The sequence below is a fragment of the Haliotis rubra genome, unplaced genomic scaffold (assembly GCF_003918875.1).
Source record: "Haliotis rubra isolate DU_JTF1 unplaced genomic scaffold, ASM391887v1 Scf602, whole genome shotgun sequence".
In the NCBI taxonomy this organism is placed as follows: Eukaryota; Metazoa; Mollusca; class Gastropoda; order Lepetellida; family Haliotidae; genus Haliotis; species Haliotis rubra.
This window is the reverse complement of record NW_025767305.1, coordinates 576,361-648,449: the sequence shown is the minus strand read 5'-3', so window position 1 is coordinate 648,449 and position 72,089 is coordinate 576,361. Positions and strand designations below refer to the sequence as shown.

The 72,089-nt window shown below is 41.0% G+C and overlaps 3 protein-coding genes across 4 annotated transcripts in view; all 3 read right to left on the bottom strand.

The window, feature by feature from the left end:
- Positions 1-1,328, bottom strand: part of LOC124255537 — a 1,856-nt gene extending 528 nt beyond the window's left edge. Inside the window, exon 1 of the mRNA XM_046689472.1 lies at positions 1-1,328. This exon is cut by the window's left edge and continues 528 nt beyond it. Coding sequence (XP_046545428.1) covers positions 1-1,328 — 1,328 coding nt within the window.
- A 14,448-nt stretch (positions 1,329-15,776) lies between these two features.
- LOC124255554 lies at positions 15,777-35,226 on the bottom strand. 2 transcript variants are annotated; one of them, XM_046689495.1, is made up of 2 exons: positions 34,753-35,226; positions 15,777-18,994 (listed from the first exon to the last, which is right to left on the bottom strand). In XM_046689495.1, exon 2 carries the CDS (start codon positions 18,945-18,947, stop codon positions 17,814-17,816), a length of 1,134 nt encoding a protein of 377 aa, XP_046545451.1. In that variant the 5' UTR covers positions 18,948-18,994; positions 34,753-35,226; the 3' UTR covers positions 15,777-17,813. The 2 variants fall into 2 exon arrangements, with proteins under 2 accessions (XP_046545451.1, XP_046545450.1); XM_046689494.1 differs by lacking the exon at positions 34,753-35,226 and adding an exon at positions 23,196-23,405.
- On the bottom strand, positions 28,949-30,282 carry LOC124255536 (mucin-2-like). The gene is made up of 2 exons (XM_046689471.1): positions 30,265-30,282; positions 28,949-29,881 (listed from the first exon to the last, which is right to left on the bottom strand). Exons 1-2 carry the CDS (start codon positions 30,280-30,282, stop codon positions 28,949-28,951), a joined length of 951 nt encoding a protein of 316 aa, XP_046545427.1.
- Positions 35,227-72,089: the final 36,863 nt, after the last annotated feature.

Sequence of the window (72,089 nt, the reverse complement as noted above, 5' to 3'; positions counted from 1 at the left end):
GGTGGTATGGGTGGGCTTACCGGATCTGACGTCATGTTACTAGGTATCCCAATGCCCATCTCGTTCATTTGCGCAATGACAGACAGTTCCATCTCAACGCGACAGAGGCGGCATTTGCAGCTTGACACGTCGCTTGGGGTGATATTCTGAACACCCGGAATAAGTACCCGTATTCCAGGAGTTCTCAGATAAAACTGCTTCTCATGGAGAACGGAGCGTTGGTTAAGTTTAAAATACAGGCTCCACTCCTCAAACGGATCCATATGACCAACACAGCTTCTTGTACTCGGTGGAGTCTGGGCGACTGGGGTTGACAACAGCGACCTTAAGCGTGCACTGCGGGGACTTGAGGATCTGATGCGCTGGCGAGGACTTCCGGTCCTTGCTGTCTGAACCGGAACTTGAGTCTTCCGGTTTACATCAAACTGTCTTCCTTTCTCACATTCGTTACCAGAGTAGTAGTCCAATATATGCCCCACCCTCTTGTCATAGTCAGTTCTCTCTCTTTGAATAGTGTGTATGTCTGGTTCAGCCTCTTTTGGTTTGGGATGATCCCTGGGGTTCTTCAGATAAGCCTTTCTGAGGTGGGCAATGTAACTCCCATCGTTCTTCTTCGCGGAATATGTGCCTATGCTCTCCATTACCGACTGAGTCATGTTCGGTTTAGTTTTTCTGAAATAAATAATTTTGTCATTGTCAATGAACATGGTAGCATCATTCATTTCGTTCACCACGTACTTCTTGCTTTGGTCCTTGGATTGTCTCGCCAGCGATTTGGAATCGTCAAACGGGAAGATGTTATGTACAGCGACAACCTTGTGTGAGCCAGTGTCAGGTTTTATTTGGTAGAAGTTGTTCCTGGAACTGAGAGAATATTCTCTTGTCTCCACGGTTGCCCTCTGAAGGTTGGATAGTTTGGTGACGGGAAAAGCAGGCAGCGTTTTAGCTCTCATGGAAGGCACATAGGTTACAATGGAAGGGTCACTCGTAATCTTCTGCCGAGCTGAGTTCACACGTTGGAGAGTCTTCATATTGTGCAAGTATCTAGAGTTCCTTAACGGGAATGCTAGCTTTCTGCGATCCAGAAACGCTCTCAAACGGTCATCAGTTGTGTGTGGAGGAATTCCTGCCAAAGTAGTTCCAGGAAAATGGGGATTGGCGGAAGGATATCGGGGCGACTGCCGAGAGGAAGCCGAACGTGGCGTAGGACTACCAACCCTCGATCCCATGACCCCCGTTATTTCTTCTTCGTCTGCCATCTCCTGCGTCGTGAGCTGGTAACGCGGAGGGAGACGTTGCCACAGCGTCCAACAGTTGTCCGTCGCCATATCTGTAACAGAAATTAACATCTGACTATCTGGTCGTAGCTCAATTATTGTTAATGATTGATAGCAGGTGCGTTCGTGTTCTTATTGCCTTTCCCATTGTCCTGGACCAAGATGAATTACTGGCAATATTGGCAATTCTCTTCGTATAACTATGTGTCACATTCTTTCCCAAACATGACCACAGAACAAAGATGTCAAGAGGTAATATGTTCCCGCACCACGCGCATACAAAAATGAAATGTTACGTTAGATAATGGAGCACTACAGTGGGAGATTAAATAAGGCCTGTAGTGATTCTGGCATTGTCATTAAAATGCAATTGGTTACTAGGTTGAGTCGAGTTAATCAAGTCGTGCCACCGATATCCGACTTCATTCATCTTCCGAGCTGTACACAATGGCTGCTGTCGTGCTGCAATCTACTGACTGTGGCAAACAACACCGTCAAGGCTGATACGGTTAGATGGAGTAAGGGATCGGCCACTTATAACATGGGGAGAGGAAACGGTTGGGTATTTTCTGTTTGTGACAATTTCTTTCAAGACATTAGCAGTTTACACACCTTCTCTAAACCATCTTATCCAATAATATCAACCGGACAGTCCTAGTGAAGTCTGACTGGATCGGGTGGTCAGACTCGCTGACTTGGTTGACAACACGTCATCATATCCCAACTGTGTAGGTCGATGTTCATGATGTTGATCATTGGATTGACACACTTATTTATAGACAGCCGCCATATAGCTGGAATATTGCTGAGTAAGGAGTTTAATTACAATCAAACAAACAAAATGATAAATTTGAAGTTTTAGAAGTGCCCACAACCTTTGGTTGCATGGTTTTCCGACATAAATTGATCCAGGTCAAATGTTTGAATACAGTAACTCTGCGTTAGTCCGGCCATGCATCAGGAAAATACATCTGGACTGATTACGTATACGTCTTATGATCTTTTCAAATATCCCGACCTTCCATGCGTCCTGGCAACCTACATATGGCATTTGGCAAATGTCTAAGACAGCACAGAAATTGCTGAAAAATGCATTGTATGTTTCAAATAAATCAATCAAATATACAAAGCATCGGATTATAGAGATGTGAGATTTGTCAACTAGCTATTGAAACAGTGATAAGGGAGATGGCTATTCAAATGTTCATTATACGGCTAGTTTTTGAAAGATAAATTAGGGAATTATATATTGAAATATCGAGTAGCTAACTAACTATTAAAATAACCATTAGCCAGTTGGCTATTGATGTACTGATTAGCCACCTTAGGCATTGGGATATTGATTAGTGAACTAATCACTGAAATATTGATCAACTAGCTGCTGAAATATCGATTAGAACCTACCTATTGAAATGTTGGTTAATGAACGAGCTATTTAAATGTTGATTAGCCACTTAAACTGAAGCACAAAAAGTACACATATATGGAGCTTTGGCGTTATTTTTAAAAAAACCAACAACCCACAACTACGCCGTCTTCAATATTTTGAAAAGTGTTTTGATTGTGACGTACAAGTACAACATCATGTACGTGTTACCAAAAACCACATCGTATCATACCCAGATGCAACGTTGTCAGCGTCTCACGTTCCTACAGCTTGTTCAGCTTGACCTGGGCTACTCTACATATGCATGACCCGGGAGGTCAAATGGCACAAACGACAGGACGAGTTAACGTCATTAAATAGGGGAGCAGAGAATGTTAGTAATGTTGCGTTCGTGCAAAACATGCATACATGGATTCGTTACAGAACCTGTCCCGGAAAACAACTCTTCTGAAAATACAATCATTTCATGTTTTAATTGAATTGTTTATACAGTCATATGCTATCTAGTTTGGTTTACTAACTTTACAAAGTACAGACGTCAGTTACTTTCACAATCAAATTCAATCTTTTCAGTTATCACTATTTCATGTTCAACTGCAATATTTCTGTCCAGTAGTTAGGACATTGCTGACGATTTCTCGACACTGAGTTGTCAAACGGCGACCTGGTCTCGGCTGTTCGGACATGTTGACAATCAACTGACAAAGGTACACCCCTTCACAATAATAGATCCGACCAGTTGTGACACGGTCACGCAATACATAAGTATTCACTTGATCAGGTCAACCCGTGAAGGTCCGAATTAGAAACTTGGCCTTCAGTAACCCAGCTTGTCGTAAGAGGCGACTAACGGGATCGGGTGGTCAGGCTCTCTGACTTGGTTGAACGTCATCGGTTCCCAATTGCGCAGATCGATGCTGATGCTGTTGATCACTGGATTGTCTGGTCCAGACTCGATTATTTCCAGACCGCCGCCATATAGCTGGAATATTGCTGATGCGGCGTCAAACTAAATCACTCAGGTCAAGCTGAAGCTGTACCCCAACGTAGACGATTCAGTCGATGTTCACGGGTTCATAACATGCCCCGAAATGGTCCTGCTGAAGCTGACATTAGGCTGTTGATGCAGATGACGTCACTGTGAGCATCCTTTTGAGCAGATGGAAATGCACAGGTGTTGTCATCTTGCGAGGTGGTCGCTCTCTGTCCTGCAGGTCGTGTCAGATGTCTGACCAGTCTGGTCGATATGTCTCCTTAGTTTGATGATGGTCGGCCTTGTACACCCGATCTGGCAAACATGACTGTTCGAATGCCCTTTAGACTAACAACTAGTCTCTGAAATGAACATATTTTACTGAAAAAAGTTCATAGTGAAAAAAAAGTATAATATAATGAAACGGAGCCCTGAGAAAGCTGAGGAAATCTAGACTTGCCACATTTTCTAGACTTGCGTGGGCTTTCTTGGATATATTTGCCTCAGGGTCTGTATGACAGACTAGAAGGCCCTTCTGCGACATTTAAATGAGTCGTTCTCTCGCCATAGCTGATGATCTTGTCGTTTTGATGCGTGCCTTTAACACGTATACCACTAACAATCTCAGCTGTGTTTCATACTGTTGGAGCATACCACGTACTTGTTATTCAACGAAATCAAGATTTTTCACATATTCCACTCATAGCACTTTAACGGATATATGCTCTGTTTTTGGCAACATGTACACAGTGCCTGTGACTTGTAATCACAATCAAAACACTTCACAAAATATTTGCTTTGTTTTAGGGAAAATAATCACCAAACACAAAGTGCTTATTTTCTTTTGTACATCAGCATAGCTGCATAGCTGTTAAGTATTTAGAAGATAATAGATTATTAGTGAGTGAGTGAGTTTAGTTTTAGCAATATTCCAGCAATATCACGGCGGGGACACCAGAAATGGGCTTCATACATTGTACCCATGTTGTGAATCGAACCCTGGTCTTCGGCGAACGCTTTAACCATTCGATTATTAGTGTTGTGTAGTACAAGATAGGTACGTTCAACTGAAAAAACCGTCGTCACGGAATTGATACAGACTATGTCATTAAAAATGTCCATGTATAAATGGTAATTATACCAAGGATCCCAGTTGCCTCGTTTACCCGGTAAGGGCGAGGGTCCTTATAAGCCATCTTGATCAATTCGATTTGAGAAAATGTGACTATTTTACATCGTGCGAACGGGTGGCAATACGATTGTTCTTTCAACACCATATAAAGAAATAAAACCAGACTTGAATCAATTAATATTAGAGAGTTTATGTAAATATGAACGTATGAAACATCTTTTACCAAAGCTGATATCCCGCGAAGAAGGTAAACCGAAGTGATACCAAACTTTCCATAATGCATAGAAAACAACAGGGTGAGGTACTTTTCTCCAAAAGTTCGAAAAATCTGCTTGTTCAGCTTTATTTTTACCACATATGAAGGATCTTTCATACTGCTTATTGAAGAACCTTCAAACTGACCCATGTAGTCACGTTCCATTTAAAACTGCTCCATACATAAACTTAATCTATATAAAACTGAATAAAATACCCAAGACAATCAAATTAAACTACATATTTAGTCCGTAGACCAGTTTAAGGATTATGGATGCCAAAGGACTCTCGAAATATGCTGGTATCCGGGCAGTACGGTAGGTACCTGTGTTTACACAGTGTGGGTAGCACTTGTACATTCCCTGTCATTGTGGCGTGTGTTGTGTGTTTGATCGTTAATCCGGCAACCAGCACACCTTGGCCTTCTCAACACGCACCAACACTTGGAGATTTATGACGTGCTTCCTCCTTCGCCTCAAGTTGAGGACTGACAAGGCTGTAAGATTAGGCAAGAAAAAGTGTTGGCTTGGAAAATATTGAATGTGATATTGGTGTGTAATATCTGTATTGGAAATTCAATATTTTCCAAGCCAACATTTTTTTCTGGCGAATGAACGTGTTCGAGAAGTTAGGATGAATGTCTGTAAGTTGGATTGTTTTCATCTATGAAAATGGAATTCAATAAGTCAATTACAATGCGAGGGGAAATTCTATTTCAGCGAGTTGTTTCGTTACGAGACAACGTTTTATCTGGGGTATATACTTTGATCAGCTTGAGTGAATATATTCTTTAAGCACTGTGATAAGCGTGGGTGCCTATATAGGCTTTAAGCACTACGATATGCATGAGTGACTATAGGCTTTAAGCACTAAGATCTGCATGAGGGACTATAGGCTTTAAGCACTCGATATGCATGAGGGACTATAGGCTTTAAGCACTACGATATGCATGAGTGACTATAGGTTTTAAGCACTACGATATGCATGAGTGACTATAGGTTTAAGCACTACGATATGCATGATGAGTGACTATAGACTTTTAAACACTACGATATGATGGTGCAGTGACTACAGGTTTAAGCATGCATGGATATGCATGAGTGACTATAGGTTTAAGCACTACGATATGCATGAGTGACTATAGGCTTTAAACAGCATGATCAACACAACTACACGTGTGTTTATGAATTTGCTGATTACAAGAATGTTTTATCCTCATAACTTTTTTAACTTTAAATGGTGTTCAATGATTTTTACTATGACATCATAATATTTGTTCAATTATTATACCTTGAGCATGGGTGCTAGGTATAGATTAAGTGTCCATGCCTTTAGCGCGGTGATTTTGTTTCGGCAGATGACCAAGATTAATTATTCACTGGTGTTGACGTTATAGAATTCGTTATTGCACTGGGATTCTATAACAACCACATTGAACATTCACACTGCACACACAACATACTAAGCATTCAGTGACGTGACTGATAATAAGCTGCTGACGTCATGTTATTTTCAACTCGATACGATATTCCTGTTTTATAATACTTTGATGCTTACTTTCATATGTCAAGGCTTATATATAAATTATATGTATCTATAAGTTATAATTTCATCGCTAACCTTTCCAATAATTAAACAAATCGATGCTCTAGGAGAAAAAGAACTTACCTCAAATTTAGCAAACCGTTATCCTCAGACCAGATAGAACTACATCATACATATTTCCATGGAAACATACTTCTTTCTTGGATTTGTTGATTCCTGAACGCCTATACCTTCATATAATGTCACATCGTTCAAGTACGTGGGACCATGCCTGATACTGGCCCCTGAATGCCAAGAAATCAAGACAGTCTGGGAGAATGGTCAAGAATGGCGCCGACAGCTCCTGATATTGGTTTGTGAGCGTAGCGTTATTGATGACATTTTGAAACGCGAGTGCAGATAAACCCCCATGTTGGTTTCCCCCCTCTTGGGGCCTGACCCAGTCTACCTCGAGTGGGTAGACTTTCCTTATGTACCTAGCAACTCAAGGGGGTGAGTCCTTCTTCGGTAGCTGGTTACATACTCAACAACACGCATTGCTGAAGCTGTGTTGTGTGACGTTATCGCTATGATAAGCCAGACTGAACAATTGCATTTCAATTGACTTCACAACCTAGATAAACAAACAAAGCGAATCGGCTATTTGAGAGTAATGAATGTGCAGGAATATGCATGTATTGATTAGAGAGAGGGCGAATGCTATCGCCTTCAGTGTGTAATGATTGTGCGAGAGCTGTCGGCGATACTAAGATTAAGTGACGTCGTGGTAGGGTTTTGACAATCAACGTTAGGGAGTCTTGTTTGAGAAACACTTCTTGTATTTGTTTGCTCGTTTATATCTGGACTTTAATTTAAATCTCTCGTTTATATTTCGGGATATTTTTTGTAATGGGTCGTGTGATTGGTAAATAGGTAGAAATAGTTTTCTGAATTCTGAGTGAGTTATGAAGTGAGGTTTATATCCTGGCATGTCAGTTTGATATGAAGGCGTGACATTATACGGGTCTCAGACTTCTACCGACTTCTTGAAACCTAGCGCAGGCATGATTGCCTACAGAAATGTGTCCATTATGTAACTCGGCTGTAGAAGATGAAATTCAATGTGCTTTTGTATGCCCACATTATGTTGATTGAAAACCATATATCCCAAATAATTATCTGTTAAAATATCCTTCAACTGCCTTTGTTTCCATTGTATCCTCCCAAAATAAAAATGTAATACGTAATCTAGCTCTTTATGTAAACCATGCTTTTATCCTTAGAAGCAATCCCTTATCTGAACTGTAATTTGTTTTGTGAAATGTCTGTAACATGTGCTGTATATATACTTTTATTATTTGTATATGATTTTGACAAACCTAGATAGGTGACCAGGAATTCGAACCCACGACGATATGTTCCTGGTACGCTTAAGGGACGCTACTCTGCACAGAGAAGCACGGTTGAGTTATTACGATATTTACCAGAGTATTGTCATATCGACTACATGTGCGTATATCCACCGCCTGTGCTTATAACTACTACAGGAGTAGTGGATGTGGTAGTAGTGGTGGTGATGGTAGTAGTAGTAGTAGTAGTAGTTGTAGCTGGCTATACTGCATTATATCGAACTGGACTGATGTTTCCTGAGTGTGTATTGTGAGTTGAAAGTCCGCAGTTATGGAGAATATAAACGTTAACCTTTTCAGCAAGTACGTATGTAGTGGAAGAAGTCTTAGTAGTAACAGAGGCAGTAGCAGTGATAATAGTGGTTGTTATAATAGGAGTAATAGTTGTAGTTGATGTAGTAGTACCAGCCGCACCAGTAGTAGTGGACACGGCATTAGTAGAAACTGAAGCAGCAGCAGTATCTTGTTTGTCAGTTTGTTGTTTAACGCCACACTCAGCAATATTCAAGGTATACGGCGTCGATCTGTAAATAATCAAGGCTGAACCTGATAATCCAATGATCAACATCATGAGCATCGATCTACGCAATCAGGATACCAAAAGATGCGTCAACCAGGTAACAGCAGTAGCAGGAGTAGTAGTAGTAGTAGTAGTAGTAGTTGTAGTTGTAGTTGTAGTTGTAGTTGTAGTTGTAGTTGTAGTTGTAGTTGCAGTAGTAGTAGTAGTAGTAGTAGTAGTAGTAGTAGTAGTAGTAGTAGTAGTAGTAGTAGTAGTAGTAGTAGTAGTAGTGGCGGCAGAAGCAGTACATGGTCTACCTGCACCCAACTCGTAGCAGGCATTTAACTCAGTTTTTAGGTTTGCAAACGGTTTCCGATAGTTCCAAGAAAGACATGGTCATCATTATGGAAAGCTGCTGAAGGCAGCTGGGGTCAGCATCTATCTATTATTACATCGATTGCATTATTACAGGATGACTCCACGCCTTCGTTTTAACTCATGTTTTAACCCACATCGACTTCCACACTGAGTCCGGGCGGTGGGGTAGCCTGATGGTTAAAGCGTCCGCTCGTCACGCCGAAGACCCGGGTTCGATTCCCCACATGGGTACAATGTGTAAAGCTGGTGACCCAAGTGATATTGCTGGAATATTGCTAAATGCGGTGTAAAACCAAACTCACTCACTCCACACTGAGTTCAAGGATTCGGACATACTATTGGCCCAATGGCTCATAATGACCTCTGTCTAAATGCCGTTTACACATGTACATATGCCGGAAAGAGTTGCGCCCCTTGACCTGGTCTGTTCCTCATGTTTACGATCCAAAGGGTTTAGTTTAACTCCACACTCAGCAATATTCCAGCTATATGGCGGCGGTCTGTAAATAATCGAGTCTGGACAATCCAATGATCAACATCATGAGCATCGATCTACGCAATTGGGATACGATGACATGTATGAACCAAGCCAGCGAGCCTGACCACCCGATCCCGTTAGTCGCCTCTTACGACAAGAATGGGTTACTGAAGACCAGTTCTAACCCGGATCAACACGGGTCACGATCCAAAGAAGCGCCGTTTTCAATAAAAAGCTTTCCTTTTTATATTCTTCTGTCTCTGATAACCGAACTTGCTTATTATTTGAAATAACAGTAGGATTGAAAGTTCTCGGATTTACGTAAACTTTAACCGATTTCAGTGTGTCATCTGGGTGTGCGTGAAGACATGCAAGTGCGAAATAATTCATCTAATTTAAGGAACTGCAAGTTTTAAAAATAATTCAACGAAAATTAAAGTTTATGTGTGTTTACTGACTGAGGCTCAAATTTCCAACATATTTTCATAACTCATAATTTAAGAAACATTTTCCAAATTTACTATTACAGCACTCTTTCCTTAGACTAACGCTTAGTCTCTGAATATATATACTTTTGATAGTATATAAAACAAGCCCATTTAAATTGAAAAGAAGCCCCAGGGAGACCAGAGATTGAACCTGAGGAAATCTAGACTTGCTTTATTTAGAGCTCTAGCACTGCAGATAGTGCTAGGCAGTAGGGAAAATAATGTGGTTCAGGGACTGTGAGACAGAATATCTTTCCTCATTTCACTACCAAAACCCATATTTGACTTGATTAATGTATATGACTCCACACATTTTATGCAGGTGTGCTCTGATTTGACCCTTCCTCCCACTGCTGGTCTGTCCTGACTCCAGTGTATTTCAAGTCAGGATAAATGTCACAGGTTTCTTGATAAGTTGTTTTAAGGATGTCGTTTCACCTATCCCTGTTGTGTAGTGCACACTCTGTGTGACGGATGGGGGTGGGGCACACAGATGGCCCAGCACTAAGAATCAATTATCGTGGAGTTTATATCCCACAGATGGGCCACGGCTATATTTCTAGGTATGTCGCTCTGGCATAAGGGACATACAGTTCAAACTCACACACTCACAAAAAACAAACACCCCACCCCCACCCATCCCCACCCCAATTTGTTTGTCCACAGTAAATCTGAAAAAAACCCGAGGGATTCCCCCTCTTCTCTTCTCCTCCTCTTTGTAATGTCTAGTCAAAACAGATCACCACGGCGACTCAAACTATTATGCGCAGGTATCCCATACTTTATGTTTCATATACAAGTTTGCCCTACATGAAAATGTGTGTGATTTTTATGCAACTTGATTTGAACGTAAGACAACACCATGACTTCAATGCTGTGAAAATGTAATGAACGTTGACCGGGCATTGTGAAAAGCATTCGTAAAATGTACAGTGCTTCCCCATCAGAGGTACCCTTACACGGCAGTATGTTGCATTCATCAGACCCGGTGCTATAGGTTTAGCGTGTTGTACAGCACTAGGTGATGCGGTTATATTTAGTACCTGGCATCTCATAACCCACACATGCTGTTCCAGGCAAAGATCTGTTGAAAAGGCCTTTTGAAACACCACAGTATCTGAAGTCAGTGCTTGACAACCACATTCACATTCACTGCACCCAGGATTTGACAACCAGTATTTCACATTGACTGCACCCAGTATTTAACAACCACATCACTCACATTGTACTGCACCCAGTATTTGATACATTCACATTCAGGTGCACCAGTATTTAACACCCAGTTTACAGACACATCTCACTGCACCCAGTATTTGACAACCACGTTCCAGTATTTGACAACCAGTCACATTGACTGCACCCAGTATTTGACAACCAGTCACTGCAGACCAGTATTTAACAACCACTTCATCCAGCATTTGACCGTATTTAACAACCGCATCCAGTATTTGACAACCAGTCACTGAGGGACCGTATTTAACAACACTGAGAGGACCTGTATTTAACAACCTTCACTTCATCCAGCATTTTGACAACCTCTAACTTTATCCAGTATTTGACAAAGTCCACTGTATTAACAACACTTGACTGCACCAGGGTATTTGACAACCCACACTTCATCCAGTGACTGCACTAACCTCCATTTCAAAAGGACGTATTTAACAACCTCTGACTTCACCCAGTATTTGACAACCTCTCACTGCTGCCACTGCCACTTTATCCACTATTTGACAACCACTACCACTGTATTCACATTTTGACTTCATCCAGTATTTAACAACCTCTCACTTCATCCAGTATTTTACCATTTGACAACCAGTCACTGAGGACCTGTATTTGACAACCACTTCATCCAGCATTTGACAACCCAGTATTTGACAATCCCACAATCACTGAAGCCAGTATTTGTACCTGACTGAAGCCAGACAACAGCTACCAAAGCAAGTATTTGGCATGCACGTTCATTTAACCTATTACTACTGCTGCTGCTACTACTGCTACCACTGCACTGCTACTGCTATACTACTACTACTACTACTGCTACTACTGCTACTACTAATTTGCTGCTACTGCTGTTGCTGCTGCTACACTACTACTACTACTACTACTACTACTGCTGCTACTACTACTACTACACTACTACACTACTGCTACTACTACTACTACTGCTACTACTACTGCTGCTACTACGCTACTACTACTGCCTGCTGTTACTACTACTACTACAACTACTGCTACTACTACTACTACAACTACTACTACTACTACTACTACTACTACTACTACTGCTACTACTACTACTACTGTACGACTGCTTGTCGTAAGAGGCGACTAACGGGATCGGATGGTCAGGCTCGCTGGCTTGGTTGACACATGTCATCGGTTCCCAACTGCGCAGATCGATGCTCATGCTGTTGATCACAGGCTTGTCTGATCCAGACTCGATTATTTCCAGACCGCCGCCAGATCGGTAGAATATTGCTGAGTGCGGCGTAACACTTAACTCACTCACTCACTCATTACCACGTATGTCGTATATACCCAATTCGTTAGGACATAGGAAACACCAATAAGAAGCTTCTAAGATATACTGATAGGTCTGTTATATAGCACACAGTTTGTAAGCACGTTGTAACCAAACTACACAATGTAACCATGCCTGTCGCTCACTCTCACACACACACACACACACACACACTCTCACACACTCTCTCTCTCTCTCTCTCACACACACACACACACACACACACACACACACACACACACACACACACACACACACACACACACACACACACACACACACACACACACACAGAGAGGTGCCAGGTCGGTGTGCGGTACTTGATGTGTATACCGGGCACCTGCTAAACCCTGGGCCCACACAGGTAAAACAGACCATGTAGAGAGGAACTGACTTCATCGCACTAATCGGGTTAAACAAGTGAACACTACACGTTTTGGTCAAACTGACATGTACCTGCGATTTGGAGACTACATTTTAAAGACTGATGTTTGCCTCGTTAATCCGGACATATGAATTTAATGCGTAATGGTATGGATTAACGGGTTTCAACTGTAACATAATTACTGATCAAGTCACATTGATGAAATTTATGAGTGAGTGAGTGAATGAATCGGGTTTTGCGCAACTTTTAACAATATTACAGCAATATCACGGCGGGGGACACCATATGATGTGGCTATTGCGTTCCCTCATTCGACTCCTTTTTAATGTTAACAATGTATAAGCTTGCTAGAATATTGCTTAATTCGTCATACTTAACCTATCGGGTACCCATTCGCTGCTGCAACATAGAATTGAAAATTTATCAGGGGGATATGTTTGCTGACCAGTGTATCCCCGTGCATTCCCTTCTACATGCAGGCAGCTGCCATCTATGCTTAATAGTGAGTGAGTGGGTGAATATGGTTTTACACAGCTTTTTAGTATAAATGGTAAATAGTAGATGCAGCAGCAGCAGCAGTAGTAGTAGCCGCAGAGTGGGTGAGTGAGTTTAATTTTACTCCGCCTTTAGCAATATTCCAGCAATATCACGGTGGAACACGCCAGAAATTGGCTTCACATATTGTACCCATGTGGGAAATCGAACCCAGGTCTTCAGCGAGACGAGCGAACGCTTTAACCATTAGGCTACTAGAATAACACTCACACACACACACACACACACCCCACACACACACACACACACACCCCTACATGGTAGGAATGTAAGTTACTCCTTAAAATGGCCATAATATCTAATCTGTTTGATTGTATGTTACAGACGCTTGGTTCAGCCATTTGTCTTACGTCCTGGTTTTGATTGATTAACCAGATTGCATATAAAGTGACTTTTACTTACTGCTGCATAAAACAACATTCACTCACAATAAGCCACCGAGTGAACTGAGGAACACAATCGTATCAAAATATGTTTAATCACATTAATACCACAGACATGACATTGGATTCATTCCACCAAGAAAAAAATGTAATTGGGTGTCATACAAACTGTCATTACAAACTTACGCCAAATAAGCATATTTTTTTATTCACCTGTTTCAGCCTGTGACACGCAGCGTTCACAAATTTACATTAATCTTGATTGATTTATCGACTTTCGATCAGGTCGAGTCTCTGTTCAAAGTGCAATGGACGCTAAACCCGCCTTATCAGGGTTTATATTGTCGATATGAATTTACATGCTTGTATACACGCGAAAGACATAGCTCAGCCTTCTCTATGTTTCGGGTTACACCGCTCCAGATCTAGGTCGCTCCTTGTCCGCAGAGATCTAGGATCTTATATATATATATATATATATAGCTGATGTTTCCTCACCCCAAGACGACATGCGGACGGTGGCCTGGCGGTGTTTGCATTAAATATGGATTTGACTTGAAGGAACTATGCTGAAAGGCAAAAGAAACGCCGTAATATTGGAAATGACATTTTAAGTATCAATGGAGTATTTGAACCTCGAGCACGTTGACCAGCGTTTAGACGTCCAATGGCTTGTTGTCGTTGATGTCTCGTTAACCTAGCCATAGCTGCTGTGTTCAGAAAACAAGTGAACGATTGCCATTCAAGCCGGCAATTTATGCCCGAATGCATGTATGTTCAATGTTGTCTTTGTGCAAACTCTTCCCTTTTCCTTTCCACAAACAAAAACTTTTCCATCCTCAATCTCAAACAATACTTTATTGGGCAAAACAGGCTATACGACCACGATTCATGTTTTCCTCAAACTTGACTTCTGGTATGTATTAAAAAAAATAGGTTCAGATTCTCCATTGATACTTAAAAATGTCATTTCCAATATTACGACGTTTCTTTTGCCATTCAGTATATATATGAAAGAAATATTCGAGTGAAATGGAGATTCTCCTGGTGCAACTAACAAAAACGGTACACAGAAGGCATAGCAATTGTGAACAAGGTGACTTTGTAGATAAGGTGGTCGCTTATCACATCACAAGATCCGGGTTCGATTCCCTACGTCTGAATTCCATAGGTGTGCCTGTCGTGATATGGGATACTGGATGGAATACTGTCTTATGTGTAACAGCTGTACTCACTCACACTGAGTGACCTGATTCGCAAGGAGTTGATAGCTCGTACTATCCACCTCTTGTTTGCGAGGATGGGACTCGAACACGTCCTTGCATCAAATGATCTCTCCTGTATTCGCTGGGATGGGTGGCCCAATAGTTCTATAGCGTCCTCGTGAAGAGTTGCCAGGCTCCGAGGTTCGTATTCCAGATCTATCAAATTGTTTTTACACTACCTACACCATGCTCGTGGGCTTCACGGCGTCACTTACGATATGTTGGGGGGTGGTGGTGGTGGTGGTGGTGTGGCGTGGGTTGACCAGTCGTCAGTATGCTGTTGCTTTCCATTCATTTAGGGTTTAAAAACCATAATTTAAGTCACAAGACACAGCGGCAGAATGTTTGTCAAGTGATGGATCTTTCTTCCGTATACCATCCCATAGATGAATACCCAACATGAATACCCAACATGAATAATACACCCAACACAGACACAGTGTAGTGACTCCGAATTGATCTTCAGTAACCCATGCTTGTCGTTAGAGGCGACTAACGGGATAGGCTGGTCAGGCTTGCTGACTTGGTTGCCACATGTCATCGTATCCCATTTGCGTAGATTTATGCTCATGCTGTTGATCACTGGATTGTCTGGTCCAGACTCGATTATTTACAGATCACCGCGATATAGTTGGAATATTGCTGAGTGAGGCGTAAAACTAAACTCACTCACTCACACAATGATCTCCTTAGTAACGAGCGCCAGGCAGGATAACAAGAAGTACCTTCATTTGCTATAACGCAGTTTGGTATTCGAGCCTCAGACATTCCACTCACCGACTTGACGCTCTACCCATAAGGACACTAATTCGGTCTCAATACCAAAGCATTGTTCTTAACCGAACAATAAACAACGAAAACAGATTTTTACTGTTGTTAATATTTATTGACATTTAGGATGGAAACCAGCCAGTCCAACTGTACAAAACATGAAACATACAAAAATACTTATTTTACATTTCTCCCACAAGAGATAACAATTCAGGAACTTCTGATACATCGACGGTGTGGTTACTACTGGTTGTGAATCCAGTAGTTGCGTAGAAATACACATTTGACGATCTTCCTTTTTTTATAAAACTCAAAAACAATTTCAAATCCAGTCTCGTTCAATATATGGACATCGAAAACTGTTCAATATTTCTTGCTACACATATAATGATGAAAACAAAGAAGGAAACCATATATACTTCAAAGTAAGGAACCATATATACTTCAAAGTAATTCATATTTGCGATTTAAAATGAATTTTTATATCGACCTTGGATCGTGGGTTTGAATCTCAAAAACAAATTCATGCTTAGTCAGCACAATCGCCGTCCTCGAGGGTTTCACTGTAGTGATAAGCATCCAAGATCAGCCTCAATAGTACAGAAATAATGTTCATAACGTCTTTAGATCAAACTCACTCGATGAGTTATTAAACACAAGAAGCCACTGAGTGACGTATTCATGTATATATTTGTTCCGGTTTATACAAAGTTCCATAGCAATACACATCACATGCTTGTTGAACGTTCCCTTATTTCTTTCAGTCAGTATACATGATCAAGATATTTCGTTTATTATGAATTGATCACTTTGTTTCAAAACATATATTGCCCTACTGAAGTCGAAACGAAATTAGACAATATATGTTCGCAGTAACACTATTTAATAGTGCTCATTTTGGAATGTTATAGAAATTAAGGCGAAATTAGGTTGTGTTAACATTCCTCTGTTGATTCACTGCACAAAGTGATACAATTCAAATATAAAATCATTTTAAAATTTAAAAGATTAGACTTTGCATAGGAAAATTCCTGGGTTGGTATAAATTCATTCTAAACACATTCTAACATACGCAGTAGAAAGGTCAAGTTCTTTCAACGTTAAGTATTGTATATCTGTCATTTTGACATTCGTCAGAGGTCCTACAACGCTTCCGAAGAAACTGCGAAGAGTGACTACGACACAGAACTTTGATCTTTTGTACATAAACTTGAGACCACTGTACCTCAGTGAAATAAATATAACCATTGTCATGTTTGTCCGAGGGACAAATGTGTTCGTTGAGGAAATAAAAACATAAGATCAACTGGAACTGATACGTCTCTATTACATAGGAAGGCGATGCTGTGATCAGCTTCTGAATCTAAAATATTGATTGTTTTTATGTCAATATACAAACATGATCTTTGCTACAGTCACTTGGGAATGATCTTGGAAGTTCATTCGTGAAGTCATAAAAACTAAACTGACGAGCAAAAGAAAGTATACACCCGTGTTTTCAAACAAGAAATGAAGATGGCGATGTATTTGATACGGGTTGTGGATGTATTTGGCCCTCAGTTTTCAGGGTTTCGGTGACTGTTTAAATAAAATGTATCATTCTTTGTCAAGTGTATAATTTCTTTTGCCCGTCAGTTTAGCATATGGTCCATGAAGAATAACGATGCTTATTCCCTTTGTGATAGTGCAATGCACAACATACGTAGCACTTACGTCGCTTTACAGACCACATTGCTGACTGTGTTTTCTGATGGTATCTCGTCTGATGAAATGATGATGTAAACTGAAATTATTCATCGAATCAGATCACACATTGCTTTGTAAGTGTCATTACTTGACGTACCTGGTCCTCGAGACAGAGGCAAATGTATTTGCGAATGTTGACCGTTGTATGTGAATGTACCACTTTGCGTCCATGGTTTGATCCTGGGTCGCTGTCACAGTAGGAATGTTACGCCGAGGAACCATAAACGAGTCATGTGCAACTTCCCGTATCACGCGTAGTGGGATTCGAACTCAGACACCTCATCAACAAGGCCAAAGTGAACTCAGAGGCCTACGGATGTCATTCGTGGACTGACACCACCTCGGAAACTCTTCATCTTATGGAGGATTCTAGATCACGGAGTTTCAAGGGTCTCGTAGTCCGTGGGAACTCATTGTCAGAAGAACAGGACATCTTCCTTCTTTAGCCTGAGTGTCATTCACATTTCTAAGCCATCTGACAATCTGACATGTTTTGTCATCATTACAAAAGTTTGTCCTATTCAAATGACTGCCATTGCTGACGTCAGATCTATCACTGGTTATAGAGGGGGCTTGGATGATGATTCGTTGTCTGGAGCTGCTTCCCGCGCTCTTGGTGCTTCTGTTGGAGTGTCTGTCGTCGGGGATGAGCTCTTGTCTGTATATGATAAGATTCTGCGCAGATTTTCGGTGACATTTTTGAGAATATAACATAGGAGAGGTGTATGCCCGACACAGACGTGGGTGTCCTCTTTCTCGAGGAGCATTTCTTTCATATTCTACAACTTTGATGTTTTCAGATCTGGCAGACGAACCTCTGAAGTCTCTTTCATAAAACAACCGGTTTGGGTGTTGCTGTTTACTCTGCAGGGGAAACCCACACGACGTACCGCCTACACGGAGATCCGGTGTTGTGGCAGATTTCAAGAACGGATTTTGAGCTTTATGACTGCACATGCCAGCATCATCATCGACCTGACGATTGCCGTTGATTTCTCTGAGAACTCGGGGTGGGTCGATCTGCGTTGACCTTTCATCAACGTCATCTCCGCTTGCACTTTCACCTGTCGTCTGCGCTGCATATCGTCTGCCTATTTCGTGTAATTTGACCAGCTTGTCATCAAACTTGACCCGTTTGCCAGTTCGCTTCTTAGTATCTGCGCTGTCTCCTCTTTTCGTGAGGATTCCACGAAGCTTCTTAGTTTCATCTGTTGACGAAGTATCCGACTCACTCTCTCGAGACCGACTGTTCTTCAAAATGCTCTTGACAAGACCGAGCTGTTTCGGATCGTCTGATCGCCTGCTGCTAAGGTTCAAAGCTTTAGCGTGCTTGTATGTGAGGGGCGAGTTGATTTTCACCACCCCGTTGTAAGGCGACTTCCAGAAGGTGGTCATGCCGGACATCTTCAGTTCATGGCTCCCGAGGAGGACAGTGGAATTCTGGATGGGGCATATGAAAACCCCCTCCCCTTTCCTCAAGTCCAGGGAGGGCAGGTGGGTATGGTCAGTACAGTGCATGGCTGTGTCTACTACTCCTCACAACCGCGGTCTGTGTTAGCGTCAACCTGAAACACATAAATACATCCTCATTAATACAACATTTAATACAAGTCAGTGAAAATGTACAATGTCTTGCGCAGGCATCTGTAGGCATCTATATTCCTCTGCGGGAGATATGTTCAATCTGTACCTGTAATTGAACACTTAAGTTATTAAGGTGTCCAAGTATTAGTGAGTAATTGTGTTTGGAGCCCGTGATGCTGGTCCCCGACGTTTGCCACTTTGGTGAGACCCAGAGACCCACGAGCACGGTTATGGTGCCGAAAAACTAGGAACATAATCAAAGCGAATCGGGATTTGAATACCGAATACTGTTAGAGAGTAGGGAATTGGTTTCAATATTCACCAAACTGGATTAGTTCGGATCCGTGACTAGTGGTCACGTTGATGACCATAGCGAAATGATGTCAAGTATAGTCATAAACACCGTGTATTTTTAGAAGTACTGCTAACTGCCACTGAGAGATAGATCACAAAATGTTACAGCTCTATGGTTAACATGGGCCCCGTTCCTCAAAGCGATCGTAACCCTAAGACGATCGTAACTCCCATACCTTAACATAGACTTACGACAGTCGTAGCGCTAAGGTGATCGGAACTCCCATACTTTAACATAGACTTACGACAGTCGTAGCGCTAAGGTGATCGTAACTCCCATACCTTAACATAGGCTTACGACAGTCGAAGCGCTAAGGTGATCGTAACTCCCATACTTTAACATAGACTTACGACAGTCGTAGCGCTAAGGTGATCGTAACTCCCATACTTTAACATAGACTTACGACAGTCGTAGCGCTAAGATGATCGTAACTCCCATACTTTAACATAGACTTACGACAGTCGTAGCGCTAAGGTGATCGTAACTCCCATACTTTAACATAGACTTACGACAGTCGTAGCGCTACAATCGCTTTCAGGAACGAGGCTCTAGGCCGTTTCTTGGCTTTCTATCATTGATTTGCATATAACAGTAAAACATGGGCCTGAGGGGTATTTGCATCCTGTCGAAATATAACATCAACTTAACATATGAAGCCTCGGGGAGAGATGAACTCGTGTCTCAGTCACGAAGGAAACAGTATGGCGACGACAAATTCACAGAAACCAGCGTTCACTGGTTGGATATCCCAACTCGGTATTCGCGTGAGTGAGTGAGTGAGTGAGTGAGTGAGTGAGTGATTACGTATAGATCCCACAGAACTCAACTCAACCTCACCGTCCTATGAAATGGATGTTGTACTCAAGTAGAATACCTGCTTAACGTAATACATTGATCGAAGTGTTGTGGACATTGAGAGTAATTTACGACTGGAAATATCCACAGTCATCTTATCACGTACAAAACTTACCCTTTTCTGGTGTAATTGTACTATGTGGATTAACTGACTGGGATCAGCAGTTTACGGTTCTGAGTAATTGTATCGTAATCACTTCGACGATAAAACCTATATATATCAAAGGAAAATGGTTTAGACATGAGACTGGCAAAACTGAGCATTAACACTGTTCAACAAGGTTATACGTTCATGAGAATTCTTTCAGGATAAAGGATAAGCTAACAAATGCATAAAACGAAGTATTGTATGAATATGAAGTTAAAGATTTCATACCAACATATCCAGCAACAAACATACATACCAACATATCCAGCAACAAACATACATACCAACATATCCAGCAACAAACATACATACCAACATATCCAGCAACAAACATACATACCAACATATCCAGCAACAAACATACATACCAACATATCCAGCAACAAACATACATACCAACATATCCAGCAAGCAAACATACATACCAACATATCCAGCAACAAACATAACATATATACCAACATATCCAGCAACAAACATACATACCAACATATCCAGCAACAAACATACATACCAACATATCCAGCAACAAACATACATACCAACATATCCAGCAACAAACATACATACCAACATATCCAGCAACAAACATACATACCAACATATCCAGCAACAAACATACATACCAACATATCCAGCAACAAACATACATACCAACATATCCAGCAACAAACATACATACCAACATATCCAGCAACAAACATACATACCAACATATCCAGCAACAAACATACATACCAACATATCCAGCAACAAACGTACATACCAACATATCCAGCAACAAACATACATACCAAAGCAAATGATTAACCCATGAGATATTGATTATGACCTGAGAATTCTCACTGCTCGAAAAAGGTTTTATGTTCACGAAAATCCTTACAGCATACAACAAGCTAACTATCGCATAAAACAAAATATGACGTTAAAGATCTCCTACCAACATATCCAGTAACCGGCACATCAAACAATCCCGAGGTAATTGTCCTGATATAAAAGGTCTGTTTGCATCCAGTCCATGTCTGAGCCGTATCACAGAAACAAGCAACGAGACACAGGTAAATCAAGACACGTAACTTCTATAGACCTTAATCCCTTATGACATCCAGGTATATTTAAATCTCCCACTTCGACAGCTCGTACAGGTTCCCTCGAGCCATGCCCCAAACAAGCGAGAGAACCGAGCGTGGTGCTCAGCTCACGGCTAATCGGGAGAAGGAAATCCCGACAGGTGAAGCATGCGATAGCTGAGCGTTGCGTGGCTAATACTGATCAGTCAAACAGTCCCATGTATGATCAGTCAAACGGGTCTGTGTGCACTGTCGTGTATTGTTGTGAGAACTCGAACGAGTGCATGGATGTACATTCTGATAAGAACACAATTACTCGTATAAACGTCTTTACCCATTGTGATTTCCAGCCTTTGTACAATCTGTAATGGTAATTTCTTGAAGGCGTAATTCATTAAATAGTCTCCCCGTTTTCTGTTCTTTGACGTATAACACGCTTCTTAAGAAGTATTTTGAAATGTGTGAAATAATACATTCTCTTTTCCCCCGAAATTTTCGGAACCAATGATTAAAATCAAAATAGTTGAGTCACAAATGCAAACCTTGCCTCCTCAAACATGTGACGGAAATATTATAAGTTTATATAATTCGTCATATATAATTATGTTAATTTTAGAAGTATTATTGGGATCGTAATGTTTTCAGCCCGTTGATGATATACAATGGATGTAGTATGCTCGTTGTACATAATTTGATCATTCTAATAACCATATTAGTTTGTAATAGAAAGACAAGGTAATAATATCATTCAAAAATAATATCATCTTGCAATAAATTGTATGTGTGATTTATGTGCATGTATTCTGTAAATAAACATGCATATATCCATACAAACAACCTATAACTACCAGCTGTGAGTGAGTGAGTGAGTGAGTGAGTTATTATTTAACGTCACATCGGCAATATCTCAGCCATATCGTGACGAAAACAATTTATACAATAAAAAGTGAAAATATTTTGAGGATTAAAACCTGTCGACGATGGACAGTAAAAATACTAGATAATCACAGATATAATATAAAACTAGCGAACAAAGCTAAAACATTCCAATTAAAGAAGACAATACAATATAAAACACGGGCTATAGATCGCCAACTACCAGCTGTGAACAGTAATATAGGTAATATAGGTACAGTACAATATAGGTAATGTTCCTTCTGTAGCTGAAGGTTCGTCTCGTCTGCTTTGTGAATCATTTCTCTAATAATATCTGCTGTCATTATGCATTATTTACTACAAGACATGTCACCCTTCTTTAGTACTCACTGAAAGTTGGAGACCATATACCTCATAGAGTTTGTTCAGTTAATGTGTTTATACGAAGCCTAACACTATCCTTGATCCATTAATAGATATGGCCGATATGCGTTATCATTGGATTGAGACTACAAACATGTCGTCTGTGGAGCTTGTGTTCTCATTATTTGTGTCATTATATATAACGCCATCTATGCGCTTTACATGTAAAACACTGATTAAAAAGCGTCCTACTTCCAGTATTTAAACGACCAGCTTGCTCATTTACGAATCAGCAAAGATAATCAATGTTGACTTTATCAGGAAACGAATTAAGAAACGTAAGTGTGAATTTAACTTTACATCACATATCTTCGTAAATACATAATTACGTTTCGTAAAAGTATCCCAGGTGAATAACAAACGATGTATTTGTAACCACCAAGCCAGCTCTTACATAGTGCTATTTGGAATGAATAAATAAATAAGAAAGGACTTATATAACAACCCTGCATTACCTAGAATTTCACATTATGAAAACGGTGATCCTCCAAAGAAATCGGACTCCTTTCATCATGAACCATCAGTGAACATGTCGACGATAGGATCTATTCTGTCTTCAACAGCATTCACAGTTACAATCTAGTAACAACCACAGCCAGACCACAGCACGCCATTTTCCAACCACTGACAAATCAATTTCATGCTGATCCACAGGGCACGTGCGCTCTCCGCTTCAACTACACAGGTATGCCTCACTTTACCACAAGGAAGACATGTAGTCAAGAGTCTAGCAACAACTGAAGAGGAAACGTCTCCTGTGTTTCGTAATCTATTTAACTCAACCGCTCACTGAACTCTGGCATTTAATCTCTTTTACATGCATGAGTCGGTAAGCAAATAAATAACACCAGCTCAGGCAAACATTTCATTATTTCCTTTCAACATAAGGTAAATAGATGTATCGCTGGTATAGCACTTTGAGCTAATTCACTAGGCACACTGTAGAACTATGAATCCGACTTTGTGAAGGGCCTAATGCAGTAATGTTGTAGCCCTATAGCAAAACATCGATGTATTGAGATATGAATATGTTTGTAATCCCCTGCCCACAATAGCCTAGACCGTGATTGTATGGACCAAGTCATGTACAGAGAAGGCAATATGACCATTGTCGTTATAGAACCATTTCAGATACAGATCGCCGGCCTCGACTCTGACGTCATATCTTTACAGCGAAACACCTTTAAGAATCGTTACACTTTTATATTGCACTACATTGACTTTATTACCCCTTTAATAGCTGTTTACACGCTGTATATTTTATAACACATTGGCCCATGCACATGTATGAACACATTTAGCAAACTGAAAACATTCTGTCGAGTTTTAAGCCGGCAATAAAGAAATACTCAAAGGTATACATATTGCAATTATTCCAACGACAGTGACGATACAACAACACTATAAGTAACAGTACTTTATATTCCACTGGTACAAACTCGCTATACAATTATAGACAAGGAAGGCCTTTCCATGGCTTGGAAAGTAAAGGAAAGTGTTAAGGATATGAAAAGTTGCCGTTGGTCGTCAGACCCCTGGGGAGACGCTAGGCTATTATTCACAAATAATCATACACGATATTGAAATATACAAATCAGCTGGAAAAGTATGTCATATTGTGTCACCTGTAGTGTTGAAATCATGCACGGTGCATTTTACTCGGACAAAGGGGAGTAAGGGTTCCACAGTTAAGTCAACGCGGTGGAACACGACAGTTAAAATACACCACTTATCAGTATAGACAGTTACATTTATATTACATTATTATATTTTATAGTGGTATCTTGATCGGGTCATTCAAATGACCCAAAGCTGAATTTATTTGATATTCATGCCATGTCCTATCGAATTTCTATTTATTTGATCATGTAAGCATCTTATTTGAATGACTCCATAGGTCCTTCAGTTCTCTGTAGTTTGGATGTGCTTGTTTATGGTAATAGCCGTCTTGAGATTCTACTGAATAAATATAAGATAATGAATATTGTGGGCATGAGTTTTGGTAAAGATTACAAAATGCTCATCATCTGTTACTATTTCTGTTTAGTATATCAGCAACATATTCACTTTTGTACAGGCAGCTCGGATCCCAGAAATTGTTAATATTTGTTCCAAACTAAAGGTTGTAAATATTTGGTTCACGTGAACCCAAATAACAAACTATTTCGTATATTTATCGGTAATATTCTCTTAAGCATTAAACATGATTTATTCTTCTCCACTAAAGTCCCCCAACAATGGTCAATCAATGAAGTGTCCAGCGACCAAAATGGACATACAGGTATTCCAGGCACGCTCAAGACCGCCGTCAATAAATCGATAGTCAAATATGTGGGCTCCCTGACTTGTAATCCAGTTGAGGAGTCAGCGTGTGATGTGCACCCATACTTGGGATTAACTACCCCTTATCACCACCCCGAGATTATATCGCTGTTAGCACACACCCGGGGACAAGACCCATGAGTTGAGGGTTGTGACATACTGATAAATGATTCTATATAACCACTTGTAGTCATGTGCAATACCTTATGACCGCACAGCTGAACGGTCTGTGTAAATGGCTGTCTCTTACCGTCAGTGCAAACATGTTTTAAAGTAGATTAGGCATACAATACAGCATATCTACTTCACAGTTAGATTAATTAATAATTTTTATTAGTTTTGTTGCATTTTCATATAGTTGCGATCATTGTGAGTCTGAATAACTTCTATAACTAGTAAATATTTACATGATATATATATATATATATATAATCTGAAATCATACAAATTCTTTTCCATATAACCTGTGCATTTAAATTTGTACTTCCGAGTGCTATACGAATAGAGTGAGTCCGTTTAGTTTTACGCCGCTTTTAGCAATATTCCAGCAATATCACGGCGAGGGACACCAGAAATTGGCTTCACAAATTGTATCCATGTGGGGAATCGAACCCGGGTCTTTGGCATGACGAGCGAACGCTTTAACCACTTGGCTACCCCATCGCCCCCAATACGAATAGAAGCTGTCGTTTCACTGTAGTATAGTCGGATGAGATAAAAATGGCATCAATTATTTGTTACACATCTTTTGACATATACCGAATTCGACCACTGGGGTATTTGGTAACATTGCATATAATTCTGTTAAACAGCGTCTGGTTCTGTACCTATCATGAGCTGACCAATTCCCCTTTGTAAACAGTGTAATCAAGCTTTTTTTACTCCTCATAAATAGTAAAGAAGAGTAAAGAACAACATAAATCACTAGCGTACCTTTACTAAGTAAAGTGTATGGACCGTTTCTTCAACCGAACAGTGGAAAGAGTTCTAAAAAGGATATGCAGAAAGCAGTGGACTATGCTTTCAATTAGATACACACGATATCTCAGTCATATTTAACTGTTTACTTGTATTCACTATGTAATACTGTATCGACAACCAGTCGACCATTCAAATTCGTACGTCCAGTCGTTAATGCATATGTATATTACAGCCCAGCATCAACGATCTGTTATATTGACATTTTAGAAGTTCGATCTTACTCCACGTGCAGTCCACTGACGTATACTATCATTGGGTTACCGTGCCAATTAGACAAATTTTGGACGGAGACCCAGTCACTTAATGTTGCACGTTCAATCATCAGTGATCATATGATGTGAACTTTATCAACGAGTTATCTTGCTAATGATTCACGTCATAGTCATTGTGTTTAACAGAGTCGAAAAAGTCCCAGTCATATAATTTTGCATGTTTAATCATAAATGATCATGTGATGTGTACAAATTCCACGAATAATCTGAATTATATTTATACTCATGGTAACGAATAAGGGAACACGTGAAAGTACAATTGTTCCTTTATTTTTTCAGGTTTCTTCACAAGGTATGTATTTCACTGTGGGTGAAATTCTGGAAATGAATAACGGAACACTTGTACTTTCATGTGTTCCTTTATTCGTTTCCATGAGTATATATACCCAATAGTTCAGTGATACTACAATGTAACATTGTCGACAGTGACCCTATCTTTCAATGATTCATGTCAATTCATCAATGCTCTTATACTACATAAAACTGACTTGCCAACGACACATGCCCATTATAACAATTTATAAAGTATTTAACACTACTATCAACAGCTACCCTACCTTTCAACGATGTATGTCCAATACCTCAAGAACGTGAGAGCCGTTTTTCCCCTGTCAACCACCAGTTACTAGACCTGGCACTACACAGCGAGATTGTGTGCTTCGACAAGGGACTACTCTGGGACCATCTGTATTTACACTCAGCTAGGAAGGAGGGAACTTGGTTGGCCCTCTCAAGTCTCGCACACACACCAAAAGCGAAATGAAGCTGGCTTCATCCCGATACACGATTTGTTTGTTTGTTCAGGCTTTGCTGTTGTCCCAAGTTGATTACGGTTTGCGGACCACCAGCGTTCGACCTTGGGAAGACCATAACAGACCAGGGAACGGGATGGGGTTAGCGTTAAGAAAAAGGGGGACTAAGGGCCTTTGGCTGTGACGGGGGCGAGGCGTCAATCCGGGGTATAAATAAGCAGTGACGTAAAATTTGGACTGAACACCCACACGATAAAAAAAAATACACTTTGGATGGTGGGATGTTTTTCTGAAGGGGGATTGGAAAGGTTTAGAGTCTGGGGTAAGAAGTTCAGAGACACGGTATTTTCTAAATATTTATTGACGTCATTCAATGGATGGCATTGCAACTCTGCCAGAAAATATAAAGCTCAGATTTCTTGTTGCTGGCAGAGTTTGAAAGAATTGGTTTGGAAACGTTAAGAGAGTGTACCTTGCAGAATTTCTACGAATTGCCAACACGCATGTGGTATCGGACTCATGACAGATAGACAGATATAACGATAGACAAAAATATAGACAGACAGACAGACAGAAAGACAATGAGTGAGTGTGTTTAGTTTTACGCCGCACTCCAATATTCCAGCTGTATGGCGGAGACAGACAGACAGACAGACATATAGATACAACATAATGCATTTTAGGAACTCGGACTTTCCACTTGTATAAATCAAAACATGGCGAAAAGATATCACACAGGTAAACACTAAAAACCTAAATAAATAATTAACTAACACAAAAATGTGTTTGCTTTCTTGTTTGACGATTAACAGAAGAATGTTTAAAAGGTAAAGATTCTTCCAGGTACAGACACAAAGACTGAGTGACGCAAAGACTGAGTTACGGAGGAATAGGCGGATCAAATATTGATCAACAAACTGTGTCAGCAGCCTCGGTATATAATTCTTAGACAATGGAATGTACGGATTCCAGTCTGTGTCACATCAGTCATTTGTACATTGTCTGTATATTGAGTTGAACGAAGGAGGGGATAGGGCAGGGGGCACTTTTGGGACCATTAATAATGATACATAAAGTCGTGAAAATTGTCACATATTCTCCATAATCCTTTTCTTACACTAACTCGCTTTAAACTATGAGCATAATGAAGTCCCTATTGTACAATTCTAATTATGAAGAGGCTGAATATTCCAGAAAAATAAATATGTCTGGCACAAATTGTTTTATTTTTTTAAACATCTTAGCGGAACATAAACATTCGACATAACCGAGTAAAGTAGTAATGACATGTACCCAATGTCAGTGTGTTCATGACTGGAAACAATCAGCTGTCTCAGACGCGACGTTCGTGTAGGGAAAACAATGTACCCATTACAAGCAAATCTGAGGATCTACTACAGCGTTCAAAGCCATGCCTTGTCCTGATACCACGGCCTGGCAGTGTTTCTCATGATCAGTGGCTACATCTAGACACTACAGATCCCAGCTTCGTGTGATTAATCAGTTCATACACATGTATCAACCATTGAAGTCCTTTCACAGAAACAAACGTGGGCAAAGATTTTTACAGGAGATACCATTTGAATATTTAATATACTTTTGTGATGTTTTAAAGATATGCAGTTTGAAACTTGTGTCCTCTGTGTTTTAGGAAATGTATTCACATAATTGCATATTGTCACATGCTGATTCGAAGGACAGGTATCAGATTTGTTTGAATTCTATGTTGTTTACAGAACTCTGTGGCATTGTGACATTGTAGTCGGGAATACTTTAGACATTACATATAGTGAGATAGATGTGCGAGATAAAGTGGAGGTACATACGAAGCCAAAACAAACGATATATTGTACTATTTCTAATGAAGATTATTTCTCATTACTAATAGTGGTGAAGTTGATGTGATGTGATGTGGTGTGAGATGGCTGTCTGCGGTGGAGATGGTGTGAGGTGGCTGTCTGCGGTGGAGATGGTGCTGTCTGGCGGTGGAGATGGGGTGGTGTGGAGGGTGTGAGATGGCTGTCTGCGGTGGAGATGGTGTGGTGTGAGGTGACTGTCTGTGGTGAGGTGGATGGGGGTGGGACCGGTGGGCGCGGGTGCGTGGAGATGGTGTGGTGTGAGATGGCTGTCTGCGGTGGAGATGGTGTGGTGTGAGGTGGCTGTCTGCGGTGGAGATGGGGTGGTGTGAGGTGGCTGTCTGCGGTGGAGATGGGGTGGTGTGAGGTGGCTGTCTGCGGTGGAGATGGTGTGGTGTGAGGTGGCTGTCTGCGGTGGAGATGGTGTGGTGTGAGATGGCTGTCTGCGGTGGAAATGGTGTGTGGTGTGAGGTGGCTGTCTGTCTGCGGTGGTGGAGATGGTGAGTGGGTGTGAGGTGGCTGTCTGCGGTGGAGATGGTGTGGTGTGAGATGGCTGTCTGCGGTGGAGATGGTGTGGTGTGAGGTGGCTGTCTGCGGTGGAGATGGTGTGAGGTGTGAGATGGCTGTCTGCGGTGGAGATGGTGTGTGAGGTGGCTGTCTGCGGTGGAGATGGTGTAGTGTGAGGTGGCTGTCTGCGGTGCATATGGTGTGGTGTGAGATGGCTGTCTGCGGTGGAGATGGCTGTCTGCGGTGGAGATGGTGTAGTGTGAGGTGGCTGTCTGCGGTGGATGTGATGGTGTGGTGTGAGATGGCTGTCTGCGGTGGAGATGGTGTGGTGTGAGATGGCTGTCTGCGGTGGATATGGTTTGGTGTGAGGTGGCTGTCTGCGGTGGAGATGGTACTGTCTGAGCTTGTGTGATGTTGTCTTGTGGTTTGGTGGCTGTCTGTGGCTAAGATACTGTTGGGTGAGATGTTCAGTGATCTCTCCAGTCACTACCACACATCTTCAGTTTACATTAAACAATATTCATAAAAGTTCTTCTCTCTATTCTTCCTGTTGTACATGACATCATTTCACCTCAGGGCGGCAGTTACAAAAGTGCGTCAAATTCCACATCATGCATTTAAGATGACTGTACATGACACTGTTGACATGCATATTTCCCAACAATGTACAACAATACCTCAATAATCAATGGCTACGCCTATCAAAAGACCCATCCTTCTCAAGGCATCCCGAAACATCTACAAAACCTGAAAGGAAGATGGTTCGGCCGTGCACCTTCAGAGATATATTTACACAGAACCTCAGTAATGCTTTTGAAGGTAAATTTAACTCACCAGTAGAACGCGAGACATTCTTCACTAAAATTCCCCTCACTCTCCTCACAGCGATACCTCCAATGTCGTCCCAGGTAGTTTACGTTGACAAATACAAGCCAGAGTTCCTAAAACGGCTACAAGTTCAAAGCACGTATGCGTGCAATGAATGAAATGAGGACCACCAAACACTCTTCGTTCCCAACCCACAATAAACACAGTTTCTTAAGCCTTGTCAAATGTATATGAATGGTGTATGCTGTCCCTGAGAGCCTTGTAAGCTCTGTAACCATATAATTGTTAAACGCCTTTATGCATATGATACACTATACATGTATTGCTACAACCTTTGCCCCGGGCAAATACATGTATTAATGTTGCATGCCGTGTTTACCCGGGCCAATGGAAGGACCCTTGAATGCTCATGTCGATTCTCGGGGACAAGGAAAGAATGGGTTAAACAACTGTGACGACACAGCACGAAGTTCTTCGCCGGTATTATTACCTAAGAATAACGAATAATATAAGCAGATATCGAGATTGAAATGTAGGAAAGGGCATGGACTGAGCAAATCTACATAGGTGCCATTCGTGTTCTTAGTGATTATCGAAGCTGTTCAAACAGTATCCAATTCCTGCAGATTATCAGGAGGGTATTAAGAGCGATAAACGTCGTTAGGGACGACTTTGCCTCAAAGGCATTAGTCAATAATCTTGGCACAACTCACTGAAGGGCTAGTTATGGTAATACATAATCCGTTACGTGTCTTTCGTAATTGATTTAACAACAACATCTATAATCACATTTATTGACACCAATCTGACATCTCTGTTGAGTTAAGGTTGTCGTATAAAAGATTAATATTTAATGGAAGTGGAGAAGCTGAGGTCATCTTCTGACGAGAGGTACAATCTATCAGAAGTCAGTAATCACATATCCAATACCGGGGGAAAAAAATCAATTGTACATTTTTCACACTTGAACGAAAAATAGCCATCCATCAAACCGACTGCCAAATATGAGTGAACATGCCTTCCATTAAGAGACTGAGTATAGTTTTACGCCGCTTTTAGTAATATTCCAGCACTATCACGGCGGGGGCGCCAGAAATGGGCTTCACACATTGTACCCATGTAGGGAATCGAAACCGGGCTTCGGCGTAACGAGCGAACGCTCTAACCACTAGTCTACCAGAAGGTAGTACACACACATTATAATATTTTACAGAAAGTAGGGAAATTTAAGAAATACCATATGAACTATAAAAATGTCAAAATAAAAAAAGAATACTTTTTTATACCCTTGGTATAATTTCATTGAAACTATACTGTTTTCTTTGGCTGCAGTGACCAAAAAAGAGCACTAGCCAGACGGTTTAATGAACTTAAAAACTAAACATAGACAATACAAACTTAATATACAAGGGTGTCGCGTACTGTTAATCACTTATGAACCGATTTATTGGAACTGTGGGTTATAGTTTCTTGTTTAAACCACACCTAATGATAAACTACACACAGAAAATTTGTTTTTTTGTCCTGCAAATTTCCGTTTCAGCACACACGCACATTAGGAGAAAAGCAAAGATGAAGTACAAACGCATATTTCCAGATTACTAAACATATTACACGTTGTTGTTTTTCTTCAAAACAATGGTCGGCTCTCACATGTTACGTCCCATTACAATGAAATCCCCTTTAAAACGGTGGCGAGAGTCCCTTTAAATGTAGGGATCATGGAAACGTGCCCTGAGTCGATTAGTGGATGCGGATCGAAGTAATTAATACCATTCTGATTAATGACAGAGGTTTTCTGGTTTGTATTTCAGCAACCATTAATATCGAATATTTCTGCATTAACAACCATGAATTATTCCTGAGTTCCGGAAATATTATATCTAACGAGCTATCAATCACACCCATCAATTTCAGCTCTGTAGGGTTCAACGCCCTCCTTGCGGCTCCGTACAATACAATTGTATATTGTATTCCAGTGATTCTAGCAGCATCCGCTGCTGGTCTCCATGGAGCCGTTGTTGGTCACTAAGCGACATAATTCATAACCCGTCTTACTATTTTCTTCAATATTTCGTGGTAACTATTTATATAAAATTTTGATAAAACTTTACTTGCATTAATACATGGTGGACAGATGTTTCATACTGACTGACTGAGTTTAGTTTTACGCCGCTTTTAGCAATATTCCAGCAATATCACGGCTGGGGACACCATGGGCTTCAAACATTGTGCCCGTGTGGGGAATCGAACCCGGGTCTTCGGCGTGACGAGCGAACGCTTTAACCACTAGGCTACCCCACCGCCCCTGATGTTTCATAAGAATAGGTTGCTTTATAGACATTGACAGTACGCCTTTACATACAAGGGTACATCTGTATGAAGTTCATAATGATCTATTCTGTATCGGATATAAACTGCATGAGTAGGTCGGTGGGCGAGCTGGCTAAAGCGCCAGGCTAGTGATCCATCGAGCTTGAGGTGTCGGGATCGAGCCCACCTGTGACCGGGTGTAAAACCCTGGAGTCAACTTTGTGTGCAGACTCTTTCAGTGTTGTCACAACCCCTAGTGTACAGTACACAACCCTGTGCACTTAAAAGAACCCACGAATCCGTTGGTATATGACCAGATGGTGGCCACATGAATACGTGCAAACACCTAGTTGCGGGTACAGCAACGTGCAGTGAACTTGGACAAAGTACTGTGACTATGTGTCCCAGTCCACCCAGCTGTGAATGGGTACTATAAGGGTAACAGGAGAAAGCCGTGAAACTCAGTGCGCCAAGAGTTGTATTCTCCCCTGTATGAGAAGGTCTAGGAGTTGAGATTGATAATACGATGTGCCGTTGAGATTGACATCCAGTGATCGAGGGAAATACCAGCGCCTTGAGCTAGATATAAAAAGCCGTGAAAGGTCTAGATATATTCTGTATCGCTGTATGAGAAGGTCTAGATATATTCTGTATCGGAGGGTCTGCAATGCAACCTGTATGAAGATATAGTTGATATACCTGTATGAGAAGGTCTAGTCTGTATCGGATATACCTGTATGAGAAGGTATATTCTGTATCGGATATAACCAGGTCTAGGTATCGGAGTTGAGATATATTTGATCGGATATAACCTGTATGAGAAGGTCTAGATATATTCTGTATATATTGAGATTGATATAACCTGTGAGAAGGAGGGAAATAGGTCTAGATATAGTATCGGATATAACCTGTATGAGAGGTCTAGATATATTCTGTATGCACTAGTCACGTCTAGATATGTGCGAAATATAAAAATATCATGTAATGAGGGTCTAGATATATTCTGTATCGGATATAACCTGTATGAGAAGGTCTAGATATATTCTGTATCGGATATAACCTGTATGAGAAGGTCTAGATATATTCTGTATCGGATATAACCTGTATGAGAAGGTCTAGATATATTCTGGATCGGATATAACCTGTAAGTAATTTCAAACGGGAGTTTAAAGCCAAATGAAATGATACAAGGGGCTTGTTGACTAAAACGATCTATTTTATCCCAGTCATAAACCCTCAGTCATGTACAGTAGACGTCATATTTTATAACACAAAGGTATCGTCAAGTTTCAGTGGGTCCAAGCACACGTGTACATAGACGTCATACCAATAAACATTAAACATACGACACCAGTACATCATAACACAATTAAGCTCAGTTATTCTTGGTATGATATGAATATATTCTTATAACGTATAAATTTGTAACATTATATACATGAAAAAGAAACTGAGTAGACGTTGGAACAAAAAGATATACTTGAAACAGTCCTACTGTTTGGTGTTGTGGTTTGCCAGGCTACGCTACTCGAAACAACGTGTTGATCAAGGAATGCAGTGGTCGTTAAACAAATATACCGCGGGTTTATAACGATCGATGACACAATGGTTCTAAATCCTAGCCTTGTTTATGGTAAAAGAAATACAACTAATATATTTTACTGACAGACTTTGTTCATATTATTGTACAATGTTTTGAAAATGATATATTAAGTTTAACACAAAACCAGGTTTGACGATATGAAAGGGGGTTATACTGAATATAAATGATCATAACATGTAGTAATGTGCAATGTCACGAACATGACATCTGTATAAGAATGTTGTCAGCTTCCTACTTTCTTCCAGTTAATAATCTATACAAATGGAATAAACTAAGCTTTATTAAGTTGTGATAGTCATTACATTTTACAGCAGAAATGCAAAAATAATTAGTCGCAAGTGGTAAATGGCGATAATGCATTGCCGCCATATCTAAAAATCATACGTTGTATACGTTTTACCGCGTTTTTCTGTACAAATGATATATTTCGTGACCAATCGGATAAAAATATTCAATCAAACTTTGGTCAGTGTTAAAAAGAAATAAGTCGATGAGTTAGAGCATTCAGTGCAAAGTAAAGTTGTTAGACAACATTTTCATATGTTTCATAAAGAAAATACTAAGAAAACACAACCTACCTGTATAAACGTACGGATGAAAGTTTGTATACTCCAATGGAGCGAGTTCGCCACTTAGATCGTAATGTATAGTATAAGCAAACTTTTGCTGTGAATGTATGAACTGGCCGGTCAACCTGTCCTTATATAGGATGAACTGTGTCCATCGCCATTGACCAGTCACTCCGTGTCGCGGACGTTACACAGCTCAGCTACACTGTCGCTGCATGGAGCAGTAGAATGTATGGAAACGCGGCAAAGACACATCCTGTCAATTGGCGCATCCGCTTATTGCTGGAGTTTCCAGTTTGTCACGCAACTGTATCGCGGGGGGTTGAGTACAGACCGTGACATGTCACTATATGTTGATCAGATGTGCCTTTAACTGTTTCTTCGCAATCCCGCTTCCTTTCTGAAACAATTTGTGTAAGTTGTCACTGAAACGGAATTCGTTATTGACACGTTGCGCTGCGAGAGTTCAGCTTATACCATAACCTTCCCTTGACACAGTGACAAGATGGCGATATACTGTTGCGCTTCCTTACACCACGTAACTCTGCCTAAATGAACTTTGCACGAGATGATGCAGAGTTTTTTGCACTGAAGAATGTCACATTTATTTCCTTGACTCAATAAGTGCGAAGGGAAACTGACATCATCATGTTATGTTTAGACAGACTGTTAACGTGCTGATGTTCATTCACCGTGGTACAATGAAAGTTCTTTTACATGATTTATGAGTAATAGTGCATCACGTGTGTATTCAAGAATATCAGTTAGTGAGTGCTGTTTTACGCCGCCTTGGCAAGACTATCACGGTTGGGGACACCGAAAACGAAATTCACACATTGTAACCCTGTGGGGAATCGAACCGGGTTCTCCTGCGTGACGAGCGAACGCTTTAACCACTAGGCTACCCCAGGAAAACAAAACAGAACAGGTGATGAATACACGTGACAATGGTTACATAACTGTAAATCTTTTCATGATTGCTTATTGTACAGATAGCAGAACTGTACAGATCAGTCATTTCTTCATTCGACACTGAATATTATTATACCCGTCTTATGTATTGTTATACCCGAGTATGTTATTATAACCTACTTTGTGGATCTCTGTAAAACAGTATTTGATTTCATCTTACTTTATTATTATAGAAAATATATACGAGTATCACATTCAATATACATCCCTTGGCGTCAAAGCATTAACAGACGGTAGTTACGCCTTAGTAGATCCGCCAAAGAAGAAAGGCTTAATACAGATAAGAGTGAGTGAGTGAGTGAGTTTAGTTTTTCGCCACACTCAGCAGTATTCCAGCTATATGGCGGCGGTCTGTAAATAATCGAGTCTGGAGCAGACAATCCAGTGATCAACAGCATGAGCATCGATCTGCGCAATTGGGAACCGATGACGTGTCAACCAAGTCAGCGAGCCTGACCACCCGATCCCGTTAGTCGCCTCTTACGACAAGCATGGGTTACTGAAGTTCAATATTCTAACCCGGACCTTCACGGAGTGCATTTGATGTGAAGATTATGTTGTTATATTGCTGAAATATTGCTGAGTGCGGCGTAAAACTAAACTCACTCACTCACATCAAATGCCTCCTTAAGACAACATAATTTATGAACACTCACCACTTTAAATACCCCGGTAGCAGCAAAGCAGGCAATATATCCTGATCAGTATGATATATCCCAACCGGTGTAAATATGCTATGTACAACTCGTGTGATTGACATTTGTTTGACATTCCCACATGTGATACTTGCAGAGACGAGGTAATAAATATAAACAACGCGTAACACGGATACTATTGTACATAGCGACATGGCTTGGTGTAAACACCCACTTGACATGCATACTGATGATCGAATACGGTAAACCGATAGTCTTTGTTACATATCACCAGCCCAGCTGGGCTTGTAAACAGCTGATTTATGGGGTTTCGGTGTCTACGGCGATGGAAGGCCTGCATATTAAGGCGTTAAGGAACTATTAAGGTGTTAGGTCTTTGAATGCCATTCAGAAGTGATACACATGAGGTGAGGTGAGGTGAGGTGAGGTGAGGTGAGGTGAAATTGGGTTTAACGTCGTGCTTGAGAATATTTCGCTCATATGACGACGTGCATGCGTGTGTATGTGTATGTGCGGCTGCTTGTACTAGCCCAGACTGAAGCTGGTTTTATAGTGCTAGCCCACTGAGATACCATGCCGCAGTGAAGCATTAATACCCCACTCAGACACATTATACTGACTCCGAGCCGACTAGTCCTTGTTGTACCCATTAATGCCGAACGCCAGGCAGGGACCAACAAGTACCATATTTGAACGTCTTTTGGTATGACGCGGTCGGGGATCGAACCCGCGACCTTCCGCTCTCCGGGCGTACGCTCTAACCACTACACCACAGAGGCGGTCTGATACACATAAGGTACACTTTTTTTATTGATGTCAACTTCTTTATTATGAGGAACACAACGTTTCGGAGTATATCCTTACTCCTTCATCAGGTGAATGAATGATATGAGACAGATAACATATATATGTACATGTAAGAACAACAAAAGTAATAAGACAACAAAGATGCAGGCAAAACAATGGTATAAATGGAAGTCATCACTTAACAGTTAATTCTTATTAAGGTGTTAACGTGAAGTGATATAGGAAAATTGTAGCTCACTATGATTTTTGTTACAAGAAAATAACTCTTGGTCACGTCATAGTATGATGCTTTAGAACATGGGAAGACACTTGTTTATCCATCCAGCCTACACAGAAGTGATTGTAACAATAACAATGGCCCGCTAGCCCGTGGCTAGTAAAAATCCAGTCAGGCTTGTGCATTTTCATGGGGTCATTTTGTAAATATATCACACTCTCCGACTTGTTAAGTTATAACACACTTTTAAATCATGTAAGATTATGGCCTGATAAAAATGTTCATCATATCAGCAGCTTAATGATGAAACCCGTGTATACATTCAAATTTCGGGCTATTGAATTCAGGCATAGCTAGGATAGCAACATTTGGAAACTGTTTCGCACACTGGTGTGAAGCGCTGTCTGTCTGTCTGTCTCTCTCTCTCTGGCGAACTCCTTCCTTATCTTTGATTCACGTACACTTGGGGTTTAGCTACAAATATGTATATTTAAAGTAATAGTATTTTCACGTATGTATCCTCAGCTCCTGTCCACACAGGTCTATCAAGTATATACCTCATTTGTTTGGCCTAGTTTCATTTGCCATAATATTTAGTATTCCAAAACACGAACAAACTGACGCTTTTATTCCACCAGCGTTCCGATACCTGTTATGAACCTAAGGCTCACTATAGCTCGAATTTCTTAGGTTACAAATCAGAAAAAGTTACATATTCTTAGCCTGGAAGAAGAGCTTTGTGGACTCCCACGGACATTTTTAATAGACAGTAACATCATCAGTCAATATTGGCACTCAATGATTCTATGTGACGAGCGGGAGTGGGTTCTGGCTACAAATATGCTCAGTGCACGTAGAGACAAGTTTTGCCTCTGTACATCTCGCGAGAATCTCACAACTTAAACGTACATTTGTTTACGTTTCGACCTGTTCCGGTGACGTTTGCAATCGGTATTTTGACCTCTGCTCAAAATGGCGGCCATATTTCAACGCCAATATTTGCTGTTTCGAGGCTACCTGGTCAGCGACAATGGCCAAGGTTAGCAGGCTTATGGTCCCTCTCTTCGAGTTATGGGCACTGACAGTGACTCTTGTCCGTAGATCCGTTTGTTCCGTGTCCTTCCACGGGTAAACCCCAGTCTGCCGTTGAAAGCTTCTCTTGAGCCTGTCGTTGAGAGGAGGTCTCAAAACTGGTTACGTCGTTAAAACGGAATGGACTAACGGCGTAAAACGCGTATGCACTAAAGTGAGTAATTATTGTTTTACTCCGCTTTTAGCAATATTTCAGAAATATCACGGCGGGGGAAACCAGAAATGGGTTTCACACATTGTACCCATGCGGGGGTATGAACTAGAAATGTACGGATATGAAATACTGAAAAGCAACAAAGGCAACTCTTTTCACTCTAATCTGGTTGATCCCTGAATTGTCTGGTCCAGACTCGATTATTTACAGACCGCCGCCATATAACTGGAATATTGCTAAGTGCGGCGTAAAACTAAATTCACTCATGCACGCTAATCTGTCAAAGAAGAGATGCACAAAACATTCAAATACAAACATTAAGAGTGTATCGGTTTCTTCTGTATTTCACGTGTAGGGACACGATGCTCGTAAAGTGTCAGTTGATTGTTTTATGATGGTATCTTTAATTTGACCCATTACCCTATATTCTTTAAGAAACAATAACCGTTGCTTTTATTTCGATACACTCAGATACAGCTTATTTGCTGCTCGGACTTTTATCGGCCTTTGTTTTAAATGAAAAGTTTAAGCGCTTCGAACGTCCTATCACTATCAACGCTTAGCCTTTCAATCGAAAAACAAACAAAATGTGTTTTGAAACCGCCCCTGTCCGAAAGTAAACAATTATACCGTTCTCTTTTTTAGACGCATTACGTTGCAGGTCATGTTGACAAGGCATCAGCGTTGTCTATTTTGGGACAGCAAAAAAGACAATTGCCCTTTTTTACCAAAGAAAGAGCGCAACACGTGTTTGTGATTTGCATACCGCTATAATGCTAGATCATTACAAATGAACATGAAAGAACTACATTTGATCAGTAGGTGGTCTGGTTTATTTTAGAAACCAGGTGTGGTTCTTTGCGTCTAAAATAGGCTGCTGGTTACAAATGTAGTCTAATTCATGTTGCATGTGTATTTAATTCTTTTTATCTCAGGGAGGACATTGTCCTCTGTGTCAAGAAACAACCGAAGTATCTGCGAAAACCTTAGTGAGTAGGTGAGTTTAGTTTTACGCCGCACTCAGCAATATTCGAGCGGCGGCGGTCTGTAAATAATTGAGTCTGGAAAAGACAATCCATTGATCAACAGCATGAGCATCGGTCTAAGCAGTTGGAATACGATGACATGTGTCAACCAAGTCAGCGAGCCTGACCACCCAATCCCGTTAGTCGATTCTTACGACAAGCATGGGTTACTGAAGATCAATTCTAACACGGGTAAGTGGTAGGTAGTAGTAGTACAGTAGTAGTAGTAGTAGTAGTAGTAGTACAACGAGGTTATGCCGTGTACAGGGTCATCACATGACGTGTACAGTATTGTCACCATGACATATGTACAGAAGTTGAATAATAGTGAATGATGCTCTGTTAATTCCATAGGCTGTGGTATGATAACAACACATGATGATATGATAACAACACATGATATGATAACAACACACGATGATATGATAACAACACATGCTATGATAACAACACATGATGATATGATAACAACACATGATGATATAATAGCATGATATGATAACACATGATTTTGATTTGATAATTTGATATGCGACGTATACACTGGTACAGTATAGTCCTGCAATTTGGTATAAATAAAGACAAAACATTGCCAAACTTACGAAATATTGAATTTCAAAACCTACAATTCTATCATAATGTTGATAATGGCATTTAAACATATACATCATTAAAACGATGTAGCGCATATAATGTCTCATGGCGATAACGTGCTTCTTGGCACAAAATTATTTTGGGTTGGTTGGTCGAATTATAATCTTTTTCTTTTCGTTTTTCTACAAATTCCAACATTAATAGACCAATACATCACTTAAAGACTTCCCATGCGAGTCTTTACGTTGCTTCACAGAGCAGACTTTCTTATTCTTTAACAAAAGCGGGGCGGTGGGGTAGCCTACTAGTTAAAGCGTTCGCTCGTCACGCCGAAGACATGGGATATTGCGGGAATATTGCTAAAAGCGGCGTAAAACTAAACTCACTCACTCACTTCAATACAAGAGGTACTTTCAGGAACCTGGGATCCACATACAGCTTCAAACCTCGTTTGAAAATCGACTGAACGTCGGTGTGAAATTAATCTTAAATTGTGATAACATTGTAATATATAGTGTTCTTTTTTAATCCATATTTCAATGTAAATGTGATATGTGCGCAACTGGATGATCGAGATATGAAGAAAACTTGTGGAATTCCGCCATAAACTCTCTTGTAAATATGGCTAAAATCACACCTCATTACTTGTTGACAATTGTACTCACAGATAAAACATGATTTCTGTGAAATATACTTCCTCCATTGAACAACTGCCAAGCGAGAAACATGGAAAATATGCAGCATTAATACATTCTGTTAAGTGTAGACCGAATATGTGTGATTGTGGCCAACAGGTGTCCATACAGGAACCTATTATCTAGAAAATACCAATAACACTGGTAATGAATTCCTCCTTAAAGACTAATCTATTTACACGCAGTACCAAGTATATACCTGTTATTCACAGAGGGTATTTCTGTTAAATTGGTTCGCTGACGGTCGCGATGGGCACTCAACCCGTTGTTTAAATGTACATTACTTCGATGGCACGCACAGTTTGCCAGTTTGAAATATGTTATATCCTTTTGTGCTTAGTTAATCTATGTTATATCGCTATAAAATTATAGTAGCATGGTATAGATTATTGTCATTTCAACTTTCCCTTTCGTAATTGACGGAACTAAATTGGAACAGCTCTGTTGCAGCGTCTCTGTATAGAATTGAAACCGTCTAAAGCAAACCTCTGCCATATATAACTAAGCGCCCCACCCTCTGTGTGAAGAGTAGGGTAGGGTGGATTGGGGTTGGATAGGGGTTGGGGTGGGGTGGCTGTGTTTGTGAGGTGGAGGTACTGATGGCAGTGATGGAGGCAACGAAGCGGGATTTGATTCAGACGCCACAGTATAAACCAATGGTTACATACAAAATGCTTTACCGCTTTGTTACTTTAACGAACAAGGAATGTTGTTAACCTATGTACAGGCTCAGAATAAATTTGTTTTTCAGCTAAAGCAAGGAGCGTTCGGTCAAATACCCTAACCATTCCATGGGGACGTTTATGAATGGGCTGTCGGTGACATTTGAACATTGTAGAAATGTTACGTGCTTTTCCGCAATCTTGACATATTTCCTCCCGGAGTCCGGTATTTCCAAACTTTCACAATGACATTTTTGGTTTGAATGTGTCCACAAGGGGGCGCTACTCCACTCTGACATTTTGAAACAGTGTCACCGCTACTCGAAACGTGACCAAAGCCCGTCCTTCGTAGGAAGGGGCTAACAGCTAGTGCGCTCCAACTCGCGAACCTGTCAGCCGGTTTCTTCCGTTCCTGTACGTGCACTAATCACCTTGACGACAGTGGATGGTCCTCATACGTAGTTCATTCATACAATCCTACCGAGGAAGGCACGACCTCAGGTTTATTGCATCTTCACATCGGCTCAAAAACGGAACGAGCACGTTAGATAGTTACACATACTCATTTGTACGCTGTCAGACTGTGAGACGATGTATGTTTTTTTAGCGACCCCCAACTCTCCCCGACACTAACCTAAAAAAATAACTGCAAACTATAGGTTGTGGTTTCGTTTTAACTTTCCGAAGGTAGTTTTTATATAATCCGCTTCCTTTGACACAATGTCGGTCGTAATTTTGGAGTGAATGAGAGTGAGTGAGTTGGGTTTTACGCTGCTCTTAGTAATATTCCACCAATATCACGTCGGGACACACTAGAAATCATATAGGTATATAGACCCAACCCTAGTGCTATATACTGCGGTAGGGTCTGTGTATACCTACACAGGGGCGGATACAGGATTTTCGTTTGGAGGGTGGGGTGGGGTGCACCCCAATCCTCGGAACCCTGGGCATAAAACATGTAGTACATTTGGAACGCACCCCGCAACTGGATCCGCGCATGCCTATATGTCTTTCTAACGCTGTTTCTAACCGTGACACGCCCCTGTGCTAGAAATTGACTTCATACATTGTACCCGTGTAGGGAATCGAGCCCGGGTGTGACGACCGAACACCTTAACTACTAGGCTACCCCACCGACCCCCGTAATTTTGGAAACCGGGGAAGGATGGGAAGTCTTTAAGTGGTGTATTAGTCTATTAATGTTTGAATTTGTAGAAAAACGAAAAGAAAAAGATTATAATTCGACCAACCAACCCAAAAAATGTTGTGCCAGGAAGCACGTTACCGCCATGAGACATTATATGCGCTACATCTTTTTAATGATGTGTATGTTCAAATGCCATTATCAACACAAGATAAAATTGTAGTTTTTGAAATTCCATATTTCGTAAGATTGGCAATGTTTTGTCTTTATTTATACCAAACTGCAGGACTATACTGTACCAGTGTATACGTCGCATATCATCATGTGTTGTTATCATATCATCATGTGTTGTTATCATATCATCATGTGGTGTTATCATATCATCATGTGTTATCATATCATCACGTGTTGTTATCATATCATCATGTGTTATATAATCATCACGTGTTGTTATCATACCACAGCCTATGAAATTAACAGAGCATCATTCACTATTATTCAACTTCTGTACATATGTCATAGTGACAATACTGTACACGTCATGTGATGACCCTGTACACGGCATAACCTTCCACAACTACATGTACTACTACTACTACTACTACTACTACTACTACTACTACTACTACTACTACTACTACTACTACTACTACTACTACTACTACCCGTGTTAGAATTGATCTTCAGTAACCCATGCTTGTCGTAAGAATCGACTAACGGGATCGGGTGGTCAGGCTCGCTGACTTGGTTGACACATGTCATCGTATTCCAACTGCTTCGATCGATGCTCATGCTGTTGATCACTGGATTGTCTTTTCCAGACTCGATTAATTACAGATCGCCGCCATATAGCTGGAATATTGTTGAGTGTGGCGTAAAACTAAACTCACTCACTCACTCACTACCCTTGAAGATCCGGTATTGATCTTTAGCAATCTATCTACCGATTAACGAGATCGGGAGGTCAGACTTGCACGCAAGTGATCGTATCCCAGTTGCGTAGATTTAGACCGATGCTCATGATGTCAATCACTGGAATACATATATCTTGTCCAGACTCGATTATTATTTACATATAGCGGAAGCAACAAACAAACAACGAACTACTTCTGCTGCTGACAAGCAAATCCTCATCATCTATAATTGATTTTAAATCTCAGATAGGACTTAACCTGAAACTACGTTATAACGGTATTTGCTGCGTTCTCATAACACAATCACAACTGATTCATTTACATTTTGATGTCGCGGCATTCGTATCTTAAATATTATTTTATCCCCAATATTAAAACCGTCAATATTTGTAAACCGCTACAGGTAAACTCAGCTATGCGAAGGTCAGATTCCGTGACCTTGACCCTGCTTGTCAATAACGATATCAACATTATTGTTGATTGAAATTAACAAGTGTCATTAAGTCAATTTCTCTCTGCCGTAGGGCGCTAACACTGAATCGTTGAACAAACGCCTAAATATTTAGCTGTTCGATGACGCTAAAGGATTAAATTGAGAAGGTAAACAGAATAATATTGACATGTCTAATACCACTGGTTGAGTTGATCACATCTATGAGGTCACCCGTAAATGGACTTTAATCTCCCAGATGTCAACTGGAGGATGGAATCGCTGTGTTGTGCGGAAGGTGTGTTTGTACAATGCTTTATTGTAAAGGCATTAGCTTTAAGGAATCCAGAATAAACACCGTCTATGCGGGACCTTCAAGCAATAGCCTTGAGTATGGAAGCTAAAAACATGGCATCGTCCATTGACAACCGTGTGATAGGGTGGAGCAGATATCATATAAATAACTTATTGACAACCGTGTGATAGAGTGGAGAGAGAGAGAGAGAGAGAGAGAGAGAGAAGAGAGAGAGAGAGAGAGAGAGAGAGAGAGAGAGAGAGAGAGAGAGAGAGAGAGAGTTGAATGGTGACAGCATATCGGCGTATATGTATATGATTAGATAGATTATATAGATGTGTTCACACACACACAGAGAGTGGTGGGAAAGGAAGAGAGAAAGAGAGAGAGATAGACAGAGAGTGTTCAAGGGTGACAGGATATATGATTAGAGAGATTACTGGTATATCGATGTGTTCATGTGCATAGAAACGGGGATAGATTCATGAATGAGTGGATGGATAGTCCACAGAGAGGGAGGGAGAGTGAGAGAAAGATAGAGAGACAGACAGAGAGAGTGTTGAAGGGTGACAGGATATATGATTAGAGAGAGTACTAGTATATCGATGTGTTCATGTGCATAGAGAAAGAGCATCAAAAGGATGAATTTGCGAATACTGGTAAACTGATTCTTAAAATTGAGTTCTCTCTGTTCAGTTGAATGGCTATTGTTACAGTTGCTTCTGTGTGGGCTGGCTGGATACGTATATGTCTTCACATGTTCTAAAGCATCATGCTACGACCTATTTTGTTTTTTTAAATAGTCTGTTTGCAGTGAAAACGTACCTATGAATTTCTTTTTAAACAAAAAAGTAAATCAAATAACGTGAAATTAAGATTGCGAATCCTCATAATTTTACCTTGCCAAATGAACATTTAAATCTGAGAAATTTATTCAACTGAGGATAAAAGTTGTTTAACAAACGATCAAAGTTTCCAATCGCTATTATTGGTTTGTATTATAAGTGGGTATGCGCATTAAACGAAACACCAAGAACAACTGGGGTTGGTCTAAGTTAACGCTCATCACGTACTGCACGTGCATTTGTATCACTGTTCCAACTACTGCGCCTACCCCCTTGTATATAGGTGTAAAATATAAGATGCCTTACAAATCAAATCTGATTAACCAATTTCTCAGGTTACATAACTGGATAGAGCTAATTTTGTCTCGTAAAAGGAACCTGAAATGAGATATTTAAAATATAAAATATATGAATTAGAGACTCCGCAGACATATTTGACAGGGACTGAAAGCCAGTACGACGACATTCGTTCCTTGGAGAAGGTTTGCAGAAACACGTGGAGAACCATCAATAACAAACAATTGTTCGTAAAATACTTTCATTTCAAAGTCCACCATTTGTATTCATAGGTGTCGCTGTTTTATTTGAACGTGATCCCTTTGATATGTGACCTTCTGGCAATGAACGACCTTGTGCCCAGCGTACGAACTTGTCATTGCAAAGCCGAATGACGACATTGTCTCAAGCCGTGGCGAATCACGCTTAAGGGCGTGTGGATAACGACAGTGATCTCAGGCAGATAGAGGCTTCTTTAAATAAAGTATATCCATCTGATATCCTATAAACGCCATAGGGCGACAAGTCATGATCCGATGAATAATTTTAGATTTAATAGTGAAAATGGCGTTCTGATATGTTTTCGCCTGTTATATTGCCAGAAAGGGTGTGATGATGACCTACAGAGTGATACAGCTAAACCCCTGTAATCCGGACGACGGTTCTCAAATGTTCGGATTAACTCATCGTGGGTCAAGCGAGAGAGTGTTTGACACAGTCTTCAGCAGTGTTACAGCAACACCAGTACTGATGCAAATTGTCTTCACACAATAAATGCATACTTGTGGTAAATCAAATCGCTTGATGTACGGAGGCTGTAACCACTTTAGGCCACCGCATGACCTCTCACGGATTGGTTTCCTTAAGTTGCAAAAATACTTCCCAAACATTAAGTGTCCAAACTAGAGTCTCAAGACTAACATGAATGCGCTAATATTTCAACATCAGATTATTCGTACTCGTGTTTCTATTCTTTTTACAAACCAGCATTTGTTCCTTTCTTGGTGTGATGCTACAGACGCGACCTGAAAGACAGTGATTCCGTACTAAGGAGGTTTCCATGCATTGAGTGTTCAAGTATACACATAAACAAGGTATGCTCAAATGACAATTTGGTCATTAGTGAACACGGAGGAGTAACGTATGATCTTTTAATACTGATTAAATTTATGCTTCCGGTTAGTTTTGTGATGTCATTGTATCCTTGCTGCACTTTCACTTTGTAAAAATGTAGGAAGAAAACAGAACGTATGGCTTCGTTGCCTGTAATCAGAATATAAACGTCACATTGTAATTCATATCAGTCACATGTCGAGATCAAAATCATATAAGTGTCTTCTTTGTGTGCTGTATATCCGGTAGATGAAATATAGTTTCTTCCCAAAAGCAATCCCCAAAGTGTCGACTGTAATTGAGATGCACAGTACGATAGATGCACAGTACGATAGATGCACAGTACGATAGATGCACAGCACGATAGATGCACAGTACGATAGATGCACAGTACGATAGATGCACAGTACGATAGATGCACAGGACGATAGATGCACAGTACGATAGATGCACAGGACGATAGATGTACAGTACGATAGATGCACAGTACGATAGATGCACATGTGAGATGAAGAATAAGACTCAGTGACCAAAATGCACGTGGTGTGAGATGATGTTTTCCCCAAAGCGCCTGTTCCATGAGCTTCCACTATCAATGGTTTCGGGTTTTTTTGGATTTCAAAGGTACCCGACAAGTGGAGTACCAACGAAAGGCCAGACCATTTATGGTCAATACCAGACTAATCTCATTGGTCAACTGCATGAGAATTGCAAAAATAAGTCTTTGAAAACTCACTGAAGGCGTTTTGTTCTAAAAAGCATGACGGGCTTTACCACAAATCTTTTATAATTGGTTTCAATGCATGACTGAGGCCCCTTTGAACATCCTTTATATTAATCAGATTTGACAACTTGAAAATAGAACGGTTTTATTCAAACGCCGATGCCATTCTGCTATGGGGTCAGTGAGTGAGTGAGTTCAGTTTTACGCCGCCAGCAATATTACCACCAGGGGACACCAGAAATGGGCTTCACACATTGTACCCATGTGGGGAATCGAACCCGGGTCATTGGCGTGACCAGTGAACGCTTTAACCACTAGGCTAGCCCACCGCCAACGGTGTCAGAGGACGATAGTAGAATTCGGTCACAATGAAATGTTGCTTGTGCACCATCAGTTCCACCAGATGCAAGTTTGCTTCTAATACAATGGACGGTAGCATAACCTTTGGTGTTCGTCGTGTTATTGTCCAGAGCAGCTTAAAACCATACTCACTCGGATAACATGTACAAATGTTATCCCCAAAGAGGCCATCAAGTAGGAACGTGTTGCGCCGGAACAGTGAAGTAGCAAGCACCAATTCCCCCGTCTAATTACAAAATGAAACACGTTTGAGATCCTGAGTCAACAAGGTAAACCTTCCTGCTACAAACGTCTGGCTTTTCACATTTCTTCGCTGTCCCCGCTGACCATAGTCCGAGGGGTAATCCTGCCCCCGCGTCAGGACCCAGTGTTTTCGTGTGGGGTCATCTCCTTCTCAGCCTCGTGTTGGCTTAAGTACTTAGCTAGTGTAGCGTGTTCCCCTCCCACGATGTGGCCACTCAAACTCGAACTGTGTCTCCCTGTAATCTCACCTGGATACCTCAAGGCACAAACTTCCTGGGTTGCAGTGTACCTCGTTACCCTCATCCAATTCCGTCATTGACGGCCCGGCGTCTTAGTCAGTAGCGACATCGGCAGTGATCACCTGCGTATGAGTCAGTAGCAACATCGGCATTGATGAGACGGCGTCTTGGTCAATAGCGACAATGGCGTCGATGATCGACGTCTTTGTCAGTAGCGACATCGGCATTGATGAGACGACGCCTTTGTCAGTAGCGACATCGGCATTGATGAGACGAAGCCTTTGTTGTCAGTAGCGAAATCGGCGTTGGTGATCGATGTCATGTCAGTAGCGACATCGGCATTGATGAGACGACGTCTTAGTCAGTAGCGACATCGGCATTGATGAGACGAAGCCTTTGTCAGTAGCGAAATCGGCGTTGGTGATCGATGTCATGTCAGTAGCGACATCGGCATTGATGAGACGAAGCCTTTTTCAGTAGCGACATCGGCATTAATGAGACGACGTCTTAGTCAGTAGCGACATCGGCATTGATGAGACGACGTCTTAGTCAGTAGCGACATCGGCGTTGATGATCGATGTCATGTTGATGATCGATGTCATGTCAGTAGCGACATCGGCATTGATAAGACGAAGCCTTTGTCAGTAGCGACATCGACATTGATGAAACGACGTCTTAGTCAGGAGCGACATCGGCAGTGATCACCGGCGTATTAATTAGTCATTAGCAACATCGGCATTGGTGAGACGACGTCTTAGTCAGTAGCGACATCGGCGTTGATGATCGACGTCTTGTCAGTAGCGACATCGGCATTGATGAGACGACGTCTTTGTCAGTAGCGAAATCGGCGTTGATGATCGACGTCTTGTCAGTGGCGACATCGGCATTGATGAGACGAAGCCTTTTTCAGTAGCGACATCGGCATTGATGAGACGACGCCTTTGTCAGTGGCGACATCGGCATTGATGAGACGGCGTCTTGGTCAATAGCGACATCGGCGTTGATGATCGACGTCTTGTCAGTAGCGAAATCGGCATTGATGAGACGACGTCTTAGTCAGTAGCGACATCGGCATTGATGAGACGAAGCCTTTGTCAGTAGCGAAATCGGCATTAATGAAACGACGTCTTAGTCAGGAGCGACATCGGCAGTGATCAGCGGCGTATTAATTAGTCATTAGCGACATCGGCATTGATGAAACGACGTCTTAGTCAGTAGCGACATCGGCAGTGATCACCAACGTATTTATTAGTCATTAGCGACATCGGCATTGGTGAGACGGCGTCTTGGTCAATAGCAAAACCGGCGTTGGTGATCGATGTCATGTCAGTAGCGACATCGGCATTGATGAGACGAAGCCTTTGTCAGTAGCGAAATCGGCATTGATGAAACGACGTCTTAGTCATTAGCGACATCGGCAGTGATCACCGGCGTATTAATTAGTCATTAGCGACATCGGCATTGGTGAGACGAAGCCTTTGTCAGTAGCATCATCGGCGTTGATGATCGACGTCTTGTCAGTAGCGACATCGGCATTGATGAGAGGAAGCCTTTGTCAGTAGCGACATCGGCGTTGATGATCGACGTCTTGTCAGTGGCGACATCGGCATTGATGAGACGAAGCCTTTTTCAGTAGCGACATCGGCATTAATGAGACGTCGTCTTAGTCAGGAGCGTGATCGGCAGTGATCACCGGCGTATTAATTAGTCATTAGCGACATCGGCATTGATGAAACGACGTCTTAGTCAGTAGCGACATCGGCAGTGATCACCGACGTATTAATTAGTCATTACCGACATCGGCTTTGGTGAGACGGCGTCTTGGTCAATAGCGAAACCGGCGTTGATGATCGACGTCATGTCAGTAGCGACATCGGCAGTGATCACCGGCGTATTAATTAGTCATTAGCGACATCGGCATTGATGAAACGACGTCTTAGTCAGGAGCGACATCGGCAGTGATCACCGACGTATTAATTAGTCATTAGCGACATCGGCATTGGTGAGACGGCGTCTTGGTCAATAGCGAAACCGGCGTTGATGATCGACGTCATGTCAGTAGCGACATCGGCATTGATGAGAGGAAGCCTTTGTCAGTAGCGACATCGGCATTGATGAGACGACGCCTTTGTCAGTAGCGACATCAGCATTGATGAAACGACGTCTTAGTCAGGAGCGACATCGGCAGTGATCACCGGCGTATTAATTAGTCATTAGCGACATCGGCATTGGTGAGACGACGTCTTAGTCAGTAGCGACATCGGCGTTGATGATCGACGTCTTGTCAGTAGCGACATCGGCATTGATGAGACGACGTCTTGTTAGTAGCGACATCGGCATTGATGAGACGACGTCTTTGTCAGTAGCGACATTGGCATTGATGAGACGACGTCTTAGTCATTAGCGACATCGGCATTGATGAGACGACGCCTTTGTCAGGAGCGACATCGGCATTGGTGAATCGACATCTTAGTAGCGACATCGGCATTGATGAGACGAAACCTTTGTCAGAAGCGACACCGGCATTGATGAGACGACGCCGTTGTCAGTAGCGACACCGGCAATGACAACCGACGTCTTAGTCACTAGCGACTCCAGTGAGGCGTCGTCTTCACTTGCGACTATAACGTTGGTGTGACGCAACGTATTGCACTATGGTGACTCCAGCAGTAACTGACTGGCTGTTTGATTTGTGGACGTTTTTTGGCCCATTTGATCTGCATCCTCACAGAAATAGACATGATTTTTTTAAAAGTGTCTAGACGAAGAAAGTTGTAGCGTCTTTGGGAGGCATTGTAAAGTTGGATAGTACAATGTTGACAAAATTTACGAATAATAATTTCACGAGAGCGTCTTTTCAATACAGATTCCTATACTGTTGTCATATTCTGTATCGAAACGTTGCACTCAATAAATTAAAGAAATTAAAGTAAATTGTGAACTGGTCGAAATGCATATCTTTTAAAATGTAAAAATAGATTTCATAGGTTTTCAGTCAGGTTTCAAATTTGGAACCCAAAATGATTTCGTTTGGCTGTTCTTGTAAAGTCAATGCCAACATGTGGTGATATAATCACCCTTCAACTTTTCTATGTGAGGTCTGTGACTTTGACTATTCTCAGTGAGGTCTATTAAATGATCTTTTTATTTAATTTTACACATGCATCCTTAGTTTATGTTAGCTTATTTTGTCTTAAGTTACAAAAGTAAAGAGACGTTAAGTAAAAAAAAAGTAAAGAGAAAGAAAAAAACATGGCAAGTTGTTAATAACCTGCAATAACGGGAAACTACAGAAGTATTTAAAACTCCCTTGTAACTTAAAACATGGAATTTAAAATGAGACCTATAGTCTACCTCGTCCTTCGTAAGATTTACAAAGGGATTTAGAAAAACATAACATAATTTGTTTGAAAGATATACAAACGTACAAAAGGAAAAACACATAACACTTAAATATTTTAAAAGTGCTTCGATATCAATGGAAAGTCACAAACATTGGGCACATGTTGCCAAAACACCACATATATATTTTACAGTACTGTGCATGAGGCATCATGAAAAATGTGATATGCACAAACAGTCACCGTCGTTTGAGATTGTGAGTGGCATACACTATAAAATAGTGCATTGATATTATTCGTTGCCCTGTTGGACATGTGTGTTGGAGTTTTATGTTGAAGTTGGCTGGTGAGAGCCAGAGTGTATACTCAGCCACTCTCGGCAAGAGGGCTGACAACACTTAGCAATATCTGCTGCACTAGCCGACCTACAAGCGGTTAGGACCCGATAACACATGTAAGCATGTTCTTATCGTAAAAACTTGAAATCGGAATCAAATGAATTTGGAGTCAACCTTTTTCCGAACATAAATCTGGGCCTATTGCTGAGTATCAAAGGAAACTGATATCAGTAATGCTTTTAAGATAAAGGTATGGTCTTATACCGTCTATACATGGCTGTGTTACCTGGTGTGTGGAACCAGACAAGAGAGGGCCAACACCTGGCAGCTTCAAATTCCCATGTCAATTGTTGAATTTCATGTTTTGTGTCACGTAGTGTTTCGATGGCGCCATTCAGCTGGCATTAATGGCACAAAATCAGATCTAAAGTGAGATTTGTCTACTTTTTTCTCATCCGTCCAAAGTCAGGACGTACCTAGTCATTCCTCGTCACTCGCCGCTTTCGGTAACCTGAGTAGGATTGTCCCGAAATTACATAACCTGACCATTGGATGTCAGTCTCAACAGCACATCGTATTATCAATCTCAACTCCCTGGGGATCATACAACTCTTGCAGCCACTAGGCGCACCGAGTTATTGTGGCCTTCTCATCCTAACGAGGTACCCATTCACAGCTCAGTGGACTATTCCAACTATATGGCTGCACGTTGCGGTCTGCAACTTGGTGTTTGCACGATTCTGGACCATCTGGACATATACCACGGTGATCAACAGCATGGATGTGTACTGTATCGGGTTGTGGCACTGAAAGAGTCTGCACACAAAGTTGACTCCAGGGTGTTTACACCCGGTCACAGGTGGGCTCGATCCCGTCAAGCTCGCTGGATCACTAGCCTGGCACCTTAGCCAGCTCGCCCACCGCGCCCCATTATGACCATCCGATTCACACCACAACTTCCGTCCGCGGTCGCCTATAAGACAAGCGTGGGTTACTGAAGATCAATTCTTAACCCGGATCTTCACTGGTCAAATCAATAAATGTATGACATCAGCGTCAAGTCGACCGAATTGATTATAAAAACAAAAAACAGCGTAGCAAACATAACAGGTTTTTTCTCATTAATCAGATTACAAGATGTACTTTGATTGGCATTTTCAGGAAATCAGGGTGAGTAGAAGTATGCATTATTGATTCATTATTTGAAATAATTATTTACAGGGAAATTGAAATCAATCCTTCTGTCAATCATTAAACACGCGTCATCGTTGATTGCTATCGGGGGACATTCACTCGTAGCATTCTGACAGACAAGACAAGGCAAAGCTTAGATCTTTGCAACTTAAACCAAACTGAAAAAGTGTTTACATATTTTCAGAAAAAACCCCTGAAAACTTCGCACCTTATATACGACATAAAGTTTATAAAACGCCATAACAGAGTATGTGGTGAGACACAAACATAAGGGGACCTTTGAAAGGCGACCTCGTTCAACGAACAATCGTTAGGAAGAGCATTTTCAGAGTAAAACATAAAACTATGAGACCTGTTTTGGCTTTAAGTGTAAAATCAGTGAAATATCACTGTACATACTAGCCTTGTATTAACAGTGTGTTCGGTTTTATGGCATTTTCAAGTAATATTCAGCAAGAGGGTACACTAGGAATGGGTTTCACACATAGCTACCATGAAGGGAATCGAACACAGGACTAGGGGTGGACGAGCTAATGCTTTGACATCTTGGCTACCTAACCACCGCCGATAAGGAATCCTAAGCGTAATGGTATACAGCAACCACCTTTTGTTTCATAAACAAATACTCTACATATCACGTGACACAACCATGCTATGAGTCTTACAGGAATGTCCAGTTAGACTCTCTGGTCGCAATGAGACGGCTTTAAACAAGTAACTAGTCTCGAGATACATAAATTGAGAAATGATTTTCTTACAAATCATTATTGAAACTGGATGCGTCGATATGAAACGGAATTAGACCCTTTCTTCCTCTGGATTTTCAGGATTTACGATGATACTAAATGTATGTATATATCCAGCTAAATGATTCAGTACCAGTGAAGAATATTGATCTTCAGTAACCAATGCTTGTCGTAAGAGGCGACTAACGGGATCGGGCGTCAGGCTCGCTGGCTTGGTTGACACATGTCATCGGTTCCCAATTGCGCAGATCGATGCTCATGCTGTTGATCACTGGATTGTCTGGTCCAGACTCGATTATTTACAGACCGCCGCCATAAAGCTGGAATTTTGCTGAGTGCGGCGTAAAACTAAACTCACTCACTCGTATCCCAGTTGCGTAGGCTGATGCTCATGTTGTTGATTGTCTGTTTCAGACTCGATCATTTACAGACCGCCGGCATATAGCTGGAACAGTGCGACGTTAAACAAAATGAAATCCAAAACAAATATATAAATGATTCAGTTTTCAGGACTAACACATGGTGAAATCCCAACCTTGCTCATTCTTAGATTTTCAAACCCTGGAAGTACATAAAAATTGACCTTTCCACAATCTATAATTTGACATTCCAGTGGACAAAGTGTAAGGGCCCCTTGTCTCTACATCGCCTTTATTGTGCACATCTATCGCACATGCCCTAAATACACAGAAACAATGTCTTGTTTCATCAAGGACACGAATAACATTGTCTCTGCCAAGATTAGAGCTGGGCAATAGACCATGGCACATTGTCTCTCTTTAAGCAGTCAATGTCAAAGGAAGATCCCCCAAGACAGGTAATACTCATAATACCAGTTTAAGGCCTGCATATATGGCTGTCGCGCCAAGTCCAGCGATCACCTAGTGAGTAGCCAACGGCGTTACAGCTCACCTTGACCACTGACCTTGAACTCTGGACAAATATTGTCACACAATTGTTGGCATATTGCTGTCAGAGCGTCTGTCCATAATAGTATTTTATTTAATAAATATTTCAATGTCAAGAATCTATAGTTTCAGTTTTACGAGAAAGGAAATGACGTTCATTCGTCGTGTTATGCTGATTGATTAATGAGGTAGGTACATGTACTATCTTAAAGATAAGAAACTAATAAGGGAAGAGTTTAAATTTAGAATCTCTTACTACGACTTTAACATAATTATATTGGTTAACACATAGAAAAATATTATAAAGGATTCTGTATGTCATAACTGCCAATCAATATGTCTGGCTTCCTGTATTCACAAGTTAAACCAGCATTACTATATGTCTGTCTGTTTTGGGTATCAGTGAACATAGGATACCTTAGAAAAGTACATATCTAGAATATAACCTTATGGTTTTGCATGAAACGTAGCCTGACACGCTGCAGAGATACGACCTTAAACAAACTCTCTCATATGCCGAATATTCAGTGTAAGAGATTTACATAATTCGAAACGGTATCATCCTCTTTTATCCAGAGTAATATATATCCGTTAACTTAAATACCCTGGACCTATTCGATGCCACAGTTTCGTTTGGGAAGTGACGTCATCATCTCCATATTGCTGGGGCGGTCGGGTAAATAAGTGGTTGAAGCGTTCGCTCGTCACGCCGAAGACCTACTTTCGATTCCCCACATGGTGACAATGTGTGAAGGCCATTTGTGGTGTCCCCCGCCGTGATATTGTTGGAGTATTGCTAAAATCATATACACTCTATCTCGCAATTCGTAACGATTTTATCTCAGTCATGATCGTATTTTGAGAATTTGTCTGTAAATATAATTAGACTCGCATATTTAAAATCGGTCTACAGACGAAGCAATAGTCGCTATCCCGAATATTTAACGTTAATTTCTATTATTTCAAATAATAATTTCCTTCTATCGAATTTCCGTGGGATACAAAGCTGACATAAAACCGAATGTTAAATTTGATCGATATGTTGTAAAAACATATGTGGCTTTAATACAGTGAGTGAGTTTAGTTTTACGCCGCACTCAGCAATTATTTATTGTCGGACAAAATAATACTTACTAGTCTCACCCCAAAAGACCGGTAAACTTAAAGCTCAAGGAATCCTATAACGATGCGAATGTTAAAAGTATCACAATAGGATTGTACCTTCCATTTGACCCGTGAAGGTCCGGGTTAGAATGAACCTCAGTAACCAATGCTTGTCGTAAGAGGCGACTAACGGGATCGGGTGGTCAGACTCGCTGACTTGGTTGACACATGTCATCGGTTCACAATTGCGCAGATCGATGCTCATGATGTTGATCACTGGATTGTCTGATCCAGACTCGATTATTTACAGACTGCCGCCATACAGCTGGAATATTGCTGAGTGCGGCGTAAAACTAAACTCACTCACTCCATTTGTAACTCGAGATACAAGGTCTGTTTAAGATAGGGTCATTGGTTGTTCGGAGAGATTTTACGGTGTTTCAACCAACTATAGCTAGTTTTCACTGCAATGAAAGTGGTTGGTTGGTTTGTTTGACGGAGATTTAAACCAGTAGAATAATCGAAGCTAGGGCACGACAAACCAGTGATGGAGTATCTATCTATCTATCTATCTATCTATCTCATGAGGGCGACATCTTTCATATGTAGTTATTTAGCCTATGTATCAACACATTACCAGAAGAATCTGGAAATGTTCCCTAACATTAGATAAAATGTTCCAATTTTAAGTGAGTGAGTGAGTTTAGTTTTACGCCGCTTTTTAGCAATATTCCAGCAATATCACGGCGGGGGACACCTGAATGGGCTTCACACATTGTACCCAAATGGGATATCGAACCCTTGTCTTCGGCGTGACGAGCGAACGCTTTAACCACTTGGCCACCCCACCGCCCCTCAAATTTTAAATGCATTATACTGAATCGAATTAATAAATTACGGGTAATGTAACAATGGTAAAAAGTAAGCGCCGTAAGCTAAAAAACAGATATTAACACGTGCCAAATTCGACTCATGTACAAAGTCAACAGAGTTCAGGGTTTCAAAATGTAAACGGAGAAAATGTGGAACTTGTAAATATGTAGATTACAATTTATGTGTAAAATTCAAAAGTTGGAAACAACTGTTCCATGTACGCTCTAACCAGTACTATATATTTTATGGTAAGATGAGTCAAGAGAGTCATGAGGAATATGTTTGACAAACAAAGTGCTACAAGGACAGAATGCACGTCCATAACAATAACGGACCCCCCACCACCCCCACCCCCACCCCCAAAGGTGCATCCCCTTAACTCCTAGAAAGGCCCTACCGGTGGGGTAGCCTGATAGTTAAAGCGTTCGCTCGTCACGCCGAAGACCCGGGTTGGATTCCCGCACGGGAGGGTCCACTGTGCGAAGTTTATTTCTGGTGTCTCCAACCGTGCTATTGATGGAATATTGCTAAAAACGGCGTAAAACCATACTGACTGATTGACTACCCAACCGCAAGTGTTAAAACAAGCCAAATGCATTGTATATTTCACGCAGGTGTTCGTCATCTGCTGTCATGGTTACGAGTTTAGCCAATCGGCACACACTTCCGGTGCACGATTTTTTCATGCGGATAATTCAGACTGAGGTTGAAGCGTTGCTTTCCCACGTGGGTGTTATGTCTGAAACCTTTTGGACTTCAAGTTGATAATGATACATGATAAGAACAGATAACAACTGTCAATGGTGGACAAGGAATCTTTACATTTGTGACGACAACAGTCTCCACAGTACAGATGTTATCGGGAGGTAGGGTAGCCTAGTGGTTAAAGTGTCCGCTCGTCACGCCGAAGACCCGGGTTCCATTTCCCATATGGGTACAATATGTGAAGGCCATTTACGGTGCCCGTGATATTGCTGTAATATTGCTACAAGAGGTGTAAACCATACTCACTGACTCACAGGTGGTATCGTAGAGGACTGCCAAAAAAGAACTTGCATTTCCTACTCCGTGGAGGTTTTACTGAGCTTCGTTTTACGCCGTTTTAGCAATAGCCTATTCCAGAAATATCACAGCAGGGGACACCAGAAATGGGCTTGCAACCAAGTGAGGAATCGATCCCGGGTCTTTGGCGAGACGAGCGAACGCAATCACCACTTGGCTACTCCACCGCAGGTTTTAGAAGCACCGTGTTCAAGAATGTGTTGTTAGCGTGTCACTAACGGTATTTCATCAGACGCCACCGCTTCCGTGGTGTAGTGGTTAGAGCGTCCGCCCGGAGAGCGGAAGGTCGCAGGTTCGATCCCCCACCGCATCATACCGAAAGACGTTAAAATATGGTACTTGTTGGTCCCTGCCTGGCGCTCGGTATTAATGGGTACAACAAGTACTGATCGGCTCGGAGTCAGAATAATGTGAACAGTCTGAGTGGGGTATTCATGCTTAACTGTGGCATGGATTCTCAGTGAGGTAGCACTATAGAACCAGCTGAAGTCTGGGCTAGTACAAGCAGACACACATACACATACATGCATGTCGCCATATGAGCGACGTTAAACCCCATTTTACCTAACCTCATCAGACGCCTATAGTAAAATTAGGTATGATTACTGTGACAGTCATCTTCTGCTCACAAGTTATGATTTATAACTTAAACCTATATTTTCTACATTCTCATTCCAGTTTTGTAGGTCGATGATCATGATGTCAGTCACTGGCTTGTCTGGTCCAAGCTCGATTATTTACGTCATATAGCGTGATAATTGTCGAGTGGGTTAAACAACAAGCAAAAAAACTAAAAAGCAAAAGAAAGAGTGGGTGGGTTTAGTTTCACGGCGCTTTTAGCAATATTCCCAACAAGATCATTCTTTATCATGGAATATTGCCAAAAGCGGTGTAAAACCATACTCACTCGTTTCCTCGCATATTTGTCATAAGAACAACCCGTATGTGTTCCGTCCTTCCTAGCACTACGCCATTCGTAAACCTATGGAAAACTGTAGAGTTGCGACAGGTCGTAACGTTACGAATACTTCGTGGATCGGGACCCAGTACCATCTTTTCACATCTTTGTCTATGACCGTATGACGAGGCAAGGGTATCGAATCGCCGATTCAGAATATTCACAATCAAAATGCGGTGTGAACTCACTCATATCTTTGAACCACTGATAGTGTATTCTTCTCAATTATGTTTGTGATATATACTGTAAGCCATTAAAAACGCAATTTGACATTCATACTTTCTTTACTCACACTAATTTCAACATATATAAACCTAACTGGCAGATATGTTGTAAGTGAACATCTGTGAATAATTTCATCTGAAAATGTCCAGTCAACAACAGCATCAGTGACGCAACAACGACATCAAACAAAGGAGGGGTCACTTGCAGTCAATATCGTGTGTGTCCACTGTGCGCTGCAAGACATGCTCGCAGTCTTTGGGGAATTGAAAGACACACATTTCTCAGGAACAGCTGTTGGATGGTCTGCAGCCTCTGATGGTCTGTGGTCTGATCATGACACCACCCCCTCCAAAACGATCATGTTCAAGGACACAGTTTGGCGCAAGTCTTTCTCCTTTACGTCGATAAATCTGTTGACGTCCATCAGCAAAGGATAAGTTAAACTTGGATTCATCTGAAAAAATGACATCTGGCCATGTCCTGTTGCCAAGATTGGCCCCATTTGCTGCCCATCGCTGTCTGGCAAGTCTGTGGCGATGCAATAAGGTTGGACCACGGTACGGGTGACGACACCGGATGTTGAAGGCAGCAAGGCGTCCTTGCACCTTTTGGGCGCTGAAATGACGTTGACTTGTCCCAATTGTCCTCCTTGCCTAATCATCAGCTGTTTGGAACCGATTTCGCAAGTGTGAAACTCGGATATTGCGGTTTTGTCGAGCTGTTATCACAGGTGGTGCACCAGGTCGCGGACGATCAGCAACACTTCCGGTAGCACGAAAACGTTGTCTGAGTCGACTTACCGTGGATCGATGCACATTAAAGTGCCTGGCAATCATCATATCTGAAGCACCTTGGCTGACCATACCGATAACCTGATTCCTTTCGTCTTGTGTCAAGTGTGGCATTTTCTCAAAGTGATTGAGCTCCACAATTCCTTGTGCTTTTACAGGGCCTGGGTGCAGGTAATGTATGTGCACAACATGTTTCATGAATGTGGTTGTGTTTAGGAGAAATGTCAAAGGTTCAGTTTTAAGTATCAAAGTTCATGTGAGAGGAATGCTCCGGGACTTGAACTCGAAATGGGCCAGAATAACAGCCTTTTATCCCTACATCCTCTGTATCGCAGGAAAAAGAACTTTTGTAAGTTTCAGGACAACAAATACCAATTGCGTTTTTAATGGTTTACAGTATATGTTCCAGAACAGTACACACGGCATATGGCGCCTATTTCCTACGAAGAAGTGATTCTTTTGCATCCAGTTAGATAATGTATTTGCTTTTAACGAAAGCATTCAGAATTCAGTGAATATTGTTCATACAGAGTTTGTTTACATGTAAAGCATTGTCCTTGTGTCGGGGGGGTGGGGGGGGTGGGGTGTGTGTGTGTTTGGCTAAGTACATGTGTATCATGCATTGCTGATGCAGAATGGATTGGATATATGCTCTGTCTGTCTTGATGATTGGGTGTCAGGTTTTCGTGGAGATTCGAACTCGGAACTCATTGTCACACATTGCCGCACTAAATCATCTGCTCTATAACGGCAGTCTAGAAGTAACCGGTTCTAGAACAGACACTTGAGTGATTCCCAAAGTAACCGGTTCTAGAATAGACAGTTGAGTGATTCCCAAAGTAACCGGTTCTAGAATAGACAGTTGAGTGATTCACCAATTATAGGTTAAGTAGGAAACCAACAAATAACATAGAAATGTGATATAATTACCAACTTTATTCTGAATTTAACTACGTTTACAAATCTCGACAAAGGAATTACAACGTACAAAATAAAGCAGCATTACAAATTCAAAGGCATAATAATATAAGATCAATGCTTCTAGTTTTATCTGACAAAAATGTTATTATTATCGCTGTCAGTGGTCAGTCTTACAAAATTGGCAGAGGCTGAGTGAAAGTGAGCTTTATATACGGTGAAACCTGTCAAAACCGGCACTGTCTAATCCGGCATATTGTCAAAACCGGCATAAAATCTTGGTCCCGTAATGTACCTTCTTATAATGTGAGATGTAATATGAGATCCAAAAAGCTCGTCCCTTATACATAGGGTAACTGTTCTATAACTTTACATAATGCATAAACTGAGTTAGAGTTTACTGGTAAGAACCTTCTAGTATCTTCCAGAACTCTCCGTCAAAATATAGCACAAGTCTATTTATAGCACAATGCTATACGGAATACCACAGAAACAATACAATAATCTTGAAACACTGTTCCACTATAAATAACACTGCCACATGCGAAACAATGCGATGACATGCATCAGCGACCCTGACCCTGACCACACGATCCCCTTTGTTGTCTCTTACAAGCATATGTTGCGGAAGATCAATTCGTAACCGGATCTTCACGGGTCGTATAAGGCAGTCGAAGTTGCGACGAGAATAGAAAGTGTCGAGTGGGTAGGTTTGTCAAAGCGATGCCTGTCATTGTATTGACATTGCTGCTTATGTAAATCACTGGAATGTCTGGTCTACATTGAACATTTTGCCGTCAAACAACTATGAGAATGCTGAGTGCACCCCCTCACCCTCTCCATCACACCTCACCCCCCTCCACATCCACCCACCCATCCAAAAAAAATATATGAAATACGATAAAATACAACTAAGAGAAACGACCATGTGCCATCACATAAACAACAAAATACATTCACCATATCAACAATCTAAGAACGCCAGGAAAACAACCCGTTCTTTAAGTGTATCAAATGTATTACAAATGTAATTAACCTATACTCTCCCAAAAAGAAACGCATAACTGTATTTCCACGAATTTAATCTGCAAATTGTGAGGTGGGATATAACACCTATTTCTGGATCAGTTGTACCCAAATTTCACAGTTTAAAAGATCAAATGTCCGTTGACATGTATCGCTATAAACGGTTCAATAAGCGAAGGCGTCCCTTCTTGGCGTGTAAGATATGTCTCCCCACATCCTGACACTTTCACCACCATGTTGTCGCCATCTGTGTAAAATATAGAATCAAACGCTCTTCAACCACTTCACCCGTCGACGTCGATGTACTCGTTGACAGGGCAGGGCCAAAATAGCGTCATCTGGCTTCTCGCAAACGGTTACGAATGTTTTGCGCCGACACACTCTTCAAACCAGACACTGCACTTGCGGTTGCTGTAACGGTTCGGGACTCCGCAAATGAAGCATCCGGATGTACCACATCCACGTTGCAGTGGTAATCCGAATTCGCGGCCGATCTTGAGTAGAATTGGTTTGTTGATATCGGTCCCATAAATGATGGTACTCCGAGAACATTGAGGTGACGTGCAACCGCAGATTAAGACTCCCCAGCCTCCAGATGTCCAATGTCAATGCTTCGATAAACAGCAGTGAGTCGAGGCATAACGGTATTCTTTCATTCAGTTAAAAATGTCAATAACCGTCTAAGAGCAAACCGGTCTTATGTAGTCAATCCTGCTCACGATTCCTCAGAACTGTACGAGGATATTGCGGACCATTTTTTATCCATGACATTTTCATAGAAGTTGACATTTTCGAACGTAAATGTGCATTAAAGTTTCTGCGTTTATGCGATCTGAATTCGTTCCATGTACACAAACCAGCATTATAATGGTGAAATTATAACAATCATACAATAAATTTTTTTAAAAATATTTGAAATTTAATCTATCAATAACATCTATGCTTTCCTTTTTTGGAGAGTATATTCTTTTACCTAATTCCTACGCCTAATGAGATTATGAATGAAAAATAATACATATCTTATATTTTAAGATTTTATATTTTTGTAAAGAAGCACAGGTATGCATTTGAATTCGTTTGAATTACTGACGTTGAACACGTTCCCCAGTTTATTAGTGCCAACAATATATAAGGTATCTACCTTCAATCAGTTAATTACATTTGTAATAGTTGTCACTAGCTGTACAGAGTGTCACAGATGGTTGTTCGCTATCTCAGGAATTTCGAAGCGTCGAAGCGAATAACGGTATGCACTGAGGAAAATACAAAGGAACTTCCTACTTTACTTATGTATTCAGCGGTGGTTTATGTCACGCTCTCCTGGCGTAGGTAGTAATGGCTTTACCCTTCTTGTTCATTGAATCAATGAATCAATCAATGAATCAATCAATGAATCAATCAATCAATCAGTCAAACCAATAACATACGGTTCGGTTATGTTACAACATGTACAAATGACGCAAAGTCGCAAAACATTACGAACATGCACTACTAGATTTTTTACAGTTTTTGAATTTACATCTGACATTAACATGTTAAATGTATGTACAGTAGGATTAAAATAGCATTTCTTTGGCAAAAATAGAGACCTTAGATATTGGTATACGTTACATAAAAATATAAAATGGTATTCGTCTTCAATATATCGTGTTTACAGGGCATAATCTATCAACTTTACATTCTTTAACATATCTGGCAGTTTCATTTCGAATCCGGTGTGAACAAACATCTAAATTGAGCAAACGTGGCCCTGAATTTTGAAGTAGTGAGTTCTTTGATTTCAAATTCTAAGCCAAATGATGATTTAAAGGAAATATAGGTTGAATATTTAGTGCTGCTGTCGAGGGCTGCATGCCAATCTTGCTCATAACATACTTTTAGTCTGTATACAAACACCGACAAAAACATTTCTAACACTTGCTACACATTGTTCCTCCCAAAGATATCCAAATCCATACATGTAAAGAATATGTTTGATTTTAGCGGCCCGGTTAGTCTTCCCATTGGTAGAATCTAGTGAGTGAGTGAGTTTAGTTTTACGCCGCACTCTATATTCCAGCCATTTTGGCGGCGGTCTGTAAATAATCGAGTCTGGACCAGACAATCCAGTGATCAACAGCATGAGCATCGATCTGCACAAATGGGAACCGATGGCATGTGTCAACCAAGTCAGCGAGCCTGACCACCCGATCCCGTTAGTCGCCTCTTACGACAAGCGTCTAGTCGCCTTTTGTGGCAAGCATGGGTTGCTGAAGACCTACTCTACCCCGGATCTTCACGGGTCTGGTAGAATCTAGAACTCATAGCTTGTAACATTTTTTCACCAATCTTGTATCAGGCATATTGCATATTTTACACCATTAAGCAACGACCCTTTTATAAGTAAAAATATACATTGGGTAGCGTCCACATTCTCCTCTGACAACATGGTTCGACGTTGAGGTCTTAATCCCAAGAAATCGTTTGAACATTTGTAAAATTTCAACTTCTTGATAAGTATCTAAACCCCATATTTCCGAACCATAGGGAAGAATAGGACTAATTTAGTGTCAAAAAATCTTTAAAAATAGATCATATGGCAATGGATTAAGTATATGTAAAGATTTAAGTACATTATACAAGCATTTTTTCGCTTGTAAAGCTGCACTATTTACATGAGAAGTCCATGACAATTATCTTGAATAAATAACATCTAAATATTTAGAAGACCATACAATTTCTAAATTCAAAACATTTCTTATGTTTCGATAATTTGCCGCCATTTTTAAAACCAACTCTATTTTTTTCTAAGTTTTCAGATAACTGATGACTTTCACAAAAGCCTTCTAAAACATTAATACATTTTTGTAGACCACATATAGTATCAGCAAATAACACAAGGTCATCAACAAATACTGATGCTCTCTAATCTGAAACACGTGCTTGTCACAAGTCCATCCAAGGGGACGATGTAATACCTGGTCACTCCTCTGTACAGAACACCTGTACATGTTTAAGCTGGCTCTAAATGTATCCGGTCATTCCTCACAACATGGTATATCTGGTGGATTACGGAACATCACGAGTGTACAAAACGGAATCGGAAACGCATCCTGTCCGTTTGTTTCCATCATCGTTTGTGCATGACAAGTCAGAATGACAGTCCGGAATCGATTCCTTAGATGGATCAGCCGAATCTGGTTGTATTGCTGACGTGACGTCACGCGAGGACGGCCGGTCCGAGGCAAATCTCTCGTGATCCCATCATGTTGAAAACGCCCCTATAGAGATGAGATCGTGTTTCGATGGACACCAAAATGTCTGGCCACTTCATTTTGGGCCATTCCAGTCTCCAGCATACCCATGGCGCGGAGACGCTTATTTTCTGTTAGCCGTGGCATGACGTACGCCCAGTTAATTAACGTGTTTTCGATAACATTCAGAAGCTAGAGAATACTCAACCGTTCTTCAATTTTCAATATCAGGTGTGTGAGCTTCAGGTGTCAAAAAGTATGCAAAAAGGGGGTAAGTTCATTGTGCACAACGTGCACGTGCCACGTGCGATACGTGAAATCAAATTTCATGCAACGTGTTTATTTTGTGTTATTAGTCAGTTAGTTAGTCACGTCAAAGACCCGGGTTCGATTCCCCACATGGGTACAAGGTGTGAAGCCCATTGCTGGTGTCCCCCGTCGTGATATTGCTGCAAATATTGCTAAAAGTGGCGTTAAGCTCGCTTACTCAATTAGTTAGCTTCGGGCATAAAAGGAGCCGGATTTTGTAATGTGTAATCTTTATCGTTACGAGAAGTTGTGGTGCTGGATTTAAAGTGCCACAGCTGTATCATGCACACGATCCATCATGGTTAAGCCTGATCACACAGAGCCACTATGGCTTCATATTCGACCTGAAGACTTTTAACCTTCTTCTTGTTGTCGTCATAGAAATGAATCTCAGTACGTTTACCAGTGTAGCAGGTGAGATACCAGAGTCCGCCATACCGGCCTAAAGACCCCAGAGATCGCACAGTAGATCCACATCCAGATAGTCGCTCGGTCTTTCTGTCCTTGAACGAATACGCTGAGAAACTTCCCAGTGTATCGGTCCAGTATACATGCTCTTTATATGGGAAGATATGGATATCGGCATCTTTCGTTTCGAGTACCCGGGCTCTTAACATTTGTCCATTTCTTATATCTATAATGGTTATTAATATTTTAAGCCGTCTGAGACTGCTGCACCAATACAGTCGTTCTTTGTCCACACGGAGGCAAGACAGTCTGCACGTAGTCGTTATACTATATATCTTCTTTGGTCTCCGAACAAGCGTACGACTGTGAGCTCTAATACAATCCTTTAACACATCCACCACCCCCTGTGACTTCTGAACAAAGTACATGGTGTTGTGTTTGGTATCAATGTCCATATATTTCGAACATATGTCATTAACCCTCCTTGCCTGCCAGTCGTGTGTTGATATAGACTTAAGGATATAGCATTTAGATACTTGAAGGTATTCAAACAAGTATATCTCTTTTTGGTTGAAATCCATCATAGCTCGTGAAATATTCCCAGAAATAGTTACAGTTCGTTTTGTAAAAGTCCATGTTTTCGGGTCCAACAAATACAATGCATGTTTCCATCCGTTTCTGCCAGTGTACTGTTGCAACAGATTTAATGATGTATTTAGACGAATAGGTGATTCAGCTCTGTCTTTAAGCTCCGCTCGCCTTGAGGACGGTATCACGTCTGTCGTTGATCCTCCAGCATCCGATGTCCGTGCCACATACACCAGGAACTCACTGGGCATTGTATCCTGAGTGGGTACAAGTCTGTCATTAACCAGCCAACATGGCCTCCTTGTGCCTTTGGCTCCAGCCTTTATAACTATAGCATTACAGTCCTTCCTATCCAGACAGACTTTTACACATTGTGGCAAACTTTTCCAGTACTGGAAGCGTCCAGTTGTTGCAGGATAGTACTTGGATGACTTTGTCCAGGAGGATGATTTCAAGCACACAGTCATTTGTCCAAGGGCGATGAAGGTCAACAGGCGCACCAACTCCATACTGTCAGTCCCTCAAACGTTGGGGAACCGTCTCTTACTGCGACAGCAACGTGAAGGCATATGGCGAGAACTCGGCTCGGTGGAGTTTCACATTGTGCCCAATTTGTTACAAATATTGATTAAGTCAGCTTTCCAAAGTAAAGGATTAATAATTAATTTAGAGATAACAAAATTGTTAAATTACTGTCACTGGTCTACTGTAAACACATATGTTTATGCCTTGTTGAAAGAATTACACGACTTTTTCTGTCATTCAGTGTGAAAATGTAGCTTGTTACAGATGTGTTATCAGTCGCACATAGAAATGAAAAAAGAAATGGTAATTAAATATAAAAAATGAAAGTTACCCACACACTTCCATTGCCCAATAAACTACTCTATAATTGGCCTTTCCCTTCATACTTGGTAAATAAGTGTATATAGACCCAGTTTTGTCTAAATAATGAATAATTTTCAATTGTTTTTTCAGATATCGTGCTCACAAAAAAAGACAGACGAATATTCCAGGAGAATGTTTATGTGCAATACATAGAAATATAAATTCAAATGAATATCAGTTCATGTCACCTCCTAACCTGGTGAGAAAAGTAAGGTAGTCTGGATCAATGAATCATAGATCCACGTCCATGATGTCTACAGCCTGCAGTGGGAAGTACAAGCTTAACTCTAAACTTTATTGTTTAGACAAACTTACTTGTTTAAGGAAATGAAGGCTTTATCCTTGAAGCGTTGCAAACATTATCAACATCATGCTAGTGAACATTGTCAGAAAAGATGTAATATTATAGGCCTTATAGAGGGAACAGGGTCATGAGCATGTTGTAATACAAGCTTTAGAACGGGAACAATGTCATAAGCATGTTATATGATAGGCCTAAGAGTGGGAACAGGGTCATAAGCATGCTATATTATAGGCCTTAGAGTGGGAACAGTGTTATAAGCTTTTTATCATATAGGCCTTAGAGTGGGGACAGGGTTATAAGCATGTTATCATTTAGGCTTTGGAGTGGGACCACGGTCATAATCATATTGGCCTTAGAGCGGGAACGGGGTCATAAGCATGATATCATTTAGGCCTTAGAGTGGGAACGGGGTCATAAGTATGTTATCATATAGGCCTAGAGTGGGAACAGGGTTATAAGAATGTTTCATTATAGGCCTTAGAGCGGGAACAAGGTCATAAGCATGTCATCATATAGGCACTAGAGAGGGAACATGGTCATAAGCATGTCATCATATAGGCACTAGAGAGGGAACAAGGTCATAAGCATGTCATCATATAGGCACTAGAGTGGGAACTTGATTATAAGCATGCTTCATTATAGGCCTTTGAGAGGGAACATGGTCATAAGCATGCTATCATTTAGGCCTTAGAGTGGGAACAGTGTTAAAAGCATGTTATCATATAGGCCTTAGTGGGAACAGGGTCATAAGCATGTTATCATTTATGCCTAAGAGTGGGAACAGGGTTATAAGTATGTTATCATATAGGCCTTAAAGTGGGAACACGGTCAGAAGCATGTTATATTATAGGCCTAGAGAGGGAACAGGGTTATAAGCATGTTACATTATAGGCCTTAGAGTGGGAACAAGATTATAAGAATGTTATCATATAGGCCTTAAAGCGGGAACACGGTCGTAAGTATGTTATCATATAGGCCTAGAGAGGGAACAGGGTTATAAGCATGTTTCATTATAGGCCTTAAAGTGGGAACAAGATTATAAGAATGTTATCATATAGGCCTTAGAGTGGAAACACGGTCATAAGTATGTTATCATATAGGCATAGAGGGGGAACAGGGTTATAAGCATGCTATCATTTAGGCCTTAGAGCGGGAACAGGGTTATAAGTATGTTATCATATAGGCCTTAAAGTGGGAACAAGATTATAAGAATGTTATCATATAGGCCTTAAAGTGGGAACACGGTCATAAGCATGTTATCATATAGGCCTAGAGAGGGAACAGGGTTATAAGCATGTTACATTATAGGCCTTAGAGTGGGAACAAGATTATAAGAATGTTATCATAGGCCTTAGAGTGGAAACACGGTCATGGGAACAGGGTTATAAGCATGCTATCATTTAGGCCTTAGTGGGAACAGGGTCATATGAGCCTAAGAGTGGGAACAGGGTTATAAGTATGTTATCATATAGGCCTTAAAGTGGGAACAAGATTATAAGAATGTTATCATATAGGCCTAGAGAGGGAACAGGGTTATAAGCATGTTACATTATAGGCCTTAGAGTGGGAACAAGATTATAAGAATGTTATCATATAGGCCTTAAAGTGGGAACACGGTCATAAGTATGTTATCATACAGGCCTAGAGAGGGAACAGGGTTATAAGCATGTTACATTATAGGCCTTAAAGTGGGAACACGGTCATAAGTATGTTATCATATAGGCCTAGAGTGGGAACAGGGTTATAAGCATGTTACATTATAGGCCTTAGAGTGGGAACACGGTCATAAGTATGTTATCATATAGGCCTAGAGAGGGAACAGGGTTATAAGCATGTTACATTATAGGCCTTAGGGTGGGAACACAGTCATAAGCATGTTACATTATAGGCCTTAGAGTGGGAACACGGTCATAAGTATGTTACATTATAGGCCTTAAAGTGGGAACACGGTCATAAGTGCACATGAATCATACGATCATTGAGTATATCCAATCAAAGTAAAGACCAACGCTTAAAGGCACTATTTCAAACTACACTTCTCTAAAAATATATAATGCATTTCTCTCAATACTATCAGCCCTCAGGGAAGCTACCCTATAATTTATTCCAAATAAAGTTACGTATTTAGATTACAGTATTAAATTTTTAAAGTAATTGAGACTGAGAAGAATTAAAGTATTTGTGACAAGTTAACATGGTTAACAATGCCACAACACCATTACATTATATAACACCAGTGTTTGATATTGGGGAGTCCTGGGTCCTGGAGGTCTTCTTTCATGGTAGTTGAATCTAGGGACCCCTAAATCTTGATTTTTTAACATGACTATGACGACAACCACTTGACATGACAGATGCCCTATCTTAAGCGCAATAGCTACATGTTGCAATTGCAGTGTTAGGATCCAGCTGTTACAGATAACTACGATTAAGTGTTCCATACATATTGATTTGAAAATAAACCAAATTTATCGCTTTGTTAAAACAAAATCAGCAGCAATAATATCCATTCGGCGACGCTTACGTAACTGCGACTCAACAAGAGACATTGTGTTATTACCATTTTAAAAGGTAGGGGCTGCATTCTCCTATGAAGGAACTGATTGATCTGGTACGACGTCGGGAATATCTCTGTCTCTTAATTTTCTAAATGGATTGTATCGTCTAAGGAAGCAGCACCATAATCAATTACCGAGCATACGCTTGTAACGTATGCAAATTCAGGCCCCCAGAACGGCCATTTATAATGTACATGTATAAGAAACAATCGATACATATATCCTTTATTTTAGGGGTAAAGGGTGTCCTTTTTAGGGAGTGTCTTTACTCAGAATTGGTGGTGGTGGTGTGTGTCAGTGTGTGTGTGTGTGTGTGTGTGTGTGTGTGTGTGTGTGTGTGTGTGTGTGTGTGTGTGAGTGAGTGAGTGAGTGAGTGAGAGTGAGTGAGTGAGTGAGTGAGTGAGTGAGTGAGTGAGTGAGTGAGTGAGTGACCCAGATAGCATTCGGACGTTGGCCCAACGTTGGCAATGTTGGCAAAACCATTGCCAACGTTGGACCAACGTCTGAATGCTATCTGGGAGTGAGTGAGTGAGTGAGTGAGTGAGTGAGTGAGTGAGTGAGTGAGTGAGTGAGTGAGTGAGTGAGTGAGTGAGTGTGAGTGAGTGAGTGAGTGAGTGAGTGAGTGAGAGTGAGAGTGAGTGAGTGAGTGAGAGAGTGTGTGAGTGAGTGTGTAAGTGAGAGTGAGATAGAGAGAGATAGATATATGTAGGTCCCGGTTAGACTGCATGCCCCCAGTAGTCATGTCGTATGATCGACTAAAGAATCGGGAGGTCAGGCTGGGAGATATGGCTGGGTGCATGTCATTGTGTCTCAGTTGCGAGGACACATGCTCATGCTGTCAATCACTGCACAGATTAGATTAGATTAGATTATTTATAAACTGCTAATATGTAGCAGATGTATAGATAATTGCTGAGTGAGATAGGATTATTAGACACAGTATTTCATATCGTGACTAAAACAAGTTAAACTCAGAATGTAAAAACCTGCGGACGAAAGCATAGGCGGATCAAGAAGGACAAAGGGTGGGTGGGTGCGGTGCGCACCCCTGCACCCCCCTTTTGTCCTGAAGTTTATTAAATGAACATTGAAACTCTCGTGAAAATTAAGTGTGCACCCCTCCTTTTCTCAATAGTGTGTACCACCCACCCCCACCCCTTCTAAAAAAGCTGTATCCGGTCCTGGGAAGACAGTAAAACAACAAGAATATCCCAGACATAAATGTAGAACTGGTATGTAAATCTAAAACTACAGACAATACAATAAATGACCAGTCTAAGTAAACTGACTATAATTTATAGCAGTGTAACGAATAACACTGAGCCTAAGTTTACTCAAACTGATAAATACCAGATTATAGATCGCCAACAACTGAAGGTGTTTATTGTGATACATGCTTACAATCACTCTGGCTACATGTACATTACTAGTATATATATCCTGTACAACTGATAGTTAGTATTCACCTGACGATGGGGCGACACAAACATAATAGTGAAAGAGTTAATGATTGGCTGACAGGAAAAGTGTCAACAAACTCGTGCTATTTTCCAACCGATATATTTCAATGCCAAGTGAAACGGAGATGCTGTGTATAGAAGACGTCGAGGAAGGGTGCTTTTAATTATGAAAATCATGGAAATGATGACATAATGTTTTAATAATGCCAAGACATGGTAACGGCCAATGCAGAAGTTGTAAATCGTGTTGTAAATATTAAAAGTGTTGTATATACATAATAAAGAAGTTGTCAAGCATAAGACAAATATTATGGAGGTTAACGTCTTCCTTATTGTATACACAACGTTTCACCACGTCATTCACCTGACGAAAGGGCAAGGAAAAGTCCAGAAACGTTGTGTATACAATAAAGAAGACGTTGACATCTATAATATATTGTCTTATACTTGAATACCAACTTCTATATGGCTCTCAAGAACCTCATAAGACTGAATATCATATTAATTATGCAAGCGTACAAATACTACATTTGCCACAGATGCATTACGTATATAGATGACGCAAACCTTGCCAAAATTTAGAACAGACAATGCATAGACATTGGTTCGGATGACACATTCATTCTTTGCAATCTCGCAAAAGGCGGAAACTGT

Bases quoted from the DNA above. Each gene is read 5' to 3' on its own strand.
- LOC124255554 (XM_046689495.1), bottom strand. From the start codon at position 18,947: ATGCACTGTACTGACCATACCCACCTGCCCTCCCTGGACTTGAGGAAA.